The sequence below is a fragment of the Rhopalosiphum maidis genome, chromosome 3, assembly GCF_003676215.2.
Source record: "Rhopalosiphum maidis isolate BTI-1 chromosome 3, ASM367621v3, whole genome shotgun sequence".
In the NCBI taxonomy this organism is placed as follows: domain Eukaryota; kingdom Metazoa; phylum Arthropoda; class Insecta; order Hemiptera; family Aphididae; genus Rhopalosiphum; species Rhopalosiphum maidis.
In genome coordinates this window covers 59,034,682-59,106,770 of record NC_040879.1, presented here as the reverse complement: position 1 = coordinate 59,106,770, position 72,089 = coordinate 59,034,682, and the positions used below count along the sequence as shown (strand labels likewise).

The following is a 72,089-nucleotide window of genomic DNA, read 5'->3' as shown; positions in this document are numbered from 1 at the left end:
TAATTATAAATATTGAAAAAATATGTTATATATTCCTCTCATCTCATCTACCCAGTTTGACCATTCCTGGTATTGTTCAGTGATATAATCGCATATATACGTTACGTATATAATATATATATTTATATAGCTATAATACAGGCGTAAATATTATAGTATTAACTATTATGTTACCAATGTACGTATTAAATCTGTTAATTGATTATTTCATAATTTACTTACTGCTTTAACTTAAGTATTTATATTGTCGAAACAGAAAATTTAGAATATTAAAATTTAAAACGTAATCAAATACTCATACGAAACCCATATATATATATATATATATATTTATTATCTCAAAATCATAAAGTATATGATAAATCAATTTTTTATTTAGGTTAGCATTAAATTGGACGAAAAGAATAAAATCTATAATATCCTATCCAAATAATATACCTATCATAATATTGATTGCACGCTGAAACATCGACACTGTATTAAAATAATCAAACGTGGAACGACATTATACTTTTGATCGTGATAAGTATAATAATTATCAATTTAAATTTGAAACGCGTTCATTGCAATACATAAATACTTATATATACATTATACACCTCTAATGGGTATATGTTTGAAAATTACCGTATAAATAATATAGTTCCGTTGGCAATATAAATATGTATTTTCTAAATTTATATAAATGATTTCTATCGAGTTCTATTCATATTACTGTTTTATATTACTGAATTTATCTAAAATACTATAAGTATTATGACACTACGTTATTATTTCTAAAATGTGTTTGTTCCTACGTTATAAAACTAAACAAAAGCTATAGAAAATCAATCTGAAAATATAATTTGTGATTTTTCCGCTTATGTGTTTGCTAAAGTGTCACTGCCAAATGTTTGTTTGTCGATTAGAAAAGCTTAGGGACTTATGCATACAAATCTGAAAGAGGTCAAACAAAAAGTGACAAGTGCCTAGTAAATGTTTGATAATAATAATGCGCTATTGTTTTTCTTGACATATTACCATAATAGTTACATTCTCGGACATTCGATTCACTATATAGGAATTATGATAAAAATCGAATTTTTTATTTTTTAAAACTTATTATTAGTTATTAGTTATTACTATGGAAAATCATAGTTATTATTTTAAAATCACAAAAATTGATTAGCAATAAATAGTGAGTATGGCGCAGTTTGATGTTTCTCCTCATTTCTATAATATTATTTATATTTTAAACATGTATTATATAATAATATATCATCATATAATTATTTATTACATTAATTGGTTGATGATACCTACATAATGTATTATTGTTATTATGTTTTAAATTTCGCATGTCCAGCGTCGGAGGTGATTATAGTGTACCTGCGTACAATCATGGTCATGTATGAAGATAACGTGTCCGTTGTCATTGCGTGTGGTAAATGGAAAAAGTGTTAAATCGTATTATCATTGTCGATTTGAGTGCAATCTACAAAGTGTAACCCATTTCAATCGAAAAGATTTCGTATCTACAACAAATCAATAATTGTATGTAGTTACCTATATTATTGTTTGCAAGAAAAATGTATACGCAATGGTGTATATTGTAGGTAATTCAATTTCAAATTATATTTGAAGAAAACGCTGTCTTTAATGTAGAAGACACGAGTAACCGTTATCGTCGTCGTGGTATAATTAAAATTTAAAACAGATCATATTGTGAGGAAAAGGAACGGCACATTAATGGACGAAAAGCATGTATCGCCTAATTCTCAGGTATAATTGCACCAGGAATACTAATCATATAGGTACGTCATAAAATGCAGTAAAATTTTCAAATTACTCTGTTTCGGTTGATTCTATTTTGAAACCTCTCGGAAATAGTTTTTATTTTTGCTTGTTATAAGATTAAGTGAAATCGAGATCGTGTTATCAATTTAAGTTAATTTCAAACATAAATAATCTATACCGCGGGTTACCATATATCGTACGTTTTGTGGTTATGGTAGGCTCAAAATTCACCAAACGCAAGGTGTATTATAAACTTGCTAAAAATATATACTTTAATGTTGAATGTAACTATGGGCCAAATTTAAATAAACAGAGTGGTTAACTAAGCATTCTTATCTTTATTTTTCCTTTAATAATGAATTATTTAAACTATGATTTTTGAAATTTTGAAATATACTTAAATAATATATTTTAAAATTGTTGAGATTTCTTTGTATAATATTTACTCAAGGAGTATCCTGTGGCTATGACACACATTTCTGTTTTAAAACGAAAACCTTTCATTTTTACTGTAAATTATTTATAATAGACAAATAGACAGTTTTAATTGTACAAAATACAAAATTCGTACAAGTAATTTTTGAAATACCACAATTTTTATACCAATAGGAAAATAGTTCTTAAAAATAGTTGTACACAAATATAAAACAAATGTAATATTCAATATATTAGTGTTTAATATACTTGGACCATTTTTATAGACTAAATATTAATAAATTTATATAAATTAATAAAACTTCAAAATTACCATAGGCCCCCCATATATTCCTAATCTATTATCATGGTCCTATTATCCTTAAAACACAGAAATAAATAATTTAAAAATTATTCATTCGAATTTTGATTTTGATACGTCAAAATATATTATCAGAAAAATTACCCACTAAATAATTTACCATAGAAAAAGAGAGTTGTCATTTGAAAAAAAAATAAGTTACTGTTGCCAAACGACTATTCTTAGGTATTACAAAAAAAATTTCAAGAATTTAAAAATATTATAGTCTTCAAATCAGATTTTGCCATTTTGAATAACTATATTATACTGATGATAAAAAGGGAACGAGTAAACTCGGTACATTATTTTATGATCACATACATGAATAATATTATGATATTATTAGCATATTACATACCGGAACGACACAATATTAGTATCTACCTATATATAAAACTGATATAAAATATAAAATTTTGTACGATTTATTCGTTGTAAGTACCTACGAGAATTGATTCCGAAGCGCGCACCACAGTGTCGTTATATTGTAATTATTATCGTAATGCATTACATATTTTTATTGTTTTCCCTCGGAATTCATGTTTTGTTTTTTGCGTCGCACATTCGTTACCTATACACTCATTTTATAAAAAAAACAGGCAGGTACATAAATGTTGTTATCAAAATACAATCGTTTTATACATATGCGGCGTGTTCACATCGTTATTTATTGTTCATTACAGGATTGGCTTGCAGTATATTATATTATATTGATTTGTTACAAAACGAAATAAAAAATTCTCATAAAAAATAACATGATTTTTGAAGTTGAACATAATTGATTTGACTCACGGTTAATAATTGAATTATTCGTCTATTAGATTCGAACAGATTGTCTCGAATCTCGAATTACACCTAGGTTAACTCGGTAAATGTGATAGTTTGATTGGATAAGTAACTATAAAAATTAGGTAAATTTTTGAATATAGTTTTGTTATGATTTGGTTCCGACTGTACAATTATATACGTATAATATTTATTAAAGTGAATATTATAATGAAATACTTAATAAATAAATAAATAAATAAAAATAAATTTAAAAGTAGGTACTTAAATCATATTTTTTCTCTATTTCCCTGTTAACATCTTAATTCTACCTATAACTATTTACAATTATTATTTTACTACATCCTTTTCTATTTTAAGGCATTTTGCCATGTTTACTCGTTTGATTAATAATAATAAAATAATAATAATAATATTTATTGTCCAAAATTAAATAGTAATTACATATGGTTAATTTATATAATTAAATGGCCAATCTCACCACTGAGGATAACCTCTTATCGGCGATGATGAAATACTATTAAGAGATAAGTATAAATTTATAAATTTTATAATATTTTCGAAATTTTTCGTAAAAACTGCATCATACTTGACTATAATTCAAGACATAAATATACATATTAATTAGTAATAAAATAATAAAAGTATAAATAAATATAAATAAGTACAACAAAAGTGGAATAGATAATTAAATAGATTACGTTATATTCACCGGTACATTACATAGGCTTTAGATCACGAGTATTATTTAATGGACTTCAATGCGAGTCTAATTATAATGAGCGACGACTAATCTAAAATAATATAATATATTGTGTATTTCACTGAAGTAGTTCAAAGTATAGTGTATACTGTTAGATGAAAACTGTCCATACACAACGTATGACTAAAACAGTATCGTTGTCATAGGTGTGCTTAAATTAAATATTTTAAAAATAGAAAAATAAATTGAAAAAATTGGCATCTATAAACAAAATAGCATTAGAATTATAGATACTCTCATACACCTTTAATATTTATCTTTTTCAAACTGTTTTTTGGACTAGGAATTGAAAAAGTATCAATTTACGCCCTTGAATATACTAGGGCGGAATTATACCCTCAGATCTCAGCAATTAAATGACACCTATATGAATCGTCTGAAATGGAAATTGAATGAAGATCTTATGAAAATTAACCGGTATTCTATTTTATAACAAGACATTTTAATTATCTCGTACGTGGATGCGTCGTTTAGTATTCAAACTCTATATTATTGTCTGATAAATTCAGCTTTTCGTAAAATATATTAGATATATATGATAATAAAATTACGCGTACATTTTTACTTAAGAAAAAAAGTCACCGACGTTTTTGTGGAAATTTTTTTTTTGCATAATAATGTAAGTCACGTATCTTTTTAGAATACCTATATTATACAGAAGTGACATTATAATAGATCACTGACGGACATTCTCGTATCACGTCATTAACGTCCACAGAAATTTGAATAAAACTAATATTAAACATCATTCTGTTCACTTAAATAAAAATATAATATTTTCGAGTTCATTTTCGACGATTTTTATGAAAATATTTTGACGTTGTTTCCCTCCTTTTATCGTTATTGTGCACATAACATCATTATTATTTGTCATACAAAATAGATGCGATTAAAAAAAAAACATAATATATCCGGCCATCCGAGGACTCGACGACTGCAGTCTATTGTAAAAAATGAATATAATTATTGTATTATAATTTTGGTAGTGGTTTTGTGCTGTTGTAGTTGTTGTGATTATTTACATTGACTGCGAACGTATTTGCCTTTCTCAGCATAATGGAAAACCCCGCAAGATACGCAACTAGCAAGAGCACGCAATTAGTGAATTTCGCAATAAATTTTTATTTTTTATTTTTACGCTCGTTAAAAGCCATTTATTGTAAAAACCGTGCACATTATAATTGCGATTATATTTACTAGGCACTATACACTATATACCTATTATACTACCTGATAGCTATATAATAATGATTTAGTCCGTTTCTGTGGTTACGAAAAAAGAAAAAAAAACACAAACAAACTGACGATTCCAATTATTTGGTTTGGTTTTATAATCTGCAACAACATTATTATAACAATAACGATATTATTATAATAACTGATTGTATAAGCCATTGTTAATTGTAATGTAAAATGTGGAAAAGTTAATGAACAAAATTAACTTTAGTTAGTTTAAAGTAAGTCGACATAACGAATGTTTAGTTAAATGTTGACAGCTAACAAATAATATAATTAACTCTTAATGTCCAAGGTTAATAATATTACGGAGTAGACTATCAACCTGAATTAAGTTTAAAAAAATTTATAGAATCACAGACAGAAATATTGTGAACTTTTCGATTAAAAAGAAAATATATGTATATTGTTATTAATACAAATAGTATTTAATTAAAAATATTCATTCAATTATTCTCTCGCGTTGCATATTAACTGCAGTATACCTTGGTGGGGGTGTTTCTTTATTTCAGTAATAATTTAAATTATGAATTACCTTTAAAAATTGTAATTGAAGTTACTTTTTTATTATTTTATCTTTACATTACTTTTGAGTTAAAATGGTTACTTTATTAAAATTAAAGTAAATTTTCATTTTTAAGAAATAGAGATTAATAATCATTTTGTCAATACAAGTAATAGTAATAAATAAAATTAAATTATATAAAATATTTGTGTGAAAATAAAAAAATAAAATAATTAATTTAAAAATCTATTTCAAATATATTGCTATATTATAATAGTTATTTATATAATTAGTTTTAGTTGTTGAATTTATATGGATATAACATAAATATCTATGATTTTAATTGAATACGTATTGTGTATTTCTAATAATCTGGTAAAAGCTAATAGTTATTACTTTGGGAACTTTAACTAGACAATTTATTGAAATCAAAAGAAATCAACTAATTGGTTAAGTTAAGACTTTTAAAAAAATTATCTTTTAAACTAGTTAATATCTTAACCTATGCATTATTGGTTCACACGAATGTGATTTCGGTTAATTTATACGTGTCACAACTCACAATATAACGATCAATATAGCTGATGTTGCTACGTGGTTTAGCCTTTATAATAATAATAATAATAATAATAATAATAAACATTGCATCAAATTATCTTACGAATTCAGTTGACAGTCGAGGGGAGGCACATAATATAAAAATATGTATAACACAAACGCCGACGTGTGTACAAATGAAAACTGTAAAAAGTCTATTGAAATACTTATGAAAGTATTTATTTTAATATTATTATAATAATAACATTATGTGTGTGTAGTAGCTATCGCGATTGTCTTTATAATAAAATTATGTTACCTATATTATGCGACGACACGATGACATCCGACAGTAGTGATTAATTTTGAGTAATTCACAGTCTTGTGAAAATATTTTTAAAATTATATTTAAATGCAGATAAAAACACATCTATTCAGAAAATATTTAAGAACAAACACAAACAATTGGAATGTAATTAAATAATATTTTAATTTTTATAGTGGATAATAAAATTATTATTTAATTAGTATTAGTAATTTTAATTTTAAAGTTGTTGTGTTATGTTCAATTACACTTGATCATTAGAACTTTGTATACAAATTTTCTATACTGAAAAATTAAAATAAATAAAATGTATTATAATTTTAATTCATTAATAATATTAATTAAACAATAAACCGAGTATAAAATATATATTCACGTTTATGTTAATGTATAAAATAAACAAATATTTCAATAAATTTGATTTTAATCAAAATTAAAATAACGTAATATGATTATTGAAAAATAATCTAGAATTTGACGAATAATTGTTTTGAATTTTGAAAAGTATTTTATTTTCAAATAATATAATTAATACGCTCAATATATTATTTAAAATTATTGCCTAATAATAGGTGTTAATTTTAAAAGTATTTTAAATACTATAGATACATTTAAAAAAAAATACTCAAATACTTTAAAATACTAGTAATTTTGTACACACTGTTAATTACGTTCTTAAAGATTATTTATAATTTATGAATAAAAAGAAACTGCGGTTAACAAAATTGTATATGAATATTGAATATAACAGTTTGTAAATTTATATACAGTTTGTACGCGTTTTTTATTCTTTTTTTCGGTGGGAAGTCACAAAAAAAACGCTAAGACACCATCACAACTAATGCGATACTGTTTTTTATTTTTAATTTCTATGAATAAATTAATTGTAAAAAAGAGTTTTAGATATATTACATATATTACCTTACCATTGTAATTTTCCGTTATTTTATTTTAGCCATTATAAAAATTACTTGTTGTACAAACAATAATGCATAGATTGTAATTGCTCTTCTTAATATATATAAAAAAGAAAAAATGATGATGTGTTGTAAATTTTGATCAAGTGTTATATAGAATGGAGAGACTAGATGAAGAATGACGTGGTTTCTACTGTGAAGAGGGTAAATAAATAGATAAATAAAGCTTCTGTTTGATGTTTGAATAGTACTTTAATATAATAATATTATTTCAGATCATCGTAATATAAAAGCAATATTGTTTTAACTTTTTACAATGTTCATAATATTATTTACAGGGTTAAAGAAATTTCAAACAAATATTCATTCAAGAGTGAACAGATATATATATATATATATATCAAATCTACAAACGAAACATAAAATGAAAATCATAAACGACATGAGCTATTTAAAATACGAAATTCAATTAATAATAATTATAATTATATGATACTCTATTTATAGAATGTTTGCGTAGTGAACGATATTATAATATAATTCAGTACTTGAAATCGAAATTACATTTTTTTTATTTTAATTTAATTTTTGCTAATTGTTATTAGTTTTTTTCAATGTCAATTAAAACTAATTTATTTATTTCATAATTTTTCGATTTTTATATTGTTGTACAATGCAGGTATAATTGTTTTCTGATTAGAAATTAGATTTTCAACGTAATTTTCATTTTTATTTTTATTTCAAATTAGGTATAAGCAGAATCGTCTTACTTGTGTTCCATACGGCATGAAACAGGTTTAAAAAAAAAAAAAGTTAAATATCAGCTATTACCTATTGGGCCATTGATTTAAACAAATGTTACATTTTTAATATTAATTTTTAAATGATTTATACATAAAAATGATACGATTATTGTACAATGTGCGTTTTTTCTACTTTATATATGAAATGTAGTAAATACCATGGTTTTAATTTCAAAATTTATAGTTGTTTCTTGTAGAAAATTTAAGTTAGGTAGTACTTTTGTGAGATCAAAATTGAAAATTGAAAATATTTTTTAAAACAATAACAGAAAAAAATGTAAATTTTCACTCACAAATAGTTTTTGAAAAAATGTATTTTGTTTTATTGTTTTAACTCAAAAACAAATAACCATTTTTTTTATCAACTATAAGTATTTTACGAGCACTTCATATTTACATAGTATTGTTTTCAAATTAGTTGACTCTTTTTAAGTTAATTATAAGCATTTGACATTTTTGAATTTTTTTTTAGTTTTTTTCTTGATATCGACAACAAATGTTAAATACTTAATTAATCATTTTATTTTTTTTTAAATAAAAATGAGTATAAAAAATATATGGATAATGTGAAGATATTATTGATAAATAGGAATTTTAGCCAAAAAAGATTAAAACAAAATAAAATGCAGTAGATAATAAACTATTATGTGTTTATATTAAAGTACATATTTAAAATATTCAATAAATAAATATCGATAATAATAGTTAAAAAGAATTGAAATTCAAACAATTATCATTATCATCGTTAAAAAATATTAAAAACTTGGTCCATAAATTTAAATAATAAACAACTACATATTTTATACATTCCAAAAATGCATGCTTCGCAGTCTAGACATTTCCCTAACCCTTAGTATACTGAGTTTTTAAGCTTATTATAAATATTATGGTGCATTCTGTTATAATAAACATTTTTAAACAAATGTGTAATTTAGATTTCACGTTTTAGTGTAAATATAATGTTAAGATTTCTATGTAAATATACATAAGTGGTTGGTGTAGGATTCTTGGCTCGAGTAATATTTTTGTATTCATCGGATTCTGGAAAATGACATCTCTCGTATTATACAGAATGATTCACCAATCATGATCACTACCATGTTTCCTTTAATAAACAATTTTTTCATATTCTAATTTTTGTAATTTTCAAGTTTACTTAAGGATCATATTAGCTTCAATAATTACTGTAGATTATGAAAAAATGTTGTTTTAGAAAAATTTGATTTATCTAAATTGAATCTATTTTGAATAAATAGTTTCTGAGGTATTAAAATGAATATTATACAAAGATGAAAGAATAATAATCTTTAAAAACGATTTTACAAAATAATTAAGTATATTATGTAATATTTAATTTAGTATCTATGTCATGTTATGTTATTTTTACAAAATATAAAAGATTAATAGATAAATATAAATTACTATGATTTTAAAACCACTATAGTCCCCATAATCATGGTACTAATACCCTTAGTATACAAAGGTAAATATTGTGTTATTAAACATGTAGTAATCTATTAAAATTTGGATAAAATTTACATTTTCAATAAAATTGTTTACTTCATAATATACAGTGAAAAATGTTTCTTTCTCATCTGGAAAAAATCTGATTACAGAACATTATAAGACGGTGTAAAATGAAATATACTAAGGAAAATACGGTAATCACTTAAGACGAGTTCCAAAAAACACAATTTAAATAAACTCATGGTTATAAATGAGATGACGGTGGTGATCAAGCTCAGTGAATCACTCTGTATAACAGTCGTAGGTAATAATAATATTTTAGGCGCCACCGACTCTTACGCATTTTATACGTCATGTGGTATATGTTTATATTATTATTTTTTACTATGTGTGTGTCTATAACGTATATCAATACATAGATGGCGCATCGTGGTAACATTATCCGTCGGGTTCGCGAGGGCAAATATCATATTTAATGGATTAGGTATATATTATTATTACTATTTTATAGCAGGTGGGGTGTGTCGACGACGACCGCTGCAAGGTCGAAAACTTTCGATTTGTTTAAATGATAACGTCGTAATAGCCGCTGTCGTACCAATAATGTAGTGAAATCGATTTTTCTTTTTTTTTTACGATATAATTATTATTGTTCGTCTACAGTTGTACGGGGCTGCTCTCGCTAATGAAAAATATGGTACCTATTGTTTGACGTTATAACGGTTTCGAATATAAAATATTTCCTTTTAACGTTCTAGCAATGTTATAACGTCTTTTAATTTAATAATAAGGTATCGGCCAAACGTTTTTCAATTAAATTACGTATGCAATATTGAAATAGTTCAATTCTCAACTAGTCGTCGAAACTTCAAACACTACCTACGCGGTCGTTTGTACGTATACCACTAACGTAAACGAATACCATGAAACATTCAACAGTAAAAGTTTTATGATATATGAAAAATAAAATTTGAAGTTTTAAAATCAGCGTGTTCTGTATTATAATAACCTATACAGGGTGTCCTGTGAGGACTCACTCATTGCGATATCTCATGAAATAATGGAGATATCATCATAATTTTGATTTTTAAATAAAATTCACAGGAACAAGAATTACAAATATTTCATGTTTTAACTTATTTTAATGTTTTGGTAAAAAAGTTAAAAAATATATTTTTTTATTTAATTATTTTCAAAAAAATTGAAGATAGCCATTTTGTAGAGTTAATTTTTCTGAAAATATTGACGTTTTAACATTTTAATTTCATTAATCTCCTGATTTTTAATATTTTTTCTAGTTTCAAGAAAAACTGCAAATACTGCCCTGCTACTGCGAAAATCAGGTTAGGTTAGGTAACTGTCGTAACTTGTTTTGACTATCTAATGATAACTTGGCATAATATTACGAAAGTAAAAGTATTAATATTAATATGTTTCAGAAGTATCTTTTTTATTTGTGTAAATTGATTATTGTTGTAGTTACTGGCTTACTGCATTTTCTACTAGCAGTGTTTTATGATATTGATAATACTGCGTTTTATACATTGTACCAATATATAATATATATTGTGAGTAATGCTAAAGAGAAACGCAGTAACTGTAATATTATGCGAAAATTGTCAAAAATAATTTATTAATCACAAAAATAATAGCATTTTTGAATTTCTAGCATAAATTTCCATCTATTCTAGTCAAAAAGTGTACCTAAAATTTTAAATTAATTAAAAAAATTACAAAAACACAAAAGTTCAATTTCCCGAAAATTTGATTTTTGTAGTTACTGCTTTTTTCAGTAGCAGGGCAGAATAGTGATATTAATGTATCAAACATTTGGCCCCCCTGCTCGTACAACTGGTGAACGCTTTCTGTGTAAATAGTGTAATTCACAGTTTTTCTCAAAACTAAAAAAAATATTATAAATCAGGAGATTAATGAAATTAAAATGTTAATATTTTCAAAAAAGTGAACTCAACAAAGTGGCTATCTTCAATTTTTTTGAAAATAATTAAATAAAAAAATATATTTTTAATTTTTTTATCGAAACATTAAAATAAATTAAAACATGAATTATTTGTAGTTCTTGACCCTGTGATTCTTATTAAAAACCCAAAATTATGATATCTCTATTATTTCAGGAGATATCGCAATGGGTAAATCTTCACGGCACACTCGGTATACGTAGTATTCAGTAATAATGTTATTGAGATGACATCATTATACTTTTAGTTTTGTTGTTTCGATTGTTTTTTAAAAGTCCATAATTCTTTCGTTTAAGGTCGTTTTATAAGTTTATCTGCAATAATAATATGTAGGTAATTTTATTTTATCACCAAACATATGAGTTCAGTTTATTACTACGAAAGGAAATAATTTGCGGTTTTATATTGATCATATAGTTGATATAGTTGAATTTACACACACTCATATTAATAAATGTTTGCACAATAACCGTCTTGAGGACGAGCGATCGGAAAAATGTACAAGTCCTTCATAGTTTGCATACCGACTAAAATAATGAAATAGTATCAATCATTATTGTGGGACTTTGTAAGATTTGTTATATACGTTCAAATTATTGTTTGCACTCTTTCTGTTTAATGGATATACATAGTATTCCTTAAAAAGAATTTTTTTAAAAAAATATAAAATAATTGTAATATAGTTTGGATCTATTATTCAATATTCTCAAGAAATGTTTACAAATTAATAAATGTTGATAAATTTATTATGATAATAATTAACTATTAACATTTTAAAATAATTATAGCCATATTATTTTATTTTCCAAACAGAATAATTCAAAAATTTTTTGTTCAAATATCAATTTATCACCATAATTTAAAAGTCGTCTGACTAACAATTTATAGCGAATTCTTATGTAGGGACACCTTATACTCTTATTTTTGGATATTTAGTATTATTATCTTGCTTAGATACTATTACTACCTATTTTTGAAAAATTATAAGAATCTTTTTCATATATTTTGATTTATCTAAATAGAAATTCGAACTAGAACCGTATGAGTTATTGCACTTTGTGTATTGAGAATAACAGATTTGGAAGATATGAAGCCTATTTTGATTTTGAAATTATATAATACGTAATATTAATTTATAATTATTTTTGTATTTTAAAAAAAATGTCTGCATTCGAATGAGTAATTAAAAATGCACGTTGTCAATAAAAAAAAAATAAAAACAATATTACCCAATGAAAATAGTTAAGTATACTATGTACCTAATACCTATACATTTATTTTATGCTGCATAAATAATATTTTCAAAAACATGGAAATCACGAGTGTTTTACGTCAAACAGATCACTCGGTATTCATAAATTAATGACGGTGATGTGAAACGCTGCGAATGTTATCGTTGTTACTATTTTTCAATCGATCGTCACTCGTCCAACTCGGTTTTTGTTGCTGTAGAATTTTATCAAATAATAATTAGTACAGTCGGTCGGCGAAGACTATAACACTGTATTCTATAGTAAATAAATTAACATGTTTTATATGTGTCGTCGACGCATACATGTTTTAGTTCAATGGCGAGCGATTAATGAACGTCTAGACGGTTGATCGGACGAATTTATTTTCACGTTTTACTGCCGTTCGTCGACTGTATAAGGTACATAATATTCACACGCATAATTTATACCAACTAATCCGTTTGGCTCAAACAACGAAAATGATATGCATATAACAGTAATGCGTGTGCGTGTTCGTACTTATTATACATTCGCTAAAAGTCATTGTATTGAAATAATTTTGAATATATTGTTCACCGAATAAAATATAATATCGTGTAGTATCTCAAATGATTCAGTAATGTTTATATTGTATTAATTTATAAATTAGTGTTTATTTTAGACGTATATTTTTTTTTTCGTTCGGAAACTACTCAATTTCCAATGGTCGGTGAAATAATATTATAATAACAATATACACCGCGCAAACAATTCACAAGAAACCAATAACATCCACTCGACACGGTCTACCTACGTAGATATATAATTATCAATAATGACTTCGGCATAACGATTGCGATGATGCCGTGTTGTTTTTAATATTTTATTCGGTGCATTAGACATGCGAGCTGCATCGTCAGTCATTAAAAGGTTAGATATTCGGTCTCCTAATAATGTTTCAAGCTTACGAAAAGTCGCGATAGGGAGGAATACGAATATAACGAGCAGGTTTTATGGGCGTGAAACGTTTGATGAATGCAAGAAACGTATGCATTTTCGCTAAATCTTTACCAGTCTTAACTTGTGATCCGTTGTTTGTGGTGACTACTGGCCATCATATTATTAATATTGAATCATATTTACAGTTAGAGCTTTCTTTAAGGAGCGATGCATATTTCTTTTTACAGATCAGCTCAATTTCAATTGATACAATATTTCGCATGGCCTGCAGTTTACAATACAATGGCTTATAAAATTGATTTTGGGGGTTAAAATCGTTACAATGTATTTATAACTATTGGTTTATTTGCAATTTATACAAATATATTTATTTACTTTCTAAATATATAATTTTAACACATGTAAACTACTAATTAGTATTTATATTATGATAAGTATTAAAATTATTTTTCAAAAATTAATTTCAATACTATCGTTGTATTATTTTTATTATTTTTCACCGTCCTATGAAAAAACCATACATTTGTGCAGTACATCTTTCGGAAAATACCAATAATAGAACGTATAGAATAATACATTTTTCTTAATAATAAAATAGGTATTATTCGTTTGAATTACGATTCGGTGCCTATTATAAGCTTGCAAGGAAAATGATAATGTTTAGAAAACAATTAATCAATACGCATAAGACAAAAACCTTTCGACCAATATCGTTTAGTGAGAAACGTGTAAGTATTTATGAAGTAAGTAAGTATAATAATGTAATGATAATAACACTAAGCCCTCGAAGTAGAGGGTTTTAATACTATGATTAGATGTTAATTGATTATTGATAAACTATATGATACCATATCCTGCAGTAACCACCTTACGATAATTTGATGTAAGTAAACTAAAAGCTTAAAGCCGATTAAGGTTGTTATAAGACTAAGATTTTCTAAAGATTTACTACAGCCGCCTTAGGTATGATATACGGGATGTATGTAACAGGACTATTTAACAAATATAGTAATATTTGTAATGGAAATTTTTCAAATAGTCTTGTTACGCCTTTATATATAAAATATAAATCAGTTTATATACATTTAATTTTTTGATTTTTCCTCGTATCATAAAAAGTTTAACCAGCAATAATTGAAACAAGTATTAATTTTTTTTATTTTATTTTTTTTTTATTTTGATCACCACTGTTTTATCAACGCTGTTTTTTTTTTTATATATTATGGTCTCCGTCAGCTTCTTCATAAAATATGAAATAATAAGTACTCCCTGTGGGAATTATCCATACATGCAAGTACTGTGGTTGATAATAAACTCGCATTAATTTCTCCTTACCTACTGTTATGCTCCGATCTTACTAGATTTATATTACTTTTCATTCCGCATTGAATTCCCTGATATTTATTTTATGTTTATTCGTAGGTCATTCCTCAATCAGAAAATAGTACAGTATACATCATACAATACACAAATTATGAAATTAACTAATTAAAAAGCTAGTTTTTTTTTAAGATTTTTAATTAACTTAATAACATACCTTATATGGTTGATTTAAAAATAATGTATCACGAAAACATTTTGACATTTTTGGATTTTTTGATAAAATAATATCATATATATATAAATATATTGATAGTCACTAAATACTCTTTATGTGATTTCATTTAAATACTAATTAAAAATGTAGATTAACCCTTTTTTTATTTTAACTGAGTTGAGTTAATATTAATTTTATAATTTACGAGTTAAAATATTAATTTGTCAACTAATTAACTTAATGTTTTTCTGTCAACACAAATTTATTTATATTGATTTAATTATTTTCATTAACTTGTCCACTTCAGAATCAATACATACACAATGCTCTATCGTAATTTTTTACAGTTGTAAATAATACATTTATCACATTATATTTAAATCGATTTTAAAATAAATAAACGTTGACATGTGATGGTAGTTAAAAAAACCTGTCTCTTATATTTTAATATAATAATAACCTCAGTGTATTTTTTCTTCCACACAAAATATTTTACACCCGGCGAAACACCAACCACGCTTACAGGGTGATTTATAATCATGCGTACCCCCTCTTTTTAACTCTTAATATTTTGGATATTTTCATCTTAATAATATCACATGGCAATATAAATTAATAATAAGTAATAATCTATAATAAGCCATTTTCAAACAGATAGTTTTTGAAGATTTTGATGCATAAAAATCGAAATTCCAATGAGTAGTTCCGTTTGTCGAACTAAAAATAATAATTATCGATAATGGTTTTATATCAAATATATATACAATAAAATGTGAGTTTAGTACTTATTACGTTCAGAAAATTTTTATAAAATAAATATGATGTTGATTATTATATTTTTCAGTTATCATAGCTTTTCACGTGCTATTTTTTCTAAACTTATATTATTAGTATTATCTTCAGTATCCATCACGTAGTGTTTAATAATTCAGGTTAAAATTTGGTTTTATATATCAAAACCCTGACAAAAACTTGTACCTATCACCATAGGAAACTCCTGCAGATCGCATCCTTAAACCAAAATATATGGTGTATGGTGCTCAAGTAATAGCATACTGCAGCGTACTCAATAATCCAAATTTGAATAGGCTAAATACATCGTGATATGGAAAAATGTGGATGAGTATGATTGGTGAATCACCCTGTATGAAATATTGTAGACAAAATTACACCGACGTCGTCGTCGCCGTCACGCAGCACATATAAACCAAGTCTTTTGTCCGTCTGCCCGACCGGGATATACTTGTATACACAAGGACACCTGTGCACGAAAATCTCGAACCAGAGACGCGTCGTCGTCCCCGGCGAGTGCGATCGCGACACGATAAAATAATAATAATATGAATCCGATATACGCGTCACGCGTGCACGTATCAGTGAAATCCTCTGTACAGCAGTGATTATAATATAATATGATGTGCATGTGCGCTATTGTCGCAGAAAATACTGCGCGTTATCCGAAGCCGTCACTGACGGGTCGACGACGGATATGAAATAATAAAATAATTCGTAGACATACAAATATATACACACATACATTCGTATGTAGTATTATATGATAAACTTGATAAAGAGTTGGTATTTCGATGGACTTATCTTTGATTTCCAAAGCCAGCTACGCGATGCTCAGTGTACGTTCACTTAAAAAATGAATTCAGTCCTTAAAAAAAGGAACTCGTTCACGTTCGCGTTCTTTCAAAAAATGAACGCGTTCATTTAATTTTTAAAATTTTTTTTTATGAATCGTCAACCTGTAGTAAATATAAAAACTCATAAATATATACGACTCAACCCAAAAATAAAAACACAATTAAGACTTTAGAGCATATTATACAATTTATAAAGTATCTGAATTATATTTTTAATATCTCACATGTCATTTGAGTTACAATAAAATAAGTATCATAGGAATCATAATGAGAAAACACATACTATGTACATATTATGATAAATAAATTGAACGTCTTAAAAATCGATCAAATTCACTAAAAATATAAACGTCGTTCACGTTCACGTTTTATTTGAAAAAAACGAATGACGTTCATATATCGTTCGCTAAATCTGAACGTGGACGTATGTATGATGTTCTTTCCAAACACTATCGATGTTTATTGTATACCATACGTTTCGTGTATTTTTGTATCAGAATAAGAAGTTTATAATATATTTTAACATTTTTCGAAAATATTCCATTTTCAGTCATTTTTTAGAACATTTTACACTGAAATCTCGGCTATTATAAATTTTATTTTAATATTTTTACTCAAAAAATTGACTTTAAAACGTATGCTAGGACAGTTTTTATCTAATACAATATTATTAAACATAATTTTTCAAATGTATCCGTATGACGTAAAAATCGAGATTGTGGTTGGTGACAGAAAATTAAACGAGAATAATATTTTTTCTAGATTGAAAATCCACGTAGAAGACTTAAAAATGTGAAATACTGTAAAACATTTTTAAATTTAACAATATATATTTTTTGGTTAAAATAAAAAAATTAAGTTAATTTCGTATGTGAATTATTTTGTTTTTTTAGAAACATTTTTGAGATATTTTTATGGCATTACATTCTCAGCATTATGCACTATATACGCCTATGCTTTGTATTTTCAAAAATTCGTCGTCGTGCTGTTCAACCGAGTATGCGTGCATATTAAGGCAGCTACTTGCGTGGAATTTCGCTATAAAATGTTGAGTGAAAATATTTACTACTATTGCCAAGGAAATATTTTGTATACTTATCTGCGGACGTTTTGAACAATATTTACACAGATGATATTATAATTGTTTTAAGGGTTGAATGACAATATATTGTATTGAATTTACGTTGAGTGTGTTTTTTTTATTTATTTTTTGTGAATTTTTATTATTATTCATAATATAAAAATGATCCGATCATCACATACTTCGAAGAACGTTTCTGATAGAAAATTAGATCTAGTTGATATTTTGAAAAGTCAACATTTAAAACTGTCCGTACTTAATATAATCGAGGATTATAAAAAAAAAAAAAAATGATATCAACATTCGTTAAATGTTCACATCATTATATTATTGATATTAAAAAAAAGTAATTAATCGGTATGCTTTACAGTATGAGTCCAAGCGTAGTCGGCTATAGTAAGTAGGCAATGGATGTGTTCAATTTGAATTCAATGATAAATCATATTTGTTTAATGAAAAAATGATTCTGATGGAAAACGTTTTGACGACCAACTAGATCCAATTAGCAACCAAAACCTCATTTCAAATTGAAAAAAAAACACACGTCATTGTAAAATTCCTCGCGTACAAAAATATTAGCTTAAAATATTCCAAACATCAAAATAATTATTGAAAATGTTCGTCTAATCGTATGGATGACGTCGTCTCACCGATATCTTTTCATATCGATAACGCCGTGGCCATCTGTAACAAGTGTGTTTTTCGAGAAAAAGACTATATTCGTGTATTTCAGATTCGGGAAAAAGGACGGGAATAATGTTTTACATTATAATAATAACAGGTGTACCTACGGCGAGAGATAAAATATGGATCGTCCGTATACGTGATACGGATCGATCCAGCTTGATCTGCGGTCGACGACAATGTATATCATGTTATTATATTATATTGTATTATTACAATAAACGCGAACGATAATACGATATTATCATATTGCATTGTGTAACGGCGCACGAAGGACTGCCTGCTGCAACCTGCTGTATCAACTTATACATTTTGTACGACGAAGGGCCATTGAAATCGAGTTCAACGAAATTTCATTCGCAAACAAATAAGTATGCGCACAAGTGTCGAAATAGACGGGTATAAGACTTATTATGTGCCCAACCTAACCTAACCGATTTAGTACTCGATTACTTACTCCGATTTCCGTTGCCAAATACTTGCTCAGCACTTTGCAGGTTTATTTTCTGTACGCGTGTCCTATACTGTGAGATAAGATGAATAATAAAAAAAAAAGAACTAAACACACCTCACGTTATTTTTTAAATCGTTAGATATCGCTATTTTTATTCACTAAAAAAAAACGATTGAGGTAAATATAATAGTAAATAAAAACTCGATGGAGCAAACGCGCGATAAGTCGACACTATAAATTGACTATATTATTATGATATTATAATATATTATACGATTCTCTTCATTTACAATTCAAAACTTTGACTCTGTTATTTACTTCAGCATAAATTGGTGTGATTTCTTTGACATACGATAATAAGGCGTCTGTTTCTAAGAATTCTGGAAAAAAAAACAATAATTATAACAATTACATTCTATTATTGATAAGAAAAAAAACTGCGCAGAATTTTCTCAGAGTAAGTAAAGTTGTATTTTTTATAATAATTTGCTACCATACAGGTAAATACCTGGCAATCGAATTTAATTAAAAATGTTTAAAAATGTATAATTTACACACGTTTGATAAAAAATAATTCTTAATCGAAGAAATATGTGTGTTTTATCAAGGCAATTTTTATTTGAGCAAATGACTCAAAATCACATATCGTTTGGAAAAATTTATATGGACACCTAATATGTCTAATTTTTTGGGTGGGCTCATATCATTAAACTTATATTATATAGTTTGACCAAAAGTCATACGGACGCCTAATATATTTAATACATTTTCCCTTCTATTTTTAGAAACATAACAATTTAAGTTTAAGTTTAGCTGAATACTATATTTTTACCGTATTTTTTTTCTTTATTTACAAAACAAAATGGTTCATCGTTAAACGTAACATTTTTTTGAAAAAAAAGTTTTAAAGTTGATGTAAAATGTTTAGTGTATTACGGTGTTTTAACGGTGCAGACACTGTCTATAATTATATGAAAATATATTCTATATTTATATTTTTATATTAAATATTATTTTTGGAATAGATAATGTCGTGAGTAAAGTTGAACGTATAAATTTAGTTAGTTTTGAGTTTAGGTCTATATTTTATTTTATTTTTACACGTATTTACTGCAGTTTTTCTTATTTGTTCAAGACTTTGGATAGGTAAAGGCTAACAAATCTAATTTACTCAAACGATACGTTAATATCTCCCCTAATTCACGTGTTCTCACTCAGGTACATGTTAATAACTTCGTTTAAATTAAACTTACATCGCAAAGGATATCAAATATCTATCATCAGTGGTTACAGATTAGGTAAATGTGGAATTACATCTTTTTAAGATTAGATTTGTTCCGAACAGTAAGGAATTTATTGTTTTACTATGCATCAAACAATTTCGTATTTAATTACACCAAACACACTTTAGTCACGTACGACGGGCATATTTATACAAAAGTAATTATTTATGCACACGCGGCTAGTATGAGTAATAAATAAATACTGGTGAATTAATATGCACATATGAAATTGTGTAGATTATATGCGATCAAACTTCGAGAAAAATATCTCTACAAATAAAATACACACAAAGAAAAACAATTTGCAACATTAAAATCGGCTGTTAATCTTAACTACATAGTCTGCGTATAGTAGGAAAATTAAACGCAAATTAAAATATTTTATAGTGACAGATAAAGCTGTCGATAAATTAATAATGTAATAGTGGAAATTATACGTCATGAAACCTACATTTATATGCTGTTTGGAAACTGGAAACTAAAACCGATTATTTTACTGCGAACGTATTTTTTTCTTTTTTTTTTTATTGCAGTATCTATACACATTAGCGACGTAACTTATTATATTATACCATTAAACCGTCAAAGACTTCATAAAATAAAATAAGGAAATGTACAATAATTGTCTTCTAATTTTCGTGTGTGTCATTATATAAATAGAATATTAGTTGACATTTAACTGACTCATTCACTTCCAACGAGCTGGTAGGAGTACCTATACACTAAAATTAACACATGGAAAAAATATTCTATTGGATTTTTTGCACTACTTAATGGGACCAATCAAAATACATAGATAATTGGATAAATAACAAAAATATAAAAATAGTTTTGATTCGGAGTAATTGTATCATTATTGTTTTCCCTGTGATTTCAAAATATATATGTATGTACAATTTAGTGTACATAATAAATAAATAAATCATGACGTATATACTTATAATAGTAATATAACTTAATTTTTCTATTTCACTTAAGTATATTATAATTAATTTTAATTATTGTATATTTATTATGCACATCTTTTTATTTTTATAGGCTTTTCGCCTAATTGACTAAACAAAAAATAAAAAATAATAATATATTAATGTATAATTAAATAATAGTATTTATTCCAATTTTTATTTACGAAACGTCAATACAGCTTTAAATGGTTCCAAAAATTTGTATCGTTTATCTCCAGTTCTAACCTTTGGTTAATGGAGGAAAAGTTTTCCAGAGATTCAACATCATTCACCACCTAACCTCTCGCAAACCAAACTTAAAAAATATCCAAATTCGTATCGGTTTTTTATTTTTTTATCCATAAATAATTATAAAATGCTTAATTTTATGTTTTAAAAAAGTTAAGGTAACTTTTAAGTTATAACTAAATAAAATCGTAAACTTATCCAACCCTGTAAATGTGCATGTTTAAATAATTATATTTCTAGTTATCGGTATTGTGAACAAAACATTATTTTTTAAATTTTATTGAAATAGTTCAAAAATGTAAAAAAAAAAAATTATATTAAAATAATATTCAAACATTTAGACATAATATTTTTTACCGAATAGAGTATAAAATAATGGTTTTTTTTTTTTATCTGTATTTATGATTTTATAATTTTGATTAGTCCGTATAATCTAATTTGTATTGTATATCATTATTATTGTTGAATTGTAGTGGTTTTTTACGCGAAAAATATATGACACTCACCTAAAATGTTAATGCTAATAAGTTCATCCTTGATCATTTTATACTGATCTCCGCCGTATGCCATGTATTTAGTCATGATTATCGTGTACTTTTTTTCCAGATCAATTGGCTCGTAAGATGGCAACTTACATTCTGAGCACTGAATCTTCACAGACTGTACCCGTGAACCCACGGCATTTTTAATGTCATAAGTGACGTGCATTCCTGAAAAAGAAATTAACAAGACGTATTTTAGGTAGAATATAATAATAAACTGTATTATATATGATATGGTTCGACTATATAATACGAGTTGAAAATACGATATTATCATAAAAAGACCAATTTCGAAAATTTCAAATTATTTCGAGATTAACTACATACAGTAACGTAAATATTTGAATCGGGCTTGTGAATAGGTAGGATTTGGTTTTATTGGTAGTGATGGTTTTGCGAATTGACAGCCATATAAATTTTTTTTTTTTTAAGTCCTACTAATACTGTAGTAATTTATTAATTAAACAACTAATAGTTGTTAGTGAAATATAAAATAAATATTCAAAAAATTTTTCAGTGGTTTGATTTTAATTAATATAAATCAAAAAACATAATGATAAAAAAAATAACAATCTGAAATAAGTATATCGAAATGTGGTTTTTTGAATTTTGAAAAGTTTTTACATAAACAATTATTGCAGCTGTATTACCCAACACATATCAATTTCAAACTCTTCAATAACATAGATATTTGAAGATAAGTTAGTGCTATATTCTCTTAAAAATTTGAGTTAAATGATTAATAACGTCTACGATATAAGACTCTATCAATGAATGTTTTTCCTTTTCTGTTATTTTTTTTATCAATATAACTCTATAGAATTTTTAATTTACATTTTTTGATTTGAGTATAATATTAATCTTTTATTAAATTTGCATAAATTGTAATATTTATTTTTTCTTAAAAATTAAATTAAATTAAGTAAAACTACCTAATTTTTAACTAAGTAAAATAACTTTTTATTTATCATTAACTGATAAAAGTTAAAAGATAAAAAAAATAAAAGTAACTTTTAATAATGCAATACAAGTAATGAATTAATTTTAATTTATATTTTAGATTGAGCGGAGCATTAACTGTATTGATTTTAAAATTATATGTGTTTCTTGTGATTTTCGTCAACCTTTGAGGCAATAAAAATGCTTCAATTTTAAACTTAGTGGTAGTTTCAAGTAGCTAATTAGATCTAATTGTTACTTTAAGGAGGTTCGTGATAAAATTGTAGGCCCATCGTATAATATTCTAAATATTTTAAAATACGCTTTTAGTTTTTTTTCCTATAAATATCTATAAAAATTTAATATTTTCGTTAAACATTAAATAAATCTTTTTTAATATTAATAATAAAATAAATTACATTTATAGCAATATAAAAATAATTATATTATCATGTTAAATATTTAGTAATATATAGGCTGACAGACCGTTTTCGCTCAGAACCGTTTTTCGTATGAAATGTTATATAATTTAATTACAATAAATTTACCACATTCGCTACAGTGGTTTACTCAAAACCTAGTATAGAGTAGAGTGGTATATCCACTTGCCCAATTTTTTTTCTCTATATTTTCTTAACTTATGAGATAAAACATCCCATATAACTTTCCCAGCATTTACCTGACATTTGCATGAAACCTCCATATATATTTTTTTCTGGAACTGAACAGTTTGCATAATCATACATGGATGCACTGTGCTCTAGTGCTTTTAGCAGCGTCGCTCCAGTAATGGTCACCTTACATAGAGAAGTTTTATATGGCAATGTTCGCTGAATGTCAGCTTCATATATATTACCTGATAATAAGTACACAAATCAATATAAATATTTAAAATATAATATACATAAGTACTTATTATTCATACAACAAATAGAAAATATCGTTGTATAAATATAAAACAATAATATTATATTTGATTAAATAGTTATACACACATATATAAAAATATACGATATAATATTAGATTAATATCTATTGTTATAATATTTTATCACTTTTTGTACAAAATAAATTGTGCGATAATTGTTAGCAAAAGACTTAGATATTAACAATGTAAAAATAGATACCTAACAAAATAATTAAATTTAATACAGAGAACTACTGGTGATTGACAGTGTTTTTAATTTCCCAACGTGTTAATGGATACTTTCTATTTTAATATTTATAAACAAAAATATTCATACGTATATCGATCTCAAATATAATTAGTTATTTAAGATAAATAAATAAATTAAAAATCTTCAAGTACCAAGGTTCCTTAAATAAGAAAGTTCACAACGACTTCTATAAATTATTTATAAAAAATTAATATTTACAGTAGGTAATACAATTACATTTCAAGAGTTATTCTTCTGGCAATGTTAACACTGAAATTTAATGTATTTAATTTAGTTTTTATATTTTTTTATTTAAACATTTTCAAGTATTTAATTCCAAATGTCAAACTGTTTGACAAAAATAACGTTACTAAAAACATTTATTTATTTAAGACATAACGGGTAAAGCCAGTTACATATTCAATTTATAGTACATATTAATAGATAGATAACAATGAGATAATGTATGGTTATAATAAAAATTAAAAAGGTATAGGTAATTCATTAGCCATGCGCATCATACAATGAATAGGATTCATAAAATTTACAATAATTCATAAAGTTAATAATGTCCGGTAAAACGTAATATAATTATTTTAAAATAATTAATATGTTCTATATTTTGAAAAATTGAAAAAAATCAAATACATAAACATTTAAAGTTTTCTAATTAATTATACACAGGAAAACTGTAGAAAAAACTTAAATTGGTAATGCTTTTATTAAATGGCACACAAAATTCGAAGTATTTGAAAAAAATTGTTCTTAAGTAGACAAATGTACCTAAAAATTCCAAAAATCAGAATTTGAATATTTTTTTTTTGTCATTGCCTATTTAAGGGGAAAAAAGATATGAAAAAAATCAACAAATTACCATTTTTATAGAGATATATATCATATATTTATCACATTGAATAATTTGTATAATATTTATAAATATAAATCTTATATTACCTTGTGATTTTGAAGCATCTATTGAACTCTGAATACTACTACTTAGTGTAATCGCTACAGCGGCATCGGTCCAGCCTCTTAAAGTCACGTTGTTTTTTAACAAATTTTTCAAATTCTAGAATATTTTTAATGATAAAATATTAATAAAAATAAAATAAAATACAATATAATATGTAAAACATATTCGTCGACTACTATTTTATTTAAATTCGATAAACATATTTTATAAAATCAAAAATCTATTTTAGATATTGATAGTTGCAACAAAAAATAACCATTGGTTTATCAATAAACAATCATACACTTTTAGTACCAGATAACACTCAGTATTTATATTTGCTAACTTATACAAAAGGCAGAATATATTCAAATAGAAAATAAAAAAAAAATAATTTTCGTAAATATTTCATTAAAAAATATAAAAATCTTTTAAAACTAATCAACTGTATAACAATAACACATAACTTAATTATGAATAAATAATCTAATATAATTGTTAATATTGGATTTTTTTATACATTTTTTTTTTCAGAGTAAATTATTATCTAATAGGTACGTTAGAATTATACTTGAAATTTTACAAGAATATGCTATATTAATTTTACATGATTCATATTTTATAATGGAAATTATTGATATTTTCTCTAGAACTTCTGTGGTATAAACATTAAAATATATTCCAGCAATATAGTTTGTTCATAAAATTTTAAAATTGAGATTATAGAAAACTGGGAAATGAAGTGAAATTGAGTAAGTAGCAATGTCCAGCAACAAAAATCTGTGGTTCTACTAATACTCGACTACAATACATGTAACTATGTAAGTGTTATTATTATCAATACTACTATTTTTTCACTATTTGACATTTAAACATCTACATATTTTCTTGGGCTCTAGCTGGAGACCGTGGAATTAAAAATATGCAATAAATTTATAATTCAAAAATCAATATTATGGTAGTTTTACCGCTTAATATAGCATATAATATGATATATTATTATGTTTCAAGAGAAAATAAAATAAAACGATTCTATAAAATATTCAAATCGCGTGTGTCTTAAATTTTGAACAAGTTTATGCTCTACGAAATAGCAAACGTTTACTGTAAAAATAATTGTAAACGTCATAATAATTACTAATTATTACAACCTATACATAATTTAAATTAATATAAAAATAAGCAATTAATCACATTTATGGACAAATTCAATTTTAAAGCGTTTAAAGTTTAAAAGCATAAAAAAATTTGGGAAATATTATTCAAGTTTTTAGAATATTTTTCATTAATAATTAAACATTTTTCTTTTTGTGGTTTCAAACTAATATTATAAATATATTTTTATTATTATTAGAATATAAATACTTTATAGTTATTAGTTAATAATATTAAATTAGAAAGTTCATTGAATATAGATATTAAATATACAATTAAGATCTTTTAATTTTAAATTGAACAGTTGTTTTTCTCGCCCAAAAATATATACATTTTTAGAAATAAAAAATGTATGCAAATCGATACTAAAATATTAATAAGAAGTAGTATAATAGAAAAGACCAACGCACCCATATAGGGAATCAGTATGAAAAATAATAATATCAAATTAAAATAAATAAATTAAATTATAATACAATAACAATAAAACATTATGCACAAAATAAGTATAAATACTGAAAAAATTTAAAATTAGTATTGAATATGATTATTGTACATCATCAGGCATTTGACTTATTGACGATTATTTTTTTCATAAATTATATTATGATTTATGATTTATATCATATTATTTTAGGTATAATTATTGTACGAGTAATTTCAAAGTGATTATTTGTTACATCTACCGGAAGCAATCTATTTAAAAAGGTACGTTCAATTGGCTTTTAAGCGCATTAAAATTCCTACTCGAATCGTCATTATACTCACTATGCGTATAAAAGAATCGGTTATCAAATTGGCCAAATTGGTCTCCGCGCATTTACAGTTGCCATCCAAAAACACTTGCGTTTTTCCGATGGCTATATCGGTAGGTGGTTCTCCCATTACTTGTTTGTAGTATTCGACTTTTTCCAACATTTTCGGATCTGAAATCTATGAGCGTTATTTTTTTTCACGAACACTCACGCACGAAAACAAAGTCTAATATAGGCATTTTGTTACGTGTCAGTATATAATTTTTATCGATTGCACTTACCTTGAGGAACGGTTTGGTCCAAAAAAATTGGCGCACCGACGGCACTGACTAAACGCTTTTCACTGTTGAAAGTCAAAACCAATTTCCCCAAGTATTTGCATAACGCATATGCTTGCACTACGGGCACAATTTGTTCACCTCTTTTTTCGATCACGGGGTATGGCCCCACCGGCGTTTCTGTGTCCTGCGGTGGTCCTGTATAATACAAAAGATATTGGGACGTAGTAAAACCTAATATTATATTATCAAACCTATATTATCATCATAATATCGTGAATAACTATCCTTATTCCTTAGTATATCTCCTAACGAACACCTCTCAATAGTGGACATCGCCTAATAGTAGGTATTTGTCTGAGAACGGGGATATTTTCACTTATTTTCAATGGAAAAACATCCGAATAACGAACTCTCCGAATGATAGACACCAATTTTAATCTCAATCTGAAAACAATGACAAACCGACGACAAAAAAACGCTTTACACTAGTAAAACGGTAACGAACATGTTCAACAACTAATTTTTTTCTAGCCAAATTAAATTGTACCTATGTATATATGCATTGATTTTTTTTTATAACTATTATATGTATCATTAAAATATTAAAATTATTATATCATTAAAACATAAAAAAAAATGATATTATAATTTAATTTATCTTACCGAGTATTTTTTTTTACAAATTTATTTTTTATGAATTTCTAAAATTTGATCCCTTTAGTGTCCCTAAAAAACACCTCTCGATATCGAAAACCTTTGAATAGTAGACGATATTTCGGTGACCAAGAGTGTTCGCTATGCAGAGGTATTGTTGTAGTTAAATCTCTCGTTCAAATGTAGACCTCTAGTTTTAATTAACTTTTTTTTTATATAAACTATGTGTTTAAAAAATGTAAGTAAAAATTGTTGGTTTTCGTTTTAAAAATATAAGTTCATATTAACGCAGGCACACAGCCCACGTTATCTATATAAAAAATTAAATATTTCAACGAGATTAAATTATTTATAACACAGACAGTTGTTCACAGTCGATCAAATATTTATTTATTACTATTATTATTTTATACTATAATATTGGTACATAATACATCACCGTATTTGCCCTCGTACACAACTCGCCCGCCTGTCAACTGTTTAGGTAGATATACCAGAAACTCATCACCTGCCTAATCTTTAGAACTTAGGTACGTATATAATAATTCGATGACTTGTTGTACACGAAACCATATTTTAAAAATGCTTAGTAGAAAAAAATGTAGACCTGTGCTGGTTTTAAGTCAAGTCTCGGGAGGCCAGGGTGCCAGTATAATAATATCAGAGGTCTCTTGGGTCTTATAAGTAAAATTACTGTTTACAAAGTATATCTAATATTTATGATGCATTAATTCTTAATTTTTTTATGTTTGATAAAAGTGAAGATAGATTTAAAAGAGAAAAAATTTCAATTAAGTACCTGTAGTCACGAGTCGTAGAGATAATAGTAATAGTAATAGTAATAGTCACACGGATCTAATAATAATTTCTTAAATTCTTAATTATTTTATTGATCATTATTCAATATTATTAATAATCTATTTCCTTACAAAACTAACAAGTCTAGGACATCTACCTGAGGCTTCTAAAACAATCACAACCTTGAAGCCCCAATGCACCCCCTGCAACCCTACTATATCCCACACTCAAGGCTGGGCATTAACGAGTTAATAAGTTAAGAGTTCAGTTAATTTTAACTTATTAACTTAACTAGTTACGTTTGGATTTTCATTAACTTAACTATTAACTTACTAAATTTATTTTTTAGTTAACGTGAAATTAACGAATCTATTTTTCATTTTAAGAAATAAGTTAAGTTAATTTTTTTTTTTACATTATCTATTTCAGTTGTTTTCATGTCATAAAATATTTTTATTGTGCATTTATAAAATGATATAATGATAGAAACAACTAAACTGTTTTTAATATGTATATTAAATACCTTGTTATCAATTTAATAAAATATTTTGTGATTCTTTATTAAAAAATACGCTAATATTCTATTACAAACACACAAATAATATCTATATGAAAGATTTTATTTAATAATGTAAATTAATTATTTTCAGCTTTTAAGGCACGTTAACTATTATTTAGATGACTATTTTTTTTTTCGTTAGAAAAGAAAAAAAATTAAATAAAACACATACTATATAGAAATACTGTATGTTATATGAAGTATAACTGTATAAGCATTATAGTCCATAATTTAATTGTGTATTGATAAGAAATAAAGTACGCTAACGAATAAAAAAAAAAAAATAACTTTCATAATAAGTTTAAAAAAAATGTGTATTAACTTAACTGAGTTAACCAAAAATTGTATTAACTTTTAACTTTTTTAACTTTTTCTTATTGATGTATATTAACTTAACTTAACTGAGTTAAAAAAAATCATTAACTTGCCCAGCCTTGCCCACACTGCATACATGGTGAAATACATTGGAAATATGCCATATATTTTAATATATTTGTAATATTAATAGTCATCTTATGTATGAACTTCTCTGTTTTAAATAATTCATCGATCATAACGGTTTGGTCAAAAGTTCGTCTCCAATAAGAAACTCTAAACTCGTTGACATTTCAAACTGTGCCTATATTAATGAATAGAACTATTACTGGGCGTTTATCCAACATCAATATAACATTAATTACCAACGTCCGATCACAAAATATGATGTTTGTATAATAGTCGGGTAGGTGTACCAATATAATATTATTATTCTACACACGATTATTCATAATGAATTCAATGTTCCAAACTGATGGCTATAAATTATATTACACGCATTTGATGAACGATGATGTTTTTCGTCTTTTTTTTTTTATGAACTCGCGAGAAGGATCTACCATGGATGGTGTTGAGAAGCAGCTGTTGTATTATACATAGTATACATATGTACAGGGTGTATCGCGAAGTTCTGAAAAATAAAATAACTTGGTGTTCTAATCGATATTTTTATTTATTTATCTTTTTCATAAAACTAATAGACGCCTGTACTACACGCGTAATTTAAACATTTTTACTTAAATTTTTTTGAAAAAAATCGAATTAGCCAATTTATAAACATATTGAAAAAAGAAGTTTTAACGTTAACAGCATTTAATTTGAGTCCGTTTGCGGTTAATGAAACGATTTTCTACTACTGGGTAATTTATTAAAACCAAAAGTCAAAACGAATACGATAATCATATTCTTTGTTATCTATGACCTTTCTGTCCTTTTGCTATTTTTAACTAAATTGTACATATTATTATCAGAATTCTAGAATGGTTATTGTTAACTCCAGATAAAAATTTCGTTTTGACTACTGGTTTTTGTCTTTTGGTTTTGATAAATTTCACAGTAGCGAAAAGTCGAAGGAATATTTAACCGTTCATAAGTCGCAAAGAGATTACTCAAATTAAAAAACTGTAAAAGTTAAAACTATTTTTTTCAATATGTTTATAAATTGGCTATTTTGAATATTTTTATCTTCTGTACGAAACACTTGTTGTAGTACAAGCGTCTATACATTTTATGAAAAAGAAAAAAAAAATTAAAAAATATCGATTAGAACACGAGTTATTTCATTTGTCATTACTTCGCAGTACACTCTGTATATTTATATCGTATATACACGCAACAGGTGATCTACCGGAATGCGATTCACTCCTGCTCAACGTGCCAGTCGGATAATAATAATAAGGGTTGTTAACCTTTTCTTATGATATTATTATTATATAATGCACCCGAGGTTTAAATAATTTTGTTGTTCTCCTGGGAAACAACTGCACGGCTCTATATTCTATTCTATAATAAAACTATATATATATACGTATATACGATATAGGCTTACGGTCTTAACAAAATACAGCTTGACGTATGACTATATCCACAATACCGTTTGAAAATATACATTATAGGTACATAATAGGTATAATATGTAAAAACGTATATAATAAATATAATAATAATAAGAGCAGCGTGTTAACGATAATTTACTACATACTATGATGATACTTGTATATTATAATATAATGTTAACACTCTTATACTACAATCTACAACACTTTTAATACCTATAAAATAATAATATTTCTAAATAGATTATGAAAACAAATATTACACCACACTTCAAAAAGCGTACTTATATCACTTTTACTAATTATCGATAGGGATTGCTGTACTTACATAATGATTTTTACACAGTGATCCATTTAAGTGTTATCTAATTGTCTAATTAACTAACTTTAATGTACCTACACTTATTATTTCGAAAAGTTTTTATTTTTTTTTCTTCATATTATTATTATTTTTACATAATTTGTTATTACATTTTTACTCTTTTTAATGATGACATGTCTTTTTAATTCCACATCCCGAAGTAGAATATTTTACGGGGTATGCTTCATCAGTGTCTCTTCAGTTCATCTAAACTGTAAATGCTATTATAACTAATTAACTACTTGTTCAAAATTCGAATTGTTTGTATAAAAAACTCCCCAAAAAATATTTTTTTAGTACTACGATATTAAAAATATGTGATGTCCAATAAAGGATAAAATTAAAAAATGATAACCACAAGGATTGTAGTAATTAGTAATTTTTTCAAAAATTTTGTTTTGCACTGACATCGAATAGTGTAAAAAAGATATTATATTAAAAAAAAAAATTAACTTTTCGAAATAATATGTGATAGATACTTAAATTGATCATCTTGCATAAATATATAATTAACTAATAATTTAATATAAAATGAACTTGCTGTACGCATGTAAATAAATAAGCCAATTATTGATGAATAATGATATAGTAGCTAGTCATAATTTATAAATAACCTAGGAAAATTAACATCTAATTAACTAATGGAGATGATATTTTATAAACATGTTTGATTGATCTTCTAATTGTGCGTGTGTGTAATATATATGAAATAATAATATTTAGGTTACACATACAGGAATTAATATAGTATTATGAATTATGACATATATATAATATTTATATTTATTAAAATGTGTTAATGATTACACGTGACTTTCATAACACACATTTCCTTAAGCCATACAATAATCATAAGTTTTCGACAATGATGAAGTAACTTCACCAATATCTCATAAACCTATTTCTTTCTTTTCTTGCGTACGATAACAGTATTAGCCAAACTTGCAATATAAAATGACAAATAATACGCATAGTTTAAAAACTTTACGACTTATAACCTCATGCTTAAGTTTCAACACTGAATAGTTCTTCATAAACGCCGACAAGCCATTTTAAATAAATAAAAACATCCAAACATCCCTTATTCTACTACACGTATATACTGTGTATAGGTTTTATGATTATAAAATTGAAAGATAAAAAAAAGATTCCGTAATAATTTTTAATTAATAAAGTTTTAAACCGCGTGGAAATAAAATTATATATTTATATGTTTTGTTTGAATATTATTCGTACATAAATTATTTATATTTGTCATTAATTCTATACGCATGAAAAAATCAAAATATTTTATAAATTCGAATATTAACACCGATATATGCTGAAAATGTCTGTTCTAAGACTCTCACCTCCTATATAAGTGTCTTACCGAAAACAGCAAGTAGATGCCACAGAACATAATTATAAAACGTTGCCGACAAATAAGGAATAATTTGTTTCATAAAACTTCACCGAAGTAATTTCATGGTACACCTTTGAGGCTTTGAGCTACAACATGATAAAGTTTTAAATATACGCAATATTATGTATAGCACGCTCAACATCTAAAGGGAAAACGGTACAATATTATCTAAAGGTCATAAAAGCATTTTTTTTTTTTAAAAGTATTTTATTTTATTCTATCCAGCCTAATGCGTATTATTACCATATATTATCGACTATTGTTCGCTTCCATTTTTTCAAGTAAATTTATCGCAATTACCTATATTCTTCCGCCTCGCTTGTCGCGATAAACTTACCGCTATACAAATATGAATGCGAATGCCCTCCGACGACTGCGTCAACGCCGTCCACTTCTCTGGCCACCTGCCTGTCGATTTCGAGACCAGAATGCCCGAGAGCTATTATGAACTCCACCCCGGCGTTTTTTAACTTGGCCACTTCAGTCCTGACACTCTGAAGTTCGTCGGTTATCCGAACTTTGCCCACTTTATTCATAAACTGTAAAAGTACGATTTAAGCAGTAATCAAACGTCCTAATCGCTAATCTTACAGTATAGGTATTACGACAAGGTGATTCACTGAGCGTACTCGCGCTCATTTTTCCCGTTCATAATGGATTCATTGAAATTATAATTTTTGGACGTTACAAGAATACTTAGAGACCGTATATTTTTATTTCTGCAGATTTTATTATTTTCTTTATTAAATATCAAACTTTTTTTCAATATACAATCACATTTTTTCCCTTTTATACGACTTTTTTAAAAGTTTTGATGAATTTAAATCGAAATTCTAACGAATATAGTTATTGCGTGTTATTCCAAATTTTTGTACCAAGCATCATGATAATGGGTTATCGGTTAGTAGATACGATGACTTAAACGTATCTTAAATAGAATGTCTAACAACCACGGATTACATTCGTTGTAATGAATTATTTCTAAAACTTTGACCGGTAAAAAATAAATTGATGAAGATCTTGCAGAACTGCAATCAACTATAATGGCTTAGTATATTTCTTTAAGGCTTCCCTGTATTTTAATAAGTCATAAATTGCTTGTTCAATGTATAGTTCTGTATGTTCATTCTCAAAGAAATTTGCCTGCTTATTAGTTCACAGTAAACAGCAGTGGTCTTAAATTGAAAAAAAATCAATTTGTATCGATAGGACGATACAGGTCACTATTTAAGTGGAATAAAAGCTTCAATTATCGAAAATATGGTTCTATTGGTCTCTAAGTATAACTGTATAAGTACCTACTTGAAAATTTTAAATTCAAAATGGAGGTAAACATTTTTGGTAAATAGTTATGCATAATATTACTCGAAAGAAAGGTACCTAAAAATACAAGGCAAGATACCACACTAAGCAGTTATTTCATCAATAAATTACATATTATTTGGCTTCTTTTGATTTTTTTTTTCGAAAATGTTCAATATATATTATTTTTTACAACACATTTCGTATTGTTATAATACATTTTTAAGAGATTTATTTTTAAACGAAAAAAAAATATTTTCATTTTCATAATAAATTATTTTGAATATGAATCCTTATTATAAATAATAATGAATATAAGAAGCAAAATATATTTATTACTAGGGTGACAAATGATTATTTCAAATATCAATAGACGAAAAATTAATTTCAAATGATTCATAGTTAACCCGACGATGAAAAAATAGTGAAAAATGTATTTTTGTAAATAAGTAAAATTATGTAAAAAAATTGAATGTTGCAAAAAAAAAGTAAGCTTAAAAAAAATGGTGTGTATTTTCGCCTTTGTTAATTGCGAACAGCGAACATAATCGTAAAATCAAATAAATACCCAATAATAATATAGAAAAACAATTTAATTTAAATAAACACTCATATTATATTATAAACGAAACAATCGAGCGCTGCTTACTTCCGTGTTCGGTGTCAGGTAACCGATCACGCCTACGGTGTGCCCTCCTACCGTCAGAACCGTAGACGGTTGAATATTCGTTAAACTCGGTTCTTCTTCCGTGTGTATGTTTGCAACGACTATTGGTATTGAACTTATGTTTTTGGACTTCAGGAACGGTGCCAGTGCTTCTGGACCGTCTTCGAACTCGTGATTTCCTAAACACTGTATGCAAAAGTTTAAAATTGTTATTGTGTTATAGATCCATAATTTTATCTACGGCGATCATAATAATATTTTATAATAATAACATTATACAGTTTACCTAACCTTGTCGTGTTATAATATTTTATATTTTGATACATTTAAATATTTAAATATCACGTAGTTTATCATTGACTGGCAGTGTCTTCTCGTTATTTTTCACGAATTAAAACATTTTTTAATAAACCGTTTACTAAATTTCAAATACCTATACTTTCAAAAATAATCTTCAAAATAAAAATAATAGGAAATAACGAGAATTGTGCCGGTTTTTGGCAAAATCTATTTTCTAATTACAGTAGAGCGTCGATTATCCGCATTCTGCACTACAAAATTGTTGTTATACTACTAAAATATACTTTTAATTGAATTGAATTTAGTTTTATTATTTGTTATGTTCGTTTATTCGTGTACAAATTATGAAATGCGATGTTATTTTATTATCTACTATGGCTCATTATCATATAATAGGTACGTTATACACATGGTAAATTAGTTTTTAACTTTATTTTTAATAGTCATTTGATTATCTGCACAAATCGATTATCCAAATCGGTCCCAATTAATGTGGATAAACGACGCTCTACTGTAGTTGTAATAACTCATACACGAATAACCACACTTAATATTTTTATCAAATGCTTATATACACATTTTCTATACATGGTATAACTTCCAAAATATTTTGATTCTTTTTGAGCTATTTATAGAAATTTGAAATTAGTAAAAAAAATTGAAAATATTTTGCGAGTTCTTACACTAAAATATTTATTTTATTATACAGAAACGTTAAACGTACAAATAAATAATTTTTTTTATAAACATTTCAATATAGCCTAATTTTTCTTTAAAATCATGAAAATGTTCAAATTATTTTATTGTTCAAAATCATAAATTGTTCTATTGTAATATGTAAGACTTAAAAATTAAAATTTAATGAAATTATTAATTAACTAAACGAAAAAGAACGAATTAAGTTATTTCGTTGTATCTCAAAAAATGATTTTTTTTGTGGGGATTTAAAACTCGTACGTATATTATTAAGTTTTAAACACCTATACAAAGATATATTCAAAACATATTATTCATTGTATACTATTGCCTATTTTATCAAAAACTTGTTCACGCCGTTTTTGGGGTAAGTTGGTATTGACTCAAAAGTTAATAAAAACATTATATAGATATTATATACTATTATATTTTAAAATAATAAATGTTCTCTGCAAAAATGAAATTTACCGCGTATTACCAACTATTTTCAAAAAATAAACTACTACTTATAAATAAAATATATTATATTATAGGCTGATTGACTGTCTTCAATAATGATGAGATACATTCCGTTTATAGCAGAGCGGTTATCTATAATTTTCCCTCGTTTTATTTTTCGTTCTTACAAATTCAAAACATTTTAAGACTGTAATTATTATAAAATATTATCAAGAAAGCCCAGCTAAGAACCGTGTTTCCGAACTCAATGATTTATCGTCGAGTAAAAATAGAAAATCCCCTATATAATAATATAATAGTATGTATATGGCGACGAGAGCGAATCGAGATTAAAAGTGAGCATCCGGTTATTACTATGTTATAATGTAACGTGAAAATATTATTTCCTGTCTATTTTTTTCTTAGTATAACTTTAAGGTTTTTCAGCACGCAAAAAAAGGCTAACTGACTTAATTCTCGTCGAACATAATATTACCGGCATAACAATAGTGAATATCTACAGAATTATGTATTTGGAGTGCGTATTCGTATTTTTATACGATTGTAAGTATATATTTTTATGTTACGAATTGTAATACTTTCGAGATAATCAGAGTAATTTTTTTTTGCATTATACTACTGCATATTTTTAAAATATTCAATATTTATTGCATGTATTGATGTAAAATTGAATTATATACTGTTTTCAAAACTTATTTAATTACGAGTAGGTATAAATGTAAAAAAAAAATATTCCATCGAATAGAAAATTATAGTTATACATTTTTTCAACAATTTGCCTATCATTTTCGGTAAACTAATAAAAATTTTATCGTTTTTAATAGGAAGTAAAATTTATCGTACGTTATCAAGGATTTTGCTTATTGCATTATGTATCTAATTAAACTAATCTATTTATTTAACATAGGTAATTCAAAATTGTAACTTTTAACATAAATGTAATCTTTATTTTTAATTAAAAAAGTATAAAATAAATAATAATAAACATAATTTCATTTTTATTTGAAAAAAAAACTAGAAGGGCATAGTAGCAACCCATTAATTGAAAAAGTTGGTAAAAAAGCATGGGACTACTTTTGAAAGTACCGTCAATAAACATAATTTTAATTTTACGCAGGAGCGGACTGGCCTGGTGAGACACCGAGGCAAATCCCAGTGGCCCGTTACAATAATAGATTAAATGGCCTGGTAATATTTTAGAAATTAAAAATATATAGTATACGAAAAACATAAAAATATAATAAATAGGTATTACCTTATCAGCTCTTGTGATTTTAAGTATTATATTAATCGATAATATTATAATTTTATTATGAAATGATCTATATACTGTTGAAATTCATAATCAGGTGATGGATAGACAAGTTGAAAGTATGAATTCAAGATTTGTGAACAATAGTCCATTATACATGGATTTATCGTTTCTATGCCCAGTCAACTTCAATAGTTTTAAACATGGTTTATAAAAAACAGCCTTGAAAGTTCTCTCTAAAAATTTAATCCGATTTACAATCAATGATGATTTGGAAGAATTTCATCAAAAATTAAGAGGAGAATTAGTAAGTTTTGGTAATATTTGGGATAACTTAAAAAAAAACAGCTGAAGACGAATATAATTTTGAAAATTTCGATTCAGAAGATGAATACCAAGAAATTGAAGAAACTTCCGGATTAAATATGACCTGTTAAACATGCAAAAATTATGCTTGTTGCTGTTTAAAGTTATTAGTCAAATACAATTTGTATAATAGTGCGTATTATCTTTGGCTTATAATTATCTTTTAATACTACCGGTAACACGAGTAGCATGTGAGAGGTCATTTTCAACACTAAAATTCATAAAAAATCGATTAATAAATACTCATGAGAATTTGGAAGCGTTTATTTTGATGTCCGTGGAAAAGCGAACTTTAGCTTCTATAGATGACGATATTTTAATGAACAGAATCGGGGAAACTAGTGAAGTTATGAAAATAAACCTAATTATGTAAAAAAGGAATTATTTTAAGAGTTAATTTTAATATATAGGTATTATATTAAAATGTGTACACTATAACTATATAAAAATATCTTATATATTATGTGTAATTTTTTATATCTACATAAAATGTTGAAAATATTTTTTAAATAATAAACGTTTTATATCATTATTATTTTTTTTTTACATATTTATGACCAAATCGTTGGTCCTCTGTTAATTTTTGGCCTGGCAAAAAAAATTCCCGACCTGAAATGTTAATAGTCCGCCACTGATTTTACGTAATACTTCCAAATTGCTATCACATGAAAATCCAATAATATTGGTTTCCACACTGTTAATAAATTAAAAATGTTCTCCCAGATTATTCATTAAATTATAATTACTCGTATTTAATTTAATATTATAAGTCTCGCTTAATGTTTTGGGTAACATTGGTACCGTACTTCACCGATTAGCATATATATATATATATATATATTCTAATTCGACATAAATCGCGGTTTTTATCAAAATTACAATCCATTTTTACGTACTTATTATAAGTGATTATTATTATTATTATTTCAAATAATTATTTTAATTTAATTTTAATAATAATATTAATTTGTAATAAAACTCATGTTTATAATTATTATAAGTATATTGCCATATCTTTATTTATATAATTCTATATATGGCATTTTACTCTAGCAAATACATTTTTAGACGATTTATTATTACTAAGCAAAAATGCCGTAAAATTTACTTACGGTGGTTTATCCTTAATAAATAAAAGTATTAACAGCTTATATTGCTAAGTTATAATAATAAAAGTGACTTTTATTCGTATAATAAGCGAATAATACTTTTAAATTATTATTTCATTGCATTCTTCGTTAAAAAAAACTATAAAGGTGGCTATGTTTTATACTAAATCAAATAGACTAACAAATAATAAAAGTATAATAAAATGAAAAATACTAAACTGCATTATTCTCAAATTGGCGTTGTTGGTTTTTACGGCACTTTTGCCTAGCAGGGGAGTATAATGATGGAAAATATGTAATGATAATAATAAATAATATTATTAGATCGTATTTCGCTTTTTTTGAAAGTCTTTACCGGGAACCAATTCAGATTTGCCAATATATATAATATTATTATTTGAGGGTAGTGTGTACACTGTAGTGTCTGTCAACCATTGTATTTAACAAAAGTGATACATTGTTAAAAAATGTAATTCTCTGCGAAACACCATTTAAATAAAAAATAAATTAAGATGATTACTAAAAAACCGGCATTAATATTTTTCTTTAATTAGAAATGTATACATTTGGATAAATATTCTAAACCGCTCTTAAAGAATATATTATAGTAGTTTTTTTTTTTAAAGGAGGTAAGAACATTTTATGAAAAACATATGATACTGATGTACATTTCCGATTACGTATACTTTAAATAATAAATGGAAATATTCAAGGTGTTTTAAAACGTACGTATACCATTGTGCGTACCACGGCCTTATGTATTTTTCGTATGAGTATGCTGTATAATGTAATTTATTCAAAATTCCACCACCAAATTAAATATTAGGGATTTCACGTTTCGAACATAGTAAGTTACTTAAATTAATTTTCACTGATAATAATAACTTTCGATATATATTATAACAAATACCATACCGTACTTATTGGCGATCATCAATTTATTTTTCGTGGGGGGGGGAGTTGATAGTATGATATGGTTAATGTATTTCCCCAATAACATTTTAATTTTTCCATTTTAAATACCTATCCTGAAGAAATTTATATTATTATGATTTTAAATATGTATATTTTTATAATACAGAAAAAACACGCTATACACTATTTACTCGCGTACATACAGCATACTTTGAACCACGACGAAAGACGTCGATAACAAAAACAAATAATATTATGCTCATATCATGCTATGCCCAATATTGATTCTGAGAAAATAAATATGGAGTTTTATAAACATTTATTTATAAATATATATATATACTCTTAAGTAGGTTTATTGTAAAGTTACAACATTATAGACACTATGTATTTATTAGGCTAGTTATTTTTCCAGACATTAATTTAATATTAATATACTTGTTTAGATCGATATTGCATCCCTAAAGATAATGTTTAAGGATATATAATTCGGATAAATAAGGAATATGAGAAAAGAAAAAACCGGGTCGAATTTAAAATCTTATTGAGTTTTATTCAAGATGATAATCTTTTTCTAACCTCTAGCTACTTTTAAAAGCTATTCAATTTTGTTTTAGAAAAACATTTAATCTCTAAGGGATCATGTTATGTATCATTTTGGTAACGCATTTTGTATTTATATTTCTATAAATTACTATACTTTAAGGCGATTTTAGGGGTGAGACGGCCAACTCCCTCGAATTTTGGCTTCCGGTTAAATACATATGCATTTCCTTCTGGCTTCTCCCCAAGACAAAATCCTAAATACGCACATGGTAATGGTAAAGCCTTTATTGTTAAATATATCTTCTTGAATATTAGCTTGTGTTATATGCATACATATAGATTGTAATCAATTTATAATAGTACCTATACGTATCACTTTTTGAATAAGATTTTTTTTTATTTTTATCAATTTCTTATATTTATTTTGAATGTACAAATATTTATTGTACCACTAGCAGATGTAATTAATAATATATAGTCCGTCCAAAGTAACTGTAGTTATCGAAATATTCAACACCACGATATAATATTAAATGGGTTTTTTAATTGCCCGTAAAATGTATGTATTTTAATTTATTTACGGGTAATAACTAAAAACCCAATTACATAAGGTACATAAAAATATAATGTAGTAGATAACAGTAACAATTGAAAAAAGAAAATAACAACGTACAAAAATTACCTATTAAAATAAAGTATAAAAATCACAGATTATAAGTTTAATATAAAATTTGTATTATTAATAAATATTAAAAGAATCGATAGAATTAAAATTGAAATTAAAAAAATTAATTTATTAATATTTGCAAACATTTCATACGTAAATTTTTTTTTTTAAATATTTGGATTTTGATAATTTATCTACATAGGTCATAGAACGTAGATATACATGTATTTGCCATTGGCATTCCGTTTGTTTGCTTGTTCATACATTGTACCTTCTGTATTAGTTATTTTTATTAAAGTCGAGAATGTAATAATAACGATTATGAATATTTATTATTTTCTATGACTAATAAATTATACACAAAAGTAAACAAATTATAAAATGTAACTCAAAATCATTTGTAAGCTATATACTTGTAATGTTTACTTGTAAAATTAATTATAAGTGTAGTAAACATTCATATCGCTCACTACAACTTTTAAAACTGATTTCAAAAAAATCTATTTTTTATTAACACAGGACTAGTAACTGAAACATACAATTGGTGATGAATTTCACCATTTAAAGCGGATTATGAGTTTGAGATGAGTTAGGGGTATATTATATAGAAACGGTTTCGAATTTTAACGATGTTTGGTTTCGATAACAGTTTTTGAAATGTTTAGCTTTTGATTTGCGTTGACGATGTGTTTTCAACATTTTTCAGGTTGGGTTCTGTGAACTGTTTTTTAAGAATAGGTTTTAGATTCGGTATTATGAATAACGTTCATAAATTATTGTTAGTAATATCATCTGGATATGTATTAATAAATTTAAAAATAATATTCTTTTCATAAGAAAATATGAATAATATTTCGACCAGATTAGTAAATAATTCAGTTGTACCTACTACTTAATATAGGTACACGTGTACCTATGTAATTATGCGTATATTTCGATTAGTTTTTACATACGTATATTGGTTTGTGGCACTATAAGTTTCAGGTGTATTTTTAATACACGGGCGTGTAAATGTGTTAATTAAAGGTTTATATACTTCTAATATAAAGTATATAAATGTTAAAAATATAATCTATTTAAATCAATTCATAATAAATTATAATACTATAATTGTTTGATAAATATAATTATTTAATTCGTGAAATATTAATTACACAATATGTATATTAAAATATACACGTGAAACATTAATTGGACGATTTAATTACATGTGTACATTACATACGCGTGAAACATAAATTAAACGAATCAATTGCACGTATACACTAAATACATAAACTTAGTATACACGTGTATTTTAAAAACACGTCTAAAATCGTTACTTTCATAATTCATTGCCAAAATTGTTAACCTAAACTAGCGGTTTTTTAAAGTTCCCGGTTTAAGTTTGGGTTTTAACTCAAGACTCGAAAAATGTTGGTTTTGGTGTTGGAAAAATGAAAAAATTCGATACTTAAACTGGCTTTTAAAAAAATTTGATTTTTAACCCGGGTTTTAAATCGTTCTATATATTATAATAATAAAAAATGTCTTCAAACAAAACTCACGGCGCTTCCGGCGAGTGTATCGTTTCTATAGTCGTTATATTTACATTTATTGTATACGATTTGGGAGTTTATTAAGTTTATTTTATACGTCGCCCGTAGTTGTACGAACGACATTCGTATGGGATAATACACACATTTCGTATAGCTTTGAGCATTATATCGTCAATTTATTGTCGTACAGACTATTCTTATAAAATGGCTCATACGACGTACAGAATAGATCCCTGAACCGAAAGCTCTGTCCGTCAGAAAACCGTCGAAATGTGTGTGTATCGCGCTTAACAATATGTTAAACAGCCAATACGCAGAGATTTGAAAAGCTCATCTGTAATGCAATTCGTATTGGATTTCCGATTCACAGAGTCGCATTGCAACACGGGTCTTTTAGCTGTCTCGAGAAAAGGTTAATCGAAAAATAAATGGAATAAAATCGCAAGGATATAATATTGAATCCCCTTAGTGCACCACTCCGCATGGCATACGTATAGTATATATACAGTATACACACATGGATCGCATTGTCCTTTATTGTCCTTGTATAATATATATATATATAACCCCTTTGACTCACATACCCCCTTCCACCATCACCCGTCACTGGTTGTGAAAATTGTATTATTATTTTTGTCTTATACAAACGACACAAAACCGTTTTGACCGACGTCGTTGTGGGTCGCACATATATACCCATGTCACCACATATATAGTACACCATCGTCGTCGAACGACGCAATATAAAATACCACAAGCTTGATGTTTAATTGAATATCGTAATATATACTACATAGGATTCTAAAATTTCATTAAAACGATTTATTTAACTTTTAGGAAACCAAACTTATCAATCTATAAAATGTATGTTTATTTTAGATTCTAATCGTAGCGATGAAAACGTATTGGTTTAACAAAGATTTTTTTTTTATTCATATAGATATGTCCAAAAAAAAGTGTCCAATCATTAGTTTTGATAGAGCTTTTTTGTAGCAAATTTTATCTATAGTTGGTACTTTGAAAGGTAAAAGGTAAAAAAAATGCTTAGTACTTTTAAAAATGACTAAAAGAAAAAAAAAATATATTTTTGTCCAAATCTGTTTTGTTTTTTGGTGAACTCAAAAACGAACGAATGAAGGTACTTTAAATTTTCACAAAATGTTCGTTCATATTAGCATTTTATATAAACTATATAACAGGGGTGGCCAAATTGCGGCTCAAGGTTTATAGATTATACAAGTTGCTTCATAGTCATGAAAACAAAGCAATCCCCCCGCAGCGTCTTATTACGCATAACGTCATCCGTAGGAGAGTTTCGCGGGCGGCCATGGTTTCAATGCTTAATATACTTACTGCCATCTTTGTCTGCTAATGAATGTGAATTTGTGTTTGACATATGTTTATTATTATGTTATTAGCAAGGCTCGTGACTTAAAGCACTTAAAATCATCATTTAAAAACATCATTATAAGCACTCAAATAATAATTTAAAAAAACTTAAATTTGATCAAAAATATTTAATAAAAAAAAAACTTTCTTTTTACACGTTAAAGTAGAAACTAGACATTATTTGTTACTGTGCTAAAAATAATATAATTAAAGACTAAAAGAAAAATATTGAAACAAAATGATTAGGAAAAGTTTCTAATTAAAAAATAAAAAGTAAATATTTATATTATAAAAAAATCAAACTTTACTTTCCAGACATTTTGTCTTTTTGTTTAAAGATTTTCTGAAAAACCCATAAAAAGTAGAAAAACTTTTCACAAAGTCCGATTTCTCCCACTCCCGTTTTTTCAGATTTTCGATATGAGGCAACCTTTATAATCTATAAACCTTGCATGCGGCTCTCTTCGTCGACGTATGCGGCTCGCGGTCTTATTTACAAAAACCAAAATTTTAATTTTTTTTACATACATTTATAAAAAAAAAAGTGGGCAAGTGGGTATCGCTCGCTGTATAGTATAGAGATGGAGAGTAGGTCACTGGTCACTATAATGGATGTGTTAAATTTGAATGCAATAAAGGGTATCATTGTATACGTTAAACGATTCTGAACGGAGATGATTTGTCAGTTAATGATAATTAGTTGGATATATTATATTAATACCTATATTTAAATTGTAATATATCGTTATTTTACGCGATTTTATAAAAAATTAAATTTCATACGGTCATAAAATGTTTTCTACATTGACGCTGGAATTTTTTTTACAGTTACTTGAAGGAAAACTTATGGATACCTTGTGTTGGATTTTTTGAACCTTAAGTATGAATCACAAAAATTTTATGAATTTTCAACTTCAAATTCCTTGCAAATTTTCGCGATTTTGATATATTTCGTAAACATTTGAACTTTAAATGCTTCTAAACAATAACTGTGACTAACGATTTTTGTTTTTTTATTTTACTACAATAAATAGAACTTATAATAAACTTTGTATTAAATTTTAAAAAAAATTTGGCTAATAAAAATTTTTTTTATCGGCATTTTTGAGAAAAAAAACTTAGAAAAGTCGAAAATTTCAATTGTCTTTAAGTTGTTTAAAAAAGGTCAAAATATTTTGAAAATTTAATTGTTAACAGATAACCGTAATATAAACATTTGGTGAAAATTTCAAGTATTTACAATGATTCGTTTTTGAGTTACAGCAAAATCAAAAAATCGATTTTGTCGAAAAGTGGATATGCGTAAAAATTCCCATTTTTCCGTTATTTTTTTAGGGTTTTTCCCGACGCCTTTGAAAACTACTGAACATTTTTTACTTTTTACCACCCAAAGTACCAACTAGATGAATTTTCCTATTCAAAGAGGGGCTGAAGTCAATAATCGAAGCATTATTACTACTCCGAAACGCGATGACAGACACAAAAATAAAAAAAAAAACACATCATTGTAAAATCAATACATTCATCTTTCCGTTCAGAATCTAAAAATGTTTTTATTATTATTATTTTATAATTTCATGTTTCGTAATTTGATATGTTTATCGGATGTTAGCTATCTTTATTAATTTTGTGGTATAAAAGTACAGATTAGATAATTTGGCTCTCGATATAATTGCATTAATATATGTGGCTCGCGTACATAGTCATGTTGGCCACCCCTGCTATATAATATATTATTTTCAAAATATTTTGACAGTTTTTGAGCATTTTATAGACATTTTATATTTTTATTTTGTCGACAAACGATTGTTCACCGTCAAAAACCTGAAAATTTAATGGAGACACACAACTTATAACTTATTCATATACAGTTCGAAAAAAATATAAAAAAGGTCCATTTACTCAGCCCCCCCATTTGAGAAATTCAAAAAAAAACCGATCACAAACGACTGACATGGTCGGTTTTCTGAATTTCTCAAGTAGGGGGGCTGCCGTCACGTTGGCCCCACTCGGTATAACTCTGGTTAGAAGGGGGGGCACAAATGACACAAACAGAGCACAAACGATTGGCGTGGACGGTTTTTTTGAATTTCTCAAGTGCCGTTGGGGGGGGGTGGGGGTGGCGAGGAAATGGACCTATATAAAAACACGGTTTGCTATGCATTTCTTTACTCCCGCAAGCTCCGACCGAACGTCTCATGACGACTATATACGTACCATGGCGTCCACGCCGAGATTGCCGATCAGATCGGCGGCCGCCTGCCAGCCGAGCACGTCGTAGAATCGCGTGCCTTTGAACGTGTCGCCGGCGTTAAGGTGGACGACGCCGGCCGGCTCGCCGTCCGCGACCGCCCGGACACGTTCGGCGTCCAGCGCGGCGCGCAACCGGGCAAAACCGCCGTAGCCGCCGGCCGCACCGCACGGGCTACCGGGCCGGCCGTCGCGACAAGTCTCGTCGTAGTGCGAATGGAGGTCGTTGGTGTGCAATACGGTCAACCGGAACTGGCCGGAAGCCGCAGCCGCAGCCGCTTGAAGCAGTCCCAACACCACGGCCGCGATCATCGTACTGCGCCCGTAGGCGACCTCGGTCGGCACCGTCGCCGCCGCCGCCGCCGCCGTAATGATAACGAATCGCAGCCCAACGTTTCCTACCTAAACAGGTATATCATAATAATATTATTATTATTGTACGACTGCTTATTAGGTAACAACTGTGTTTATTATAAGAGAGCGTCACATCCGCGTGTGTTGTCTCTGTCTTACAATCACGTAACATGGAAAATTCACGCTCGGCAGAACACGTTTAGCCCCGTCAGTTAAAAAATTTTAGTGAATCGAAGAAAAATATCCGTGTTTGTATGTTGGCTTTTTACGACAGTTCGATTTTTTTTAGCAAGTCATGTTTATATAACATAGCGTAAATTAAAAATGCTCATAACTCACTTAAAAACTTAATAATCGTAAAAAACCAACATACAAACACGGATAATTTTCTTACCATCAAGTTTCATAGTAGGTCGATTCACTATAATTTTTAAACTGACGGAGCCAAACGTCATCTGCTGAGCATAAATTTGCTATGTTACATACTTGTATGACGGAGACAACAAATGCGGGTGTCTCGGCCTTTTAAACAGTGTGCGAATAAAGTCGAAACGTTTTAATGGCGAGTACAATAGTATATAATTGCGAAAATTACGAAATTCTTCTCGCAGATAAATTTAATAATTATTACTGTAGAAAAAAAAAATGACGTGTTACCTACGTATAAAAAACAGTATGGAATAAACGCGGTTTCGTGTCGTTTTGCTGTTTTCGTTCTCCAATCAAGTAATAAAGATAAGCTGTTCGGTCGTTACCGAAACCGTAATCGTCCATAGGTTATAGACTATATAGTAAAAATAATGTATAAATATTTTATTTTAAGAGTCGCGAGAATTCGCGATTAATATTTTTGAGTTATTACAAAATTAAAATTATTTATTATTTATAAAGACGTAATGGCGAATGTATTAAATTGTAGACTGTCAAACCGTTGAATTCACTTTATTTATACGTTTCGCTTTGTAATAAATTGGAAATTGTGATTTTTTGTAGTTTATTAATAACGTAAATTATTTAAAGAGCGTATTCCGTTTCTGTAAATAATTGTTTTTGTGCTGATGACTTAAAAATGTATTAGTGATGAATTCCTTGGAGGATTTTAAAAGGACGCGGTCCGCCTCTTGCTCGAGCTTGTTAGTTTTACAATTTGGTGTGTAGAAAACAGTTTATAATTGAATGTCGATAAATGCGCTCAAATTTAATGTCGTTCACTGGACGTAAAAATTAATATTTATGAACCTAAAGTTATTTTACTGATGACGTAATCTTAAAAATCGTATATTAATTTAATTTCATCTGACGTCTATTAAATGTTTAGGTAATGTTTTATCAGTTTTTTTTCGAATATATTCAATTTATTTATGACTGCAAAGCCATGAGTATGTTTAAGTTTATCAGGCATCCATGTTGAGACCTTAAATATATTCGATGTTTAAAAAATTTATATTGTTTTCTCTTTTCTATTAACTAAAAAAAAATTGTAGTTCACTTTAAAAATACGAAGTTAAGTAATACTTTTGAAATGGTTTAAGATATCTAAGTATATAATATATATATTTATATATCTGTAAAATAAATAAATCAAATGAATCCCTCTGTATATTTTACTTTTAAGTCGTTCTTTTCTTTCCCCATCGATTTATAAAATTACATATAGTTGCAATGTAATTTATATTTGTGATATTTACAGGTGTTCACTTTGCACCAAGAGTAACGTGATACATTATTAAATATAACAAAAAATGTAACATACTATACAGAAACACAAATGCGGTACACTTGAGAAAATATGAAAAATTAATCTTAATCGGCTTAAACCTATGACGGCGAATAATTGATTCATAACGAGTATGATCAGAAATTGTAAAGTATAATATTTTAAAATTTTTATTCTGTCGATATTTATCACATATAAAAGTTTTTTTTTTATAGATAATATATAGTCTTAAATATTTAAAGTTTTATGACTTCACTCCTCTGACTGACACTTAAAAAGATTATTGACTCGATAAAAAATACTAATCCGTCGATATTCAAAATTGTATATTTATCGATAATTTTAGAAAAGTTTTCTGCTTCTGATTTTAAAATTCTCAAAATAAATTTTTATTGAAAAATAAAAATCAAAAACTTTTCGAAATAACAAATGTTGAAAATCAAATAAATCACACACTGCAGCATATATATTACTTATATAGAATGTCTAGTTGTGTTAGTTTTCGGCAACTATACTCGTCAACTAACTTACTATGCTTTTAAGTATCGTATTACCATTTTAATGAATAACGAAAATTTCAATTTCAAAAAATGTTTGCATATTATATTATTAAATCTTAAAATTTGTCATTTAAGAAATATAAGAACACAGGAAAATATAATTTATTTTTAGTCTAATCAAATCAAAAACAAACTATCATTAAAATCCAGTTAATTGAGCGATTAATGACTTGATTAACTGTATAAAATAATTATTTTCCAAAATCTAACTAAAAAAAATACTGATTATAAAAAAAAATCGTTGGAATAAACATACATTTATAATTTACTTATATATAGTATAATTATACCGCATAGAGTACTAACTTTATTTATTATCTTAAAAACGTATTATTTATCAGCTGGAGCTTATCTTTTAAGATCGACTAAAGTCATATACATTTGTTTGGAAGATTATTGGTGTCAAAGATATTGCATAACGAATAGTATACTCAAAATATACAAATTCATTTCACCAATTATAGCTATAAATATTAAATATATTGTACTAATATTACGCAATGTACCTAATAAATTCCTATAATTTTGTTTGATTAGGTAATTTTTCAATTTATTTATAAACATGACGTTTTTAATTTTTAATTTGAAAAGTTTAAGCCACTCCTTTCTCATTGTGCTATAGAACAAGTAAAACGTTGATTTAAAAAAATTCCTAATTTATATGAAAAACAATAATTATTGTGTCCATATCTATACTGTTCTGCACACACAATCATTATATAATATATATATTATTATAAAATATTGATATAATCATCATTTATGGCCCGATAAATATGGAAAATATATGTATTTATATTTTATACCATTTTATTATACAGGGTTTATTGTTTAATATTATTCTTTTATTACGAAAATTTACTATTATTTATTTCTCATAGTCAAGAAATAATGTATCGCAAAAAATAATGTTTAATATTACGTCCGCGGTTAGATAATCGCGAGCATCATATTACATATTATTATTATAAAAAAACCACGTCCCCAGTTTTCTTCATTCAATTTTTTTTTATATGAAAAATACTCGTAAAAAGGCGATTTCATAAAAATTATTATAATATGTTCTGGAAATATCGCTGGAACGAGAAAATAAAAAAAAAATGGTTATCAGACAACATTTAAAAAGGTCAGTTGAAAAAATTAAATTACGACCACAAAATCAGAATAAAAAAAAAACTCACTGTATATTTATTGTTTATTTAATTTCTGATAATATTTCATTATTACACCAAATACTTGTGTTTGAGTAACAGTAGTTCTAGAAATAATTCAAGCGATTATATCATATCGCTTAGTTCATTCTGTATATCAAATCGTGAAATTCGTGTATGTATATATATATTCATTTCTGAAGCCTTATAGTCGCAACTTCTCAAGTTTCTTGACATAACAAAAAAAAACTTCTAAGAACGCTTTGAATTATTAGCCATTGCATTTTACGTGGTATAATACATAGTATACTATAGTGTGCGAGGTGATGATAGCAATTTCGTTGCTTTTTAAGTATTTTTTTTTTTTTTTTTTTGTTTACTTGTTTGTTGTTTTACAATTTTAATTGTATTAGCGAGAGGTTGCAGTAATGGATAGAAGCGATCTTGCTAAGAAAATAATCGTTTATAACGTAATAACCAAAAAAAAGCTTAAAGTGATTCAAAAATCTTTATACAATTTCAAAAAATAAAGATACGGTGCGAGGAGCGGTGTGAAGTAAAATATAGTCTTAAAACAATATCAAGTTTTGATAGTTATAGTTAAATAGTTTTTTTTTTTGTATTGATCTTAAAAACATCGACAACAAAGGCCATTAGTTATATACAGATTATGATATATTAGATACATAAGTTTGACTATTTTATCTTTACAAGGATATTATATTATATAGGTCTTGAATTTTATGGTTGCTGAGTTATATCAATTAGTCATCGGATAAAGATTTTTGAATCATTCTGAACATTAAAACGATTTATTTACCATTTTTCTTATGTTAAAAACCATTACTCTTAATATTTTACCCATAAAAGTTGTACTTATCTCATTTTTTTTATATTTCAGTATATGATTTCTCGGATCACACATACATTATTATTTATTTCTCCCTCCTTAGGATTCCAGAACATTTTTCCATTTAAACATCACGTTTATAATAATTTGATTCGTGTACTTTCATGGTGTATTGTTAATTTTTGTTTTATACTTTTAGTTATTTATATAAATGTATACGTAAATATGGAATCAAACACAATTTGTTAGATTTTTATTAGAACTAAATTTATCTATTTAAAATGTATAGAACAGAGCTTATTATAGTATATTGAAGTGTATTATTATTCTTTTCTTGATAGCATCAATATGCATTCTCTACTTCGATCAGTTAATATTAATTAACTGATTATTAAAAAAAATATATATATTTTTATAAATATATGTAATAAAAATAATGTAATTTTTACCCTCTTTTTTGCATACTTTTCAATTTTCATAACACATCATATTTTTTAGATATTAAATAAACTCTAAAAATTAACTTTTTCAAGGCCAATAAATGTTTTCTCATTCCTACTTATAATACATTACATCGGTACCACCATTAACCTTTTTTTAATTATTTTTTTTCCGCGAAACCTGCTGGAAATTGATTTTACATTAAGTCCACCCGGCCAAATATCGTTTGTTATATGTACTAATGTAAATTATAGTTGTTTGATTTCTCTATGCAGTGTTGACCGCACTGCAGATTAAACTTTTAAAATATTAAAAATTTTTAAATTAAAAATATGGCCAACTTTTTTTTGTCTATTCTGGTTTTTAAATTTCGTGTAGCTTAGGTGCCATATCGGTCTAGTACCAGCTATAGGTATTTGCAAATCACTATCTTCTTTCTCACGCTGACCCAGGATGTCTTCTACCATTTGAATAAAAGTGCCTTTGGCCAATGCTTCTTCGAACCTGCAACTTGTTTCTCTATTATTATTGATAGATAATATAAAAGGTCAAAAAACACCCTGTCGTCTAGAATTTCTTTTTTTCGGTAATATTAGACTAATGGGAGCCGAGCCACACAACAATTCGCCAACAATCGCCTTGAAAAATGTCCATGAGCATTGTGCATTAATACGCCGCCTGTTGAAACAGTGATGTATACTTCAACTACTCAGATAGCTTCAGCTCGCTGAACTCTAACCATGCTGTTTCGGGTTTAGGAAGTTTGGCATTACTGACATTTACTAAACCACCTATCTCATGTTTTCGGTGTGAAACTATAGGTCCAAACACCCCAAGTTATGAGCTTACAGATTAGATAGGATTAATGATCTATTGCTAAATATAGATATATGATATATGAATATTCGTCAATTGTTCGCCGGAAATAGTTTGCGCGACAGTTGTTCGCACATAAATTATTCACAAGTTCCATATTCATATATTATTAATTCAAAATAGGTCTACAAATAGGTAGCAATCATTTAAAACGTCTATAAATTAAATTTTATATAATATAGTCTTACACGTATAAATAATTGATAAATAAATTAATACATAAAAAAGTAAAATAAATTTTAATTAAATATTTTTGTCGGATAGAAGAACGTGAGCACAAGGGATTACATTTGAATTATATACAGCGGTGAGTGGTATATAATTGTTTGAATGGAATGGGTGAACAAGCAAAAGTTCCATTACAAAACCAATAATAAAGGCAATTATTTATCAACTCTAAACTCTTTTTTTTCAAAAATAATAAAATTCTTTTTGTATTCGATCCATTATTAAAAAGAAGAAAATCGTCATCAACTGTCGTTTTTTAAAATTTCTCAGGAATATTAAAATTAAAGTTTAAAGGAGTTACAGGAACATTTAAATTTGACAAACACGTTGTATTGTTCTTTTTAAACGAAGTTATGCTGCGGACACTGCAGTTACCCAGAACATAAAAAAAAGGAAGGACATTTAATGTCGAGTATAATTTTCGAATTATTATTTTTTTATCGAACAATTTTTGTATTTTTTTATTATTTTCGGCAAACAATTAACGTGTTATACCATATATAATATACGTATAAGATTTACCTACGTCTTTTTCTCGTAGATACTGATAAAAATATCATAATAAACTTAAAATCAAAATGTTTTCACTATACGTAATGATTTTTTATAAGCCGTAAATATAAGCAAATCGATTGCAAGTAATTTTTAACTATAAAAATGTTATTGATGTATATGATGAAAATTGTTTGTTTTTCGTATTAGTCTTACAAGTTTTCTCAAATTATCGTTTGTAAGAGTATATAAATCATAATACGATTTATACCCATACTTACATAACACACACACACACACATATATAGTAGTACAAGAATAACAAATAAAAAATTCTTAAACATAAAATAACGTATATTCGTGTTGGTGATTTGTTCTTTAGTTTTCAAATATCTATAAATGTGGGTACATCGTCTGAGAATTGAAAATTGCAAATAACCGTAGAATAATTTGTCGAAAAATCTGAGAATTCTTACTGCAGTGGTACCTTATCTGGCTGTATAAGGCTGCGCATCGTCGTAAATATTTAGTGAGTATAATAATATGTTAAATCTGACCCCTTTCCTATACACCACTGGATATCGTACGAAGCGATACGTGAGCGCGTACATTATTCTAATAGAGTTATGTATACCGTTCGATAAACAGTAATAATTTGTAACGATCGTATAACGGCGTAGGTACCCGAGACGATGGTATACACATACATCATTATAGTGTATATAGATATACTTGTTATACCTAAACGTATGTACGTCCAAAGTCAATATATTATTACAAGTCTTGTATATAGAATAGCCAACCTGTCTAGACGGTTGATCGACTGTTTGATGTATAATACGCGTATAGTGCATTGTTATGTCGCTTTTGGTAGTGACACTCCACACGCGCATATCTACATAATAATATTATATTATCGTGTCAACACGCACACACACACGTGCGCACACACACTGACGGTAGTACGAGTGATAGATATGCCATCGAAGATAAGTGCAGCAATGCCGGCAATTCGTTAACGTCCACGACACTGTGCATTCTTCCGTCCATAGATAATATGTATTATTATTTTGTCTGTTGACCCAATAAACAATATACTTTTCCACTTTGCGTAATAGGTATTTTGAACATAATATATTCACCGAAATTGACGGATTATGACAAATCAACTTATATCAGATTTATTGTGTGTTGTGTACATATTAATATATTATAAAATTTATTAGCTGTATTATTCGACTTTGATAACAACTACAAAATGGGCAATCTGACTGCGTGGATAGTAAAAAGTGCGTTTTACCAATTATAACAGTGGCGTAAGTATCGGGGAGGGGGGGGGTCAAATGCTGAGGTCCCACTGCCACAGACCCCAGCAAAACTAATAATATCTTATTTTCGTATTTGATAATAAATGTTGAAATCACATTATTTTAATTTTTAATGTATGGATCAAATTTCACAAAATACAGACTACTAACTACTAAGTACTAATACATTAAAATGTATAAAATACCTATACGTATATATACGTACATTATGTCATAATAGTATTAATAAAATATAATACAATAATTAATGAGCATTATAATGTAGAAAAAAGGGTATATTTTGTACATTTCCGAAAAAACACTGAATTTTTCGGAAAAATTGGAAACATTAGGTTTCATTCAAAATTTCCGGAAAAAATGGTTTTAACGAAAAAAAAAAATTTTCTTATTACCTACTTGACATTTTTTACTTATTAATGCCGAGACTGTTTTATATTGGCATCAGTAGTCAAAGTAACATCAGAAAGATGGTGAAAAAAATCATCAAAAGTGATCATGAATATTTTTCATCATATGACATGTAATGGTTAAGTTATAACCACTACTGATGCAATTGTAAAATGCAACGTCCGGGTAATTAAGCAATTATAATATTCCAGTAGCCAATACCAGTCTTGCGTTTTAGATATGGCAAGTTTGGAACTAAAAGAGTGATCGACTAGTGGTGGCCTACGACCCGATAGTTCTAGTTCGGCAAGACGTAAAATACATATCGGTGACTTATATGGGGAGTTTCTGTGACGAAAGTTCAGGAAAGAAGGCATATAAGCTCTGTGACACTGACAATGCTGTCTGTCTGCATAGATGACCGTTGTGCGTCGCGCGTCGTTCGGAACCGTTTAGAGCAGTCCATAAGATATTCAGGTATCCAACATAAAGGTAAATCTGTGTTTGTAGTGTGCTTATAGGCTGGTGTCTTAAGAATTTACAATATTTTCATTTTGGCTCAGGCTCTGGGGAAAAAATGTTTTTTTCCGACATTTTTCGGGAAATTTTGTTGAAAAATATGTATAGAATTGACAATTCGCGTCATGTCCATTATTATTGGATTTTCTTAATTTTATTTACAAAAACCTAGGAATTTGTTAATATTACCTCATTTTTTCTAATCAACAATTTATCGACTTCCCAACATTTTTTCACAACAATAAGCGTAAGAAACTTAAATTTGGGCACCTTCACTAAAAGTGACACTGGGGCCCTAGTTGACCTAGTTGCGCCACTGAATTATAGGCAGAAATAAATAAATAAAAAATATATATGAAAATGATTTTAACATTATCAATAAAGAATAATAAGACATTGTATTCTATAATTCTCAGCCATACATTTTTTTTTTTTTGTGATAATAGCTGTTACCTTTGTTTTTAGTTTTACAATGCATTAATTTTTCGGGATACACATCATTTTTGAATTTTTTACGATTAATGTATGATATATATATTGTATATTGTTTTTATAAAAAAAAACATGAATTTTTATACAAGGTTCCATCTAACTTGATAAAAATTAAAAATTTGAATATCCAAAGTTATGATTATTTTTATAAGCGTTTAAAGATTAAGTGTTAAGGGATTCGTCAAAACTAAAAATTAAAAATCAGAAAATTTACTTTTTTTTCACCATGACAACATTTTCAAATTGCGACTATGTGTATATTATATGTATATGTAGGAACACTGCAAACTTCAAGTCCTATATTATAATATAAATTATGATAATACCATTGAGAAATATTTCGATTAATATATTATTATAATATTTATTAGCTTTGTCATTAGAATAAATCTTTTACTATTTAACCTAATCGTATACTCTTTGGAGATCAGACTATTTAATCATGCGTGACTGATTCTTCAGTTATTGGTTGTTCGAAATAATTTGTAATTCAATGTTTAAAGTGCCTAGAAACAATTTTTTTTTTCAGTAGATTAACCCTTTTCTTTCCTATTTTAAATTTGTATATGCAAACCATGACTATTTAGGGCCTTAGGGGTTAAACGATGTGAAAATTGATAATTACTGATTTATGATTGAGCTTTGAATTAAAAATACATACGTCATCTTATCAATCCTTCCTGTATTACATACGTTACATAATTAAAAAATTATCAGTCACTGTATTCTCTGTTTTATTTTTTACTAAGTAGTTCAGTTACTACACTACAAGCCATTGTATTTAGTGTCAATTTTATATTATAGTATAACAAAGATAAATAATTTCATAAATTATTCATTAATTGATTGATTTCCTTCGATCTAAATTTACCTGTTTATTTAATGTTACCAAAATACTATAATTTTATTAAATTACTCGTGTATTATATTATAGGCATTATAATAATATGTGCCAGCCATTGATCAACAGGTATTTACATATTATAATATCTTGTTGGAAAAAATAATGTTCAATTCAAGGAATTGAAACACTTGTGATACTTATTCTGTACAATTAAAGACTTAAAGAGCAATATAAATCTTTTAATTTTCTAAATTCATCTACTTCTCGTTTGAAATTATTTGGTTAAATACGACCACTTACGAATTTTTTTGGAAAATCTCTTCCCATCGAAAAACGTGTTTTTGAAATTTGGCATTTTCCCACCCCCTTCAAAAACGAATAATGGCTTTTTCCAAAATAACTATCTATTATTACAAATTTGACTTTAAGGTGATATGATGTAAATTTATGAAAAAAATGTATAGCTGGGGCTGGAGAAACGTACGTTTTTCGTAGGTTTTTATTATTACTATTACTTATATTATTATTACAACTACTTTATATCTATACGCGTAATTCATCTGATCTTAAACTTCATTAGACTAATATTTAACGCAAGCCATCAAAGACACTATAGCGCTATTCTATCAATTATAAACGATGAAACTTTAGTACGTAAACAATAAATTACGACATAAAAGCAATATCAGCTATACTACACATTTTTGAACAGGTGTATTTACTCATCGTACAGTTTATAATGATACGTACATTTTAAATAAAAATAGCATAATGGTTCTTCAGTAGTAGGAATCATAACATAAAAATTACATTTTATTTTGTTTTAATAAAATAATATTATATTTATATAAGTAAAATATTTTATCTTTATGCATGAACTGTATTCTATTTAAAAATATAAATTCACTTTTCGTTAATACGAGTTAAATTAGTATTTTTTTACAATTAACTTCAAAATAAATGATTATATGTTCACTTAACTTGAGTTAGTTATTTCATTAACTTTTTCATATTTGAATTTTTTACAACCTGACATATAATAATTATAATCAAATAGTTAATATGCAAACACTTTTTTTTAATAGATATAAAAATGTATTGTCTTGAATATCATAATAAACTTTATTTATCTATGACAAATTAACAATTTTTGCAAAATCAAATAAACCATAAAATTGAGTAAATAATAACTCTTAAGTTAATAATAATAATTATTATATCACATACTATAGTATTATGCTATAATGATGTATAGTTTTGTAATTATATCAAAAAGCTATGACACGAATTTGGCTAACCTATAGTCCGTATGTGATTTGCGTAAAAGTCTGATTTTAAAATATATACATATAATACTATAACAGATAGGCTATAGGTAAGTACTTAGGGTACTTCTAGTTGTATAATAATAAATAACAATTATACATAAGTATAAGTATATTATTGTATTGTTAGTTACGTGTTGTGTTAATCGCTAACGATCGTCATTGTTTTTATTTTCGCTCAATAAACGATTATTGTGTTTATAAACCTGCCTAAATAGCTATATATTTTAATCATATATAATTTAAATCATTAATAATAAATTGAAAAATTGAAAAATTTAGTACCATCTGAAACGTATTAAACTCGTCTCCTCTTTCGACTGATTTCTATAAAAATTATGACTACGCTAAAAATATACGAGTCTATTACACAACGCATTAATAGAAAAAATTGACACATCCTGTCGACAATATAACTTATTTTATATCACACTGATGCTTTGTGTACATAATAAGTATATTTTAAACAATAATTATATTATGTTCTTGTTCTAGTCAATTAAAACATAGAGAAACATTCTAGAATAATAAGTAGTATAAAAATAAAAGGACATTTTTAATTTGCTTATATTATTATACGTTATGATTTTTTACATTTAACAACTTAATATAGCAATTTACAATGACTTAAGTACTTATAAAGAGGAGCTATAAACATTTAAAACTATGATAAGTCAGGTATATACCGTAAAATATTGGTCAACAATATTTCGTTCGTCTAAACTTTAAATACTTATAACTAATAAATTACTTGTCCCAAAGTTAAATTGTATACATCAAAATTCTCCAAATAATATATATTCTACTTCAAAAATACAAAATCAAAAATAAATATTGAAATTTAAAAAAGTAAATAATGATAACAATGGAAAAAAGTAATTTTTTTTCGAAAATGTTGTTTTCTGATTACTTACAATAATTATGTTCTAGAAATATTTTTATAAACATTACTGTTTTCTGAGATAAAATAATGAATAATGATTAATGAGTGTATTACATTAAGTGGATAAAGTATTCTCAAATACCAAGGCGAGTAGGTATAATAAGTAAACGAAAACAATTAACTTGAGATATTATTAAGTTAAATCATTGTTAAGAATAATATGCATCAAAATAATAAATAAATATTATTTTTAACTTAAAAAGCTTAAATTTAATATGGAGAGAAATATTAACTTGGTTAAAAAAATACAATTATTTTTTTTTTTATCACCTCCCAAATTACACATAATAAAGTGATTATAAAAATTGTATTTATTAGTAGTAAATATTACGATTTCATTCATCTCCAATCTCCCTTTTTATCGCACTTAATACTAACTTAACCTTTAAATTTAGTACATAATTATTATAATATGTTTTGTGTCGACTTAATTATTACGTTTATTGGAGTATTAGTTATCATTTCTAAATGAAAATCATCGTATACACGAATTCAGAATGGTGTTAGAATATTGATTAATTGGTTTGAACTACAGTGTTAAAGATAAGTATAATACGTAATTTTACTTTTACGTAATATTTATATATTTTATTAAATAGAGTATTAGAATAAGCCAAGTTATTAAGATGAATACATATAGATACAACTTGGCTTCAACTTTTTAATCAGTCAATTAGTCCCACTTTAATTCTAATGTTAAAAAACGCGTTGATATTTTATTATTATTTCTAGTTTAACTGCGTATTCGTTTAAGGTCACTTAAGGAAGCTTTTATACTCAGATGCTATTAGCTTACTGCATATTTTAAAGTATTATAATTATTGTCCGTCCGTACCAACCTATGTTTGGGAAACATAATATTGAGAAGACAATATTATTGACTTTACACACTCTCGCAATTATTATTTATTTTAGTTATAATTAAATATTACTTATTATAATATGCCAGTGCAACTAATATTATTATATAGTATTTTTTCCTTTCATTAAAGTACAATACTTATAATCAACAGTTTTATTCTATAAAAATTATATAAAATACCAACAATAATAATATAGATAGTGCATTAACATTGTCTAAAATGACTTTCATTAATGAAACAAATAATTATTAAATACGTCGGAAATCAATTTACTTATATATGTACTTACCAACTTAAACAAAACGAAAATTTAATTTGTTGGATAATATAATATTTTATTCTCTTTTGACGATATAAGCATTTATACATTGTTTCATAATATTATACAATTTAACTAAACATATTTTTATAGAAATGAAATCATTTCCATAACCTTTTACATTTTATTCACTTTAATGTAGTTATCGAGATTCATAATTTATGATTAAAGTCATAACTCATAGTAAATATGAAAATAAAAGATAAAACAGCTATTTAGTAATTACAATTTGCTATTACAAGCGACATTAATATTATTTATTTATTTATTAACGAGTTATCTTTATGCCAAACATTCAATCATTGAGTAGATAATTATTAATTAGTAATAATTACTCAAGCAAATTAATTGATTATTTAAAGAACTCCGTTGACATCTGACGAAATAATAATGCGTACTTATAATCAGTGATGGTTATAATATAATAAGACCGAGTAATTAATTGATGTACAAATTAAAAATATAATATTTTGTTTAGATTAATATTTAATGTTTTTTAATGTTTAATATAGTTCTTAAAGTGTGAACTTTTTTGAATAATATTCTAAAACGTGTTTCCATCTAACGTTAAACCTTGAAAAATAGATTTTAAAGATGTCAAATAATTATTATATTTGCAATTTTGAGACATGGTTTAAAGTCAAATATATTTTGATATTTTATGATTATTATTAATAATCATAAGTAAATCTATATAATTATATTTTATAACATTTACCTACTATAAGTTTTCACATTTATTTTCTAAATTTGATGACAATAAAATTGTACACCAATATTTAATATCAGTATGGTATTGTACCTATAACAGGTTATATAAACAATACAATTAAACATCTAATTAATTTCCAAGTTATAAATCATAAATAGGTAGAAATGTAGATAACATCCATAAAATAATTGATGAAAATATCAATAGGTTATCTTATCATGATTAATGGTTACCAATATGAATAGCAGAATAGCTATGTATTTATTATGTTTTGTATGAAAACAACTACAATAACCTACCAAACTTATAAATTTTCTCAACATTTATAGATTTTTAGTACAGTTAAAATAATAACCTATTTCATATTCAATTTATTACAATATTGCACGAAATAAAAGTTTTCCAATCGGTATAGATTGTTCAATACGTTGTTAGTAGTACTGGATTTAACGAGACACTGGCATTCCCAACCTGTGGTCCACAGAAGTTTCCAATCGGCCCGGCTAATAAAAATGTAAAATCACAAATTAATAAGACATTCTTTTTAAATAATAATACTTTAGACTAAAAAATAGGGGTCGTTGAAAGTATACATGACATACATGGCTCACGGTATAAATATTGTGACCTGACCTTAAAAAAAAGTTGGTACGCCTAGTGTAAAGGGTTTAATGTACCGGGGCCACAAGGTTAAGTTTATTTTAAAGGGCTCAGGTTGATGTCTTAGAATTTTTAACTTTGTTAAGTGATTATAATTATTAAGAATAATAAATAATGGTAAAAAAAGTATTTTAATAAATAATCCGAGCGCGTTTATTTTATAAACTCAGTTTTTTCCTTACTTGTTAATTGTGACTCGATTTAAATCAACACATATGTATAGTCAAATGAGGTAGCTACCTAGATGAAATGTTTAATTTTTTTAATTCATCTTCACTTTTATCAAATACCATTGAAATAATATAATTGATGCATTGCATAACTTGTAAATGGTAATTTTTTTTTGAGGGACTTCAATATTAGTTGTTGCACCCTAACCACCCTTATATAGGGCCTATTCCACATGTTAATGTCCATGCACGGACCACTTAACGTGTCACCATAAAAAATACACAACAGGGCCACACGGTAGCCACAAATTAAATTTTTAATATATTATATTAAGTGCCTGCAGTGACGAATTTAGGCCGGAGATATTCATACCCTTAAAGTATGACTGAGTCAGAAGTGCAGTTGTTTTATCGTTACATAAAAAAAAACCACTGGGCAAATATTTAATTTAATTTAACGAAAGCTTAAAAAGTTTGATTCGGCAATATTGTCATTTATAACTTTTAGAACGCCAGCTCCTTATAGGAATAAAATAATTTAAACCGAAAAAACTAAACGTGAAAAAACAACACACGTTCAATCCATGAATTGTACCGATATATACATTCTTCCGATTAAATGCGATTAATTAAGAGCTCGTTGCATTAATATATAAAATATGCGGCGTGTCTAGAAACTTTCGAAACTATTAATTTTTAGCGAGAGTCGCTCGTTCGTAGGTACATATGGCGTTATTAAAAAAAAACTTATTTAACGAATACTGTTAAACTTATCGGTTATATTATGGCGGTGAATATTCCTGAAAGTTATAATGATTGTAACACACTATGTTATATTATGCACATTTTGTATACATAGCGTAGCCACCGCACAAATATTGGGTTTGTAAACTTTCTAGACACTGCACGGTTCAACAGTATAAACTGCTGTTTACATTTAACTAAAATCAAACGATTTATTTTTCTTTTAGTTTACGATCAAATTCCGAGTAAAAATGTACATAATTTATTAAAATATACATCGTTAGAATAGTTCACTTGTGCACGTCATTCGATTCACACCACATAGTAGAGTAGTGTATTAAAGTTATTGTGCGTGGTGATTCAACAAGCATACTTAACCACAGGGATACGACTGCCGGAAAAATTCGGGAATATATTGGAAATAACTGTTTTATTCTCAGACCTTTGGAAAACACGGAAAGCTTGAAGAATATCAAAATAATACATTTCCTGAAATAAATCAGTTTACAGAAAATTAAAAAATTGTATTTACTATTTACGCTTAAAATAATCAAAGTATAAAAAAAAAATAGATAAGAAACCTATCATTTTCATTACACATTTATCAATACGGCGTACATAACATTATAGTATTAACAACTAAAATACTAACAAAGTAAATTAATGTGGTATTTTAATATTTCTATAATAAAAAATAAAAATAACATTACCTATCAAAGATTTAAGTGGGATTGTGGAAGAGTGTACTTCCCAGGAAATAATTCAACCTTATTTTTAAATGTTATAATTGTTGTATTTATATAATTAATACTTACATTTTGATTCCTACTTAACCCCACTTTTCTTTAATATTGAATTTCTTCAGATCCTGATTCGTGCGATTTTAAACTGTACTTTAGGACCATATTTTCAATTATTTTGAAAGAATTTTGCCACAATGCTATTGTGATATTAACTTCTTTTTTTAAATAAGAACCAAACTTTTTTACTGTAAATTGTTATGTAGATGACTTTTTATTTAATGTTGATGCATCTAAATAAAAATTCGAGAGAGAGTAGTTTATAAGTTAATGTACTAAGGATAATAATCCTTAAAAATGGTTTTACATAAATGTAAAATAAATAAGTAATATTGTCGATTGGATGTGGTATTTTTATACTATTTTTACAAATTATAAAATGCTGGTTGGATTATAAGTGTTAAAAATGAAAAAAGTTAAACGATTATTTAAAAAATAAAGACAATTCCTTAGAAACTACCCTTTCATAATACGCTTAAAAAATGACCATTTTTTTTTATTATATGATACCATTACATAGAAAAACGACGGTTTAACTTTAGTCACGATTAATACTACATAACTAAAATAACAATAATACAAAACTTAGATACACACAATAAATAAACATAATAAGGACTGAAAATAAACGTAATAGACAATAGTGATATATGTGCAATTGTTATTTGTTTAAATTCCGAACCACATCCGATAATCATTAGACGAACGAAGAAGTTATAATATTTATAAAATAAAACTTTAAATATTTGATATAGATAAAAAATATTGAAAGGTTATTATATTAAAGCAAATATCACGATCACAATGTTTCTTGATATAATATTTTTAATTTCCTTATTTATACTAAAAACTAATAAATGACTTAAAAATTGAAAAAAATGTTTGAAAAATGTAAAATAAAAGTTTTACCTTTTGAAGTATCAGTGAAACGAATTATCTATTTTAAATGTAATGTCTTAGACCAATCAAAAAATATTACACTGGTTAGGTGTAATCCGGGCATTAGTGTTTACAGATAAAACATAATACGTTATATTTTACGAAATTGTTGATAACTTCGCTTAATAATTAAAAAAAATATATATTTTTTTTAAATGTATCATTAAGAAACGAATTGAAAATCGAATCATTTTTGCGTTATTTTTTATAAGTGATGTACATTTTAAGAAAATTCCTGATTTTTGGGTTTTCAATGTTTTCATAGAATTTTTTTTTTTATAACATAGGCCTCCACGAATCAAAAAGTTTGAGAACCACTGAGTCACGTGACAATAATTACATGTAAATTTTCATGAATTTACATGACCCGCATCAAAATATATTATGGGTAAAAGCGATTGGACGATAATATTTTTTTTTTAAACAACTGGCGTGAAGGGTTGGCTGAAGATGCAGGTACAAATAGCTTCCACGAAAAGTGATAAATTCACATATTCACATATTGACGAGAACATATTTTGTGCTCAGACCAAACGGTGTTATTTATTTAAATAATTCAATTTTATATAATAATTTAATTATCACAACATTTTATATGCGCTTCTAATAGTTTGTGATAATAATACTATACATAGATACTTAGCAATTTGACAGTAATAACAATCAAGATCCGTTATAGTCATTTTAAACGTCTAATCTAAACTACTATCTAACTTAAATATTAAGTCATACAAAATAATCAACATTGTATACACTGAGGTATTTTCATAGTCATAGTTTTAAGTGTATTAAAAATATATTTGTTTTTTTTTTTTTTTAAATTGCCTATATTGTCTGTTACTGACTAAAGTCATTGGTGATATTGTCTACTAACGTTAGGCAATATAATTTGACTGGCATTTGCGTTGTTGCCTAAATTGCATCATTGGAGGTGTATATACATTATACACGTTACAATCCAATACCCGCGAGGGACTTCGCAATAACGCATTGTATAACTTATAGTGCAAGTGCTGACGGGGTACCTCTTTATTATATATGCGTAAAATCTGTATATGGGTTCAGTGAACTCTGACAAAAAACTAAAATGGTCTGCACCGTACGCAGAGAGATAAAAATAAGAACCGTATCCGGGTGTTCCGCGGCGGGGGCTCTAAATGCGATTCAAGAAAACGTCTCGACATGAAAAAAACTTCTTTTCCAAAATGAGGGTTGAAGCCAGGTGTTTGTAGTCGGCCGACGATTATGATAGTATTGTAATATTTTTCGTCGTGTCTCGACTTCGTTCGTTTAGGCGCGATGACCTTTCGTACGCCGTAACACAATTTCAGTATTCCGAAAATGCGTTCAGTGGGATTGAAGTTGATACTTGAAAAGCAGGAAAAATCAAATATTTCCTGTCCAGCGGCGTATATAGGGGGTTTTTAGGGGTTCAACCTGCCCTGAAATGTATGGTTGGTACGGGCATTGATTTTGATTGTAATTGGAATTTAAGAATGGAAATTTTTTTTAATCCCCTGAAATTAATTTCTATGTACGCCACTGGCCCTGTCGAAATCTGTCGACGATATGAAATGCACAACTCGCGTTATACGTATATTGTCTATAATAATAGGTATAAAATAATTTTATCATTCTGTCTCGTGCGCGGTAATATTTCCGTAACCGTGGTTATCACAGTCAGCGATCGCGGGTAACGTGTATAATAACCTGTATAATGAAACGTCATCGATATCGGAATATTAAGGAATACTTGAGTTGAATCGGCCATAATTATTAATTGATACTACTCGAATCAGATTCATAGTAACAGCCTTACAGGTTTCATAAATGTTGATATAACATGGTATGAAACTATAAATACAATATATTATTATAATAGGTAATTAAACGCAATATTTTTGGTATAATAAATATCAACTTATCGTAACACTAAAAGTAAAATATTTAGTAATTACTTTATAGCTGTATATAACAAAAAACATATGAAATATACTTATTGATTTAGGCTGATACTCTGACAGACCACGGAGAGCTCAGAATCATTTTTAGTATACAATCATGTATCAATTTATAACACACTCATAACAGTGACCCACTTGACACTAAATAGTAAATATACAGTAGAGTAGTACTCAGTCGCCCATACCTTTTTTCAATTTTAAACGTTATAGATCAAATTTAATTTTAAAATAAACACCTAACCCTGAAAAATTTACAGTCTTCATTATAAAATACAAATATTTACCGTTCAATACTTTTTATTACATAAAAAAATTATAAATTATAGTTAAAAAAAATCGAATTTTAAATTAATTAAACCTTTATTGCATGAACTGTATAATAGTATTTCCATTCATATAATAAACATATGTAATAGTAATACATCATTTATAGTATTCGTGTTTCATTGTATCTATCAAACCTTAAAACTAAATATTAATAGTATTTTTTTTAAATAATCTATCGATTTATCAATTTTTATCTTTGAGAAAATCACAGATATAGATGATAATATATTATCTATGTCTGTGGAAAAAAATACAACATTAAAATAACCTCAGGTATATCACTATTCACTATTGTTATTATCATTTTAATATTATTTGTAATTTCATAAACTATTTGTACGAGTATTCTAAAATGCAGGGGTGGGCAACCGGCGGCCCGCGAACCTTTTTTATCTAATACATTTTCAAATTACATCATACAATTTCAAAGTCAATCGTCTATGCTAAATCAAAATGCATATTTTGAATGACCTTTTTTTTTTTGCTCTCTATACTCTGACCCGCTAAATTTTAATTTTCTAAAAATTGGCCATCTAATAACTTTCTGTTGCCCGTCCCGGCTATAATGTATATACAACGAAGTCAGAAACGTGCAGCATATGGCTTACGCCTATCTCTACAATCATTCAAGTACCTAACTTCTGTAGCAAAAAAAAAAGTCGTCGAAAATCGCAATGGGGAAACAAAAAAAACTTCACGTGGAAAGTGCGCACGTATTAAAGCTCTAGGTAGATCGTATAAGCGGCCGGTGCGGAGGTAATGCCGCTGTCATGGTGCAGGCGGCGACCGCGGAAGAATTTATTAATACGCACATCAATATTATTACTATATACCATAATATATTATACAGGTTCCGACTGAAATTATAATAATGTCACACACTGTGTAGTGTCGCTGTTATCTAACGGCTGCCGGTGCTGTTCGTGGTGATCATACTGCTACTACTACTACTACTACTAATAATAATATTAATAACCAACGCACCACTCGGTTCGTGTCACGGAATACCGCCGTGTCTTGTACACTAATCCCGAGCCGGCGGAGTACGAGGGGCGGGCGAAGACGGCGGTGGACGGATAGGAGCACAACTGTACACCACTGCACATATCACAGATCCATTCCGAATCTACTTAGCCATGATCTCCGGCCGATAAAGGCCAGTGCACGGCGACCGCGTGTCATCGCCCCAAACGCGCGCATAACGAACGAGTATATTATATTATTATTACGTCCGTGTTATTATCATACACGCAAACGCGCGCGATGCGATTGAAACCATTACGATGGACTACTGGAAACGCTAATGCGTATAATGGCGCGCATTCCGTTAAGACCGGTAAGTCCCGTCGCCGAGGAGACACGTGATGACGATAATAATATTATACACACACTATATATACGGTACCCGACGCATTAAAAGAATGTGCCGACCGTATTATTGTCGTCGTCGTCGTCGTCGTACACACACACATGTGCTGTGACGTGTCGGGAGGAGAGGACTAAGAAAAAAACGCGCTCCTTATAATATTATAATATTTTAACACCGCCGACGATGACGGTCGCGTTCGTATAATATAATCTCGGACCTATCCCTAAACTCGCGTTTCGAAGATTCAGTCGATGACACGAAGAATCCTTGACCACCGTCGTCGAGACGAATAGTAATGTAATAATAAAATGCAGTTTCCGATCGCCTAGTTAGTGCACTCCTTCGGCTTTCACACTTATCTGCACGTATCCGCTTTAGCTACTGCAAGTGCACTGATGCACGCCGCGATTAAATTGCATTTAAATCTATCATCGCATTATGCATATAACATTATTATTGCATTCAAAGGTGATGGTAATAGTTATTTATATAGTAGTGGCACTTAACGTTCGCTCAACTTAATTTTAGTTAATAATTATTTTCATTTGTTCATTGTCCATCTTTGCATCATATAATTCATATAGGATTATTCCGAAAACAGAATATGAATTTTTACGTTGGATTTATGCGAGAACCTTCGCGTCACCTGACATCAGTTGTAATATACTCAGAATATATTTTATCACGGCATTAAATACAAAAATAAATTGAGCATTAGGACATTAGGTATTATTCAAAACAAAGTCTCAGACATCGTTTGGATGGATACGAGGTAATAGTTTGAATTAATTTTAGTTAAATAAATTGCCACTCGTATCACAATATTTCTGTTGGTCGAGAATGATGTACAATAAAATGAAATGTTTCCAAAATACAATTAAGCTCTAAAATAAAACTATAATATTGCTGTGAGTACATCAGTACAATATATGTACTTTTAATTATCAGTTAATACCAGTGGTTTTTCGAGGTCAAAATATCAAGTCCAATACAACACAGTCACTCTGTCACTTATAAGTACATTTGGAAACGTAGATGCTAAATTATGACTAGATAAACCGTTATCTGTTTTAAAGTTATTTCTTAGATATAATTTAAAGCTTATACTAACGTAGGACACGCCACTGATACATCTTACTAAATTTCAAGTGCCCACTACATGTAGAACGAAATTAAAATGGACAATTATTTTTATCATGTTGAAGTAACTACATATACATGAAAAAATTATCTACGAAACAATTATTACAATTCAAACAGAGAAGTTTTTAATTTATAATCTGAAATGATAGTGCAAAAAAAAAGTTATCGTAAATTGTATAAACAACTAATGACCGAAACAATTTAAACTTTTATAAGCCAAAATATTAAAAGAAAAAAGATAAAAAGAAATATTAAGAAAAACTATAATTATCTGTTCAAATGTCAGTAATTTATTTTACTCGATCTTTCTATGACTGATAACACGTAGTTAATTTTGTTCTAATAAGGGCTGGTTCTACCACCTATAGATAACTCATAGTTAAATTTATCTATAGGATAAATTGACTTATACTGTTCTACAATGTCTAGATATCGCAGAAGCTATTGGTAACTTGTTAAACAGTTTTACTACTGAATAAGTATTTTATCTGGAGGATAACCCATGTTTATATCGGATAAAGTATTTCGAAATCGAATGGAAGATTTAGAAATGAGGGATGACGATGAATTTTTTATGAGATTTAGACAAAAAAAAACAGTTATACAGGCACGGCGCCAAGGGGGGGGCTCTAGTCCCCCCAGAAAACAGTTCAGCCCTCTCGCCAGCCAGCCCTCCCCCCACTCAAACATATGTAGGATATAATAAAGTCATAAAGCATTATAAATTGAAATAAATTATAATAATTAAATTAATAAAGTTTAAACAAATAACATCTTTGGACTTTTGGTCTTTTTATTATGGATTAACCTACTAGTATTGTCTAATAAGGGAAAAATTTACTATAATTTCAATAAAATATGTTTTGAAATTTGTAAAATAAGAAAAAAAATTTATTTTTTTATGATTACCTTTATTGAGTATTAATTACTGGATGAAAATAAATAAACAAATGTATCCCAAATCATTGCATCAAAGTTGAGTTAAACAAATTTATCTGTTCATTACTAAACACAATTACTTTAATTTATATTTATGAAATGTAAGTAAAAAAACATAATCATTCATTCACAAATGTGTGTAATATTAAAGTAGGTAATAAAGGAATAGTCATTTTTGTACATCATTATTAATATAGTTGTTGAAGGTCTGTGATTAAAAATTGTCTGACATGAGGAACATGAATAATATTTGAATATTATTCTTAAAACATTTTTAACTATTCAAAAGTTTGTGCTATATAGCTAATAGCGATATTATGTTATGTTATATGATACGAAATTATTTATATTTTATTAAATAACCTCATTGATTGTTGAAAAAACCTTAGCCTATGTAAAAAAAAATATTTGCCCTACTCTACCCTCCTGGAAAAAAATTTTAGTGCCGTGCTTGCAGTTATAGAACTTTTATCTAAAATTAAATTTCATTTTAAGTCAAAAACGAACAGGTAAGTAATTTATTGTATATAATATAATATTATATTGAAGCTAATATTTATATGAAACTAACCTTTATACTTACCTATTTCTAAAATAAATAAACCACCAGCTAGAGCAGACTATGCCGTTTAGTTTTAAAATTGGAAATTTTTTACATTAGGTTAGGAGGGCTTAAATAGTATGATTTAGCCAATGCCCAATGGAAAAAAAAAAAACAAAAAAATTGCACCGTTAATTGTTTTATATCTATTTTGTATCGAGTTTCAAAGTTTTTGTTAATTGAGTGCATCGCATTCACATTGAATTCATATAAAAAACGATTCCGAGCGTAGATAATATTTTTATCACCCACGAACCACTCACCCACCCAGCCTACCCATAAATAGTTCTGGGTAATATCTAGTTGATACACGTGTTCGGTACCACTGAATATATAAAATATGAATATTTTAGACTAACGAACCCATAGGCGCAACTAGGGTTAAAATTATGGTGTGGCTAAATCTTAGTCGAGGGGGGGGCTGTTGTTGCGCCAATGGACAAACCGTCTCCGCTCAGAATCGTTATTCGTACACCATGAAATATATCATTGAATTCAAAAATAATACCATCCATTACAGTCACTCACTTCTAACTTACTGTAAAGCTGAATGACTTCCACTTATACCTTACCAGCTTTTTAACTTTGATACCTATAGTGGTTTCTTGTAGAAATTTGGATTTAGTTGGTACTTTGAGGGATCAAAAATAAAAAATTCCCAGTATTATTATTTATTATGTGTTTCAAGTTTCAAAGCAATGAACGATTTTTCGAAAGAGATTTTTCTTTATTTTTTATTCTCGACATTATTACCTTATACAATTTATAATAATGTAAAAATCTTAATTAAGTATTGTACGATTAGTAGTACGATGTTAGTACAGTTACGAATTACAATATTCTATTCTATGATAAAAGTATAGAACTATTATAAAAGTTAATTTGTAGTTTAGAAAGGTACCTTTCAATTATTATCAATAATCTACTATATTTATTATTGATAATACAATACAACAACAATATTATGGAGAGAATAATAAATTAAAAATTAATTTAACTACAGGTTTACTATCCAATAGATAGTAATTCATAACACAAATATTATTTGTAGAACACACATTTCTTATCAATGAAATAAATGTCTTGGATAACGTTATCTGATAGATAGTTAACTCATACTTTATCTATGGATGGTAGAACCGGCCCTAAGACGTTATAATAATTATATAATCGATTCATTATAGTTGGTGACTGTAAAAATAATAGTATAATGTCACACGCAGTGAAAA

At 27.0% G+C, this 72,089-nt stretch overlaps 1 protein-coding gene across 1 annotated transcript; it reads right to left on the bottom strand.

Moving 5' to 3' along the window:
• Positions 1 to 19,692: 19,692 nt before the first annotated feature.
• LOC113556104 (protein 5NUC-like) lies at positions 19,693 to 47,130 on the bottom strand. Its single transcript, XM_026960850.1, has 9 exons — positions 46,771 to 47,130; positions 35,299 to 35,502; positions 33,685 to 33,886; positions 27,703 to 27,897; positions 27,435 to 27,592; positions 25,514 to 25,628; positions 24,082 to 24,258; positions 22,428 to 22,631; positions 19,693 to 19,825 (listed from the first exon to the last, which is right to left on the bottom strand). Exons 1-9 carry the CDS (start codon positions 47,113 to 47,115, stop codon positions 19,728 to 19,730), a joined length of 1,698 nt encoding a protein of 565 aa, XP_026816651.1. The 5' UTR covers positions 47,116 to 47,130; the 3' UTR covers positions 19,693 to 19,727.
• Positions 47,131 to 72,089: the final 24,959 nt, after the last annotated feature.

What these genes read in the sequence shown, in the direction of transcription:
- LOC113556104 (XM_026960850.1), bottom strand. Translation starts at nt 47,115, where the DNA reads ATGATCGCGGCCGTGGTGTTGGGACTGCTTCAAGCGGCTGCGGCTGCG. An exon ending in CCGATTCTTTTATACGCATA is followed by an intron (nt 25,629 to 27,434) that starts GTGAGTATAATG and finishes AAAATATTCTAG; the next exon opens with AATTTGAAAAATTTGTTAAA. An exon ending in AGATGCTTCAAAATCACAAG is followed by an intron (nt 24,259 to 25,513) that starts GTAATATAAGAT and finishes ACTTATTATCAG; the next exon opens with GTAATATATATGAAGCTGAC.